Source organism: Equus asinus, chromosome 2, assembly GCF_041296235.1.
Source record: "Equus asinus isolate D_3611 breed Donkey chromosome 2, EquAss-T2T_v2, whole genome shotgun sequence".
Classification (NCBI taxonomy): Eukaryota; Metazoa; Chordata; class Mammalia; order Perissodactyla; family Equidae; genus Equus; species Equus asinus.
In genome coordinates, this window is record NC_091791.1 from 122,158,998 (window position 1) to 122,231,086 (window position 72,089).

At 42.4% G+C, this 72,089-nt stretch overlaps 2 protein-coding genes and 1 long non-coding RNA gene across 5 annotated transcripts; 1 reads left to right on the forward strand and 2 right to left on the reverse strand.

Annotated features, from left to right (window-relative positions):
* Window positions 1–9,599: 9,599 nt before the first annotated feature.
* TMED3 (transmembrane p24 trafficking protein 3) lies at window positions 9,600–17,401 on the reverse strand. The gene is made up of 3 exons (XM_014856404.3): window positions 16,732–17,401; window positions 14,556–14,804; window positions 9,600–12,401 (listed from the first exon to the last, which is right to left on the reverse strand). Exons 1-3 carry the CDS (start codon window positions 17,086–17,088, stop codon window positions 12,165–12,167), a joined length of 843 nt encoding a protein of 280 aa, XP_014711890.1. The 5' UTR covers window positions 17,089–17,401; the 3' UTR covers window positions 9,600–12,164.
* Window positions 17,056–18,800, forward strand: LOC139044570 (uncharacterized). Of its 3 annotated transcripts, none has more exons than XR_011501622.1 (3): window positions 17,056–17,190; window positions 17,442–17,551; window positions 17,886–18,800. It is a non-coding gene; the product is annotated as an uncharacterized lncRNA (long non-coding RNA). The 3 variants fall into 3 exon arrangements; XR_011501621.1 differs by having other exon boundaries at window positions 17,076–17,211; window positions 17,886–18,466; XR_011501623.1 differs by having other exon boundaries at window positions 17,086–17,215; window positions 17,886–18,473.
* A 14,846-nt stretch (window positions 18,801–33,646) lies between these two features.
* Window positions 33,647–47,199, reverse strand: ANKRD34C (ankyrin repeat domain 34C). Its single transcript, XM_070497377.1, has 2 exons — window positions 46,713–47,199; window positions 33,647–35,535 (listed from the first exon to the last, which is right to left on the reverse strand). The coding sequence occupies exon 2, from the start codon at window positions 35,489–35,491 to the stop codon at window positions 33,884–33,886; it is 1,608 nt and encodes a 535-aa protein (XP_070353478.1). The 5' UTR covers window positions 35,492–35,535; window positions 46,713–47,199; the 3' UTR covers window positions 33,647–33,883.
* Between the last annotated feature and the right edge of the window lie 24,890 nt (window positions 47,200–72,089).

Sequence of the window (72,089 nt, forward strand, 5' to 3'; positions counted from 1 at the left end):
CTGCTTGCCACCCCTCCTCCACTTGCCACACCTCCTGCCCACCTGTCTGACAAGCTTCTCCTCCCACCCCACCTCCTCTGCCATGCTGAGATAAGGAATAGAGTAGGGGTCACCTCTGCTGCTCACACATGGCCCCTAGATGCTACAATTCCAGGTTCCACTGCTTGACTCTTCAGGATGATACCTCGTTCTTTTAGAAAATTCTTAACCCTCTACAACTGCTCTAGGCAGCTCCCTCCCTTTGCTTCAAATATCACCGAATTTGACAGCCACTCCTCATAGTGATTTGGGTTTGTGACCCTACTGTGGTTTCAGTAATTTAAATTCTATTTTACACTTGTTTGCTTGGGTTGACCTCAGGGAACTGGAGTGGTGGGGAGAGGAGGTAGTCTTCCTTTGTACATCAGAAGTCCAAGATAATTATTTTAGAGCAGTTACTATTAAGCTATTATTTCTATTAAGGGTTTACTGTTGTCTGTGAGGCTACTCCTGATTTGTGATAATCACGTCAAACCACAAATGCTTAGGGGCATACATTTTCTCCAGTTTCTTATATCTTAGTTGAGTGCATATGAATTAACCAGATTGGTTTCAATTCAAACCGTATTTGAAGGAAAAGCTGCTGAGTAGCACCCTGTTTTACTTCGCTTGAAAATGTTACATTGTTGTTCAGGGGCCCTTTCCTACTAATGCCCATTCTCCCAGGAGCTTTAAATATAAGGGTATGCGAGCCTCAGTAACTAGGAGTCTATATTGAACAAAGTCAGCTGAGCTAAAACTGTTTCCTACAGCTATTGAGAGCCAGAAATAGAGCTGCGAACAATGTAAACAGTCTTATCAAGTTCTTGGATGATTTCCCCACCATGTGATGGAAAGTGTAAAAATAGTTACTGATGAAGAAGCAAGCCATATGTGAAGTCTATTTTCTCCTATGGTCAAATATTGAACTGAGAAACACAAACCAACAGAAGGAAAATAGCATAAAACTGTGTTGGAATTCAAAATTCTAATGACTCAGGAGTTTTCAGGGTATGAAAAGGCTTATGTTGGGGCCAGACCCATGGCATAGTAGTTAAGTTCTGCGAGCTCTGCTTTGATGGCCCGGAGTCACGCGTTCGGATCCCAGGTGCATACCTACACCACTCATCAGCCATGCGTGGTGGTGACCCATATACAAAATAGGGGCAGACTGGCACAGATGTTAGCTCAGGGTGAATCTTCCTCAGAAAAAAAAAAAGAAAGGCTTATGTCTAGAGTTACAATAAGCGAAAGATGATTGCTTTCCATGTAAACCAAAAATTCTAATTTGTAGGTCCATGGAGAGCAGGGAGGGGCTAACTACAGCCAGCCACCAGAGCTAGAAAAACAAGCTCTCCCCAAACTTGTTCCATAACCTGTCATTCAACTGTGTTAGATTGTGCTGGCAGGTGAGTTTGGCCAAGAAGGCTCTAAAGGCATTCTTAAATTTTGCCTAAAGAAATGTCACAGGGCAATGGTCTTCCTGGTAGATCTGCTCCGGGTGAAGTCCTAGCATCTATGCACGCTGGTCTATGGCTCTCCAGAGATGATTATGCTCCTAGAATACATAAAGTTTAAAGACTGCGCTATTGTATCTATGCAGTCGGATAGAGAGCGTGAGGATAGGAGTTACATAAACGTCAAAGCACAGAGGAAGCAAATCAAGGGGAGATGGAACCCTAGGCAGTCAGTGGCCATTCATCCCAGTGCAGTTGGGGCCTATGGACTTCACCTCAGCCATATTTTTCCTTATGGCCAGAAAGAAGATAGACCTGAAACTTTGAAAATGAGGAAACTAAATTTCTAGACTCCATGTTCCGTATCATACAATACTAAAGCCCATAATAAAACATCATAAATACTAGATCAGAGTGCTTTTGTTCAGAACCTCACCCAACTGTGTTCCAAGAAAAAGATATTAACCCATGGGAAATTGCAACCAGGTCCCTGGGCCTGGAATGAGGCAACCATTACCCACTTACATCTCAGTGATAACTGGGAATGAGGCTGCAGGTTTTGACTGGTCTGGAAAGTCGCTCATCTTGCCCCAGCTATGAGGGCAATGGTCTTGGAAGGCAATATATTCCTGACCACGGTGACCTATTGATCCGTTACTGTCCATATCTGGGCATAACAACAGAGGGCCGTCCTTAAGAGAAAAATCAACCCTTTGAAAATGTCTCAGAGGGAAGAAGATTCTGGTAAAATAACGGCTTTGACAAATTGAAATGGCAAGCAATATGATATATTGGAGTATATGAGGAAGCCATTTGGTGTAAACCTAATTCGACCTGACTTTGTTTTTTCCAAAAGGGCCTGACCATGGCCGTTGAGCATGCATTGCATATCTGCTTTAAAACATTTACTATGGCAAGAACAAATGGCCTTAAGATAAAGGTGCAACTTCCCCCCACATTGGCATTTCCTTAGGGATAAGCATCTTTCCTTAGGCTAGGAACTGATTGCTATGCACACCTGTGACCACCCAACTCACCTGTGACCACCCAGCTCGAGACAACAGACCTGCCACCCTGCTGTGTCCACAGAGACAGCAGACCTACCTGCTGTGTCCATCAATCGCTGTGCCGACAGAGCAGTCTCACAACCATTGTAAAAGGGACATTTCAATCCTATGTGAAACATCCTTTTTGGGGGTATATAACCATTCTGTGCACCCCACTTCTTCGGTGCCCTTTCTTCCTTCAGGAAGAAAGGCCCCGGGCCATGGTCCTCAGATTTTAGCTCAGAATAAACTCTCCCAAATTTTCATTTATAGATTGGTTATGGATTATTTTCGTCAACAGCTTGAACGTATCCTAACTCCCCTCCACTCCCACTGCTAATTCATCCACCTCACTTAAGCTGAAAAGCCTCTGCAGTGACCGATGTGGAGCGTGGGAGTGAGACCTCATGCTGTCTGAAGGCTCAGGCAGGAACTGTGCAGCATTTCCTTCTGCTGCACCTGATGAGTCCTTGCAATTGTGTCTATTGCTTTAGGTGTTTCTGTGCTGTTATTCGGCGGCATTCATGGATGGTGGTGGCATCCACCTGTTCTATCGTTCCTTTCCTTACTTCCTTTAACACTAGTGAGTAGGAAAAACTCAGTCTTCATCCTATGCATTTCTCCTTTAGTCTTATACTAATGCCACACTGACACCACTTCTGACAAGAGATGTGAGGGGGTTTTCTCACACAAAGCAATTCTGCAACAGTAGCTGGTTGTCCTACAATTTAACTTAATTCTGACGCTATCTACCTGGAGATAGCATCGGATCCCACAGGTTAAGAGTTCAGTCCTACAAGACTGTTGCTCTCCCCTACTTCAGATGCCACTCACAAGTCCAGGTTGTCATCTGTGCTTCTGACAGACCTATTATAAATCAGGGGTTCCTACAACGCCCTCCTTGGGTTCAACTAATTCGCTAGAGCGGCTCACAGAATTTAGGCAAATAGTTTACCTACTGTTTGCCAGTTTATTAAAAAAGGATATGGTAAAGGATACAGATGAACAGCCAGATGGAAGAGATGTGTAGGGCAATGTATGTGGGAAGGGCATGGAACTTCCTTGCCCTCTCTGGGCATGCCACTCTCCCAGCACCTCCACGTGTTCACCAACCCAGAAGCTCTCTGAACCTCATACTTTTGGATTTTATGGAGGCTTCGTCACACAGCCATGATTGATCGTTAACTCCATTTCCAGCCCCTCTCCTCTCTCTGGAGAATGGGGGTGGGGCTGAAAATTCCAAGCTTCTAATCATGACTTGGTCTTTCTGGTGACCCTCCCCCACCCAGAAGCCCACCCAAAGTCACCTCAGAACAGAAGAGACTCTTTTCACCCAGGAAATCCCAAGAGATTTAGGAGCCCTGGGTCAGGAAGCAGGGTCAAGACCAAATATTAGAACAAGAAATGCTTCTAGTGCTCTTATCACTTAGGAAATTACAAGTGTTTTAGGAGGCCTGTGCCAGGAACCCGGGCCAGAGACTAAGTGTTAGAACAAAAGAGTCTCTTAGCACCCCTATTTACAAGTGTTCAGGAGCTCTGTGTCAAGGACCAGGGGCAAACACCAATAAATATATTTCTCATTATTTCACAACTAGTATGTAATGCTCCTGTTTAGTGTGATAGTTTGCCTTGACTTCTATTTTGTCAGATGCTATGATTACTACCTCATTTTCATTTAGTTGATATTTTCCTGGCAAGTCTTTTTCATCCTTTTATTTTCAACGTTTGTGTCTCCTTTTAACTCTCTCTCTTAAAGAAAATATATTATTGGATCTCATCATTTTTTATTAATCTAAGAGTCTTTCCCATTTAATTGGTTACATTTATTGTAATTATTCTTTTATTAGAAATATACATATGCATTTCTACCTTTCTTTTCCTATTTTCTTCTCCTACGCTGTTTTCCTTCTTTTCAGTTTTTCATTGGATAGATCGACTTTTCTTTTACTGATTTCAAAATTATCTTTTTTAATTTGTTCTTATGGTGGTCGCTTTTAATTTAAGGCCCTAATTCATATTTACTTACCCTCACTGATTTCTTAATCTCATCAATATCAATATCTTTTCCCAAACAAGACAGGAACTTTTAGCACACCCTCATGCCCCTTGGTCTCTCCACCTGCATCTGTAAACCTGTGGACTTTGTTCAGAATGGTAGTTCTTGGTTGTCACATGCGTATTTTCATTCTTCCTCTTCTCTGATTCTAGATTTTTTAGACAACCATAAGCATCACTAAAGTATAACTGTTAGTTCTTGTAAGTCTTACAGCTGCCTCCAAGGTTTATTTCTCTTCTCCCCTACTGTGACCCTGTGTGCCTGAGAAGATTTTTAGTGGACTTTCATATTTACAGTTTGGCTAGACATAAATTTCTAAATTCAGCAGTTTTTTGCCTTTTCTAATTTAAAAATATGACCCCATTTTCTTCTTGCATGCAGTGTTGATACTGAGAAATCCAATTTCAACCTGATTGCAGGAATCTCTTCTTTCTCTCTGGAGGCATTTGGAATCTTCTCTTTGCATGTGTGTTACTGAACCAAAATGGGTTTCCTCCTGGCGAGTTAAACCAGACTCTCCACCAGAAGTAGCTGTCTCACAAAATATACTTGCAGCAAATAGGAGACCACGCAGAATCATTTCCAAAGTCATGACATCCCGAACAAAGGGAAGCAGGGACATTTATTTCAGATGGGAAGTGAATATTCAAAAGGGAGAGGAGGGTATTCTCTTGCACAGGCTCAGTTGGAAAACGTGCTTCCACATACACTGCAGGTTACGGTAATAAGGCCCAAGCTCCTCCTGGGAGAGATCTCAGCATTGAAAATAAGGCCAAGGGCATAGGCGTAGCTTGGTCTGGTTCAGGGAGGTTGGTGATTGCATTTCCTTAAGATAACAAAAGGAAAAATAACAATTTGGAAAAACAGTTAAATGCTTCCAAACCCACCCTTGAGTTCCTGCAGGTAACCAGTCGGTTACATTTGGTATCTTTACACATCAGTATAATGTATCCATGGGGTGGTTTGTCAGTTCTCAATCCTGTTTGTTACTCCATCAGCCCTTTGATCTGAGACCTTTCATCCTTCTTTAATCTGAGAAATTTATTTTCATTATTTCTTCAAATATTTTTTTTCTACTTCTGGCACACCTATTAGCCATCTCTTATCATTTCTACTTCCACGTTCCATATCTCTTAGCTTTATATATATATATTTTCTCCTTTCCTTCCTGCTGTCTTCTAGGAGGCTTCTTCCAGCAGCTTAGCTATATTTCATGCTGCCTTGAACCTCCTCTGGGATAAGTCTTCATGTCTACTTTTATATTTCTCATACATAACATTTCCACTTAGTTCTTTTTTAAGACTTCTTGTTACAGCAAAATATACTCTCTTTTAGAGTATATTTATCATGTTATTTAAAAATTTTGGTCCACATTTTCCAACAATTTTGCTTCAAATGATGTACCACGTTCAGTGTTGTATCTCTTTTACGGTATACTCTGGGGTCTGGTTGTTGGGCCTGTGCATTCACGCTCCCCTGGGGTCTGGGAATGTGTGTTGACAAGGGCTAAAGGCCAGGCCTTTAAACTCCTGAGAGGTTAAGGAGAGGGAAGGAGGAGGAGCTCCAGGATGGAGAATCACAATGGATAACTTCTATTTACTAATACTTGGTAACTTTGTTCAAAGTTCACCTTAAACAATCAGAAAGAACAGCAACAGAATGAAGAAACGGGCCTTAGTTTTTAATCCACCACTCCTGGATATTAGGGAGGGGAGGACAGGGAAGAGTTGATACCCTGAGGCAGCTGGTCAGCTTGTCCCTGTTTTCATCAACTGCTCACCACCCTGGAGCAGGGCCCTTGATGTGTCCTGATACTATGCCATAGACACCAGCAGCCTGGGCCATTGCCACTGAATTCAGGGCAAAGCAGGAGGCCATGGTAGCCTCAAGGCAATATGCGGAGAAGCAGGCACAGAACCTAATTCAGTCTCAGTGCTGGCTGGGGCCTCTGCCCTGGGCCAAAGGGCCCTCTCACCTTTCTTCACATGTGTGGCTCCAGTTTCTTAGAGTTGAGAGGTCCTCAGAATCAGGCTTCCTTCTTGCTTCTATAGTTTCTCCAGGCTGGATTTGGAGGATACTCACCTTGCCAGATCACCACTCTGAAGATGACATGGGATCCTCGTACACTTATTCCCCCAACATCTATCCTAACTTCTCCCTCCCAACACACACACACACACACTGTTCTGCAGCCTCCAGCTGCCTGTCCATCAAGTGCAATAAAAACCCAGCACATTCCCGAGTGTGGCTGTGAGAATGGATGAACCAAGGCCATTTCCCAGCTGGAGCCCACCCAGGCTTCAGACCTGCCTGAGGACCAGCCCTGTTAAGGGTGAGCTGCCTTGCATGGGAGATGGCAGAATAGGTAAATTCTAGTTAATATTTTAATTGTCTGAAATATGACTTCATAAATTAAGAATCTGCCTTTAATATTTTTGCAGTTAAAAATCAAACTCAAATATATTCCTGTCTTAAGGCAAACTACACGAGAAGCCAGATTACAATCAGAAGGCTGCTTGGCAATCCCAGAGGCAAAACCATGACTTTCCTCCCTCCTCTACTACACAAGCCCCCTGGCCCACTTGTGCCTCTTTCGTTTTGCAATGGAGACTATTAACAAGAAAGGTAACTTTTTAAAAGGAATGTTGAATCACATTTCAAGAGAAAATAATATACTTTGGCCCTCACTGGAGAGCTGGAGCTGTATCAGCTTCATTTTCTATGAACAACAAAAGAGACTCCAACAGTTCATATACCATTTGGCAGTTCATAACTACGATTTTTATTTCTATAGCTCTTAGGATTCTTACACAAGCCCCCAAAAACAAAGAATCTTCCTAGGAAAAGGTATGGCCATTGGATGGGCACTGCCACCTTAACTAATCCCAAGGAAGCACCTATTTCCTATTTCATTTTGAAAGCCTTGCTTAGGATAAGGCTAAGTGAACCATCCCTCAAATGAGTACAGCACATGGACAGTGAAACTCTGGCGAGAAGCAAATAAAAGCTGTTGAACTGTAAGTTTCAACAAGGGGTAGCATGAATGTCTGACCATAAGCTCTCACAAATGGGCTTAGATGTTCAAACCCTCTCAGGTACCATCATCTGGTTTATTTATCAGTCTTTTGTTTGGTGAATGTGAGTAAAGAGCAGGAAATTAGCATTTGTTTTAGACCAGTGCTGTGCTAGGCACATTCACGTCCGTGACAAACAGCAGGGCTGGAAGAAATACACTGAGTGCACACATCTCTACACTCCAAGGACCCACTTGTACAATTAGAACATTCAGCTTTCCCCGGAGTTGCCCTCTCTGGGAGTAATTTTATGTATTCACAGTTTTGTTCTAATCCTTCTTGCTTCCTAGAGTCTGCAACAACTGACTCTTCCTTCCTTCTTCCCTCCCGCCCCCCTCCCTCTTTCCTTCTTCCCTATTTTTGAGGAGAGTTCAATGGAGGGACTACTCACAAAGGTTGGCAGGGTTAAGGGAAGCAACAAGTGAAGAGTTCAGATGAAGCCCCAAGACTAGCAATAGCTGAAAGCGGCTCCCTCCCCGGGCCAACAGAAGCCAAAGGATGGGCCTTAATGCAACGAGAGAGAGAAGACGGAACAGCCGGTCTTGCTGTTAACTAAACTGGAAATCACTGCCACTCCCCAGGGGGTGACAGTTTAGCCCCTTTTCATGTGGTAGGAAAACAACTTAGTTTTAATTTAAAAACTATGCATTTCTGGACACCCCTCCAGGTCATCTGATCTAGGCTTTCAGTGTCTTTGAGCTATGTTGCAACACTGTATAAATGTGTCAGTTCAGTCCCATCCAGGCTTCCAATTCAAATGGATTCTACTGGGAAAGGGTAAATCCCTACTCTGCTAGCCAATGACACATAAACCTACGGCCTTGCCCAGGCAAAATATCCTCTGTCCATTTTACAGATGAGGAAACTAAGGTTCAGAGAAGTTCAGTACCTTGCCCAAGATGACACAATTAGCATGTGGTAGATTCAAATCCAGAAAGGTCAGTCCCAACCCAGTACTCTTTCTACTCAAGTGGCAATGCTGCACACCCTTGTCCACCAAGGTGCCAAGGAGAGAGAGTCTCCCTAGGGAATCTGGGTGCAAAGTGAAGCGGTGTATTCAATTTCTTTTTCTTTGGCATCCTCTAAGAGAACTTGAGGAACTATAAAAGGCTCATATATTTTTAAGCTGACATTTAAAATTTTTCATCATGAATTTAAATAGTCACAAAGAGGGTGATTTCTAGCATATTTTAAACTTTTTTTTTAAGTTACATCACTATTTTAAATGTATCTAGTGTATTCTAATTATCATGACTTGACACCCTCATCATCCATAAATACACGCTCAGAAATTTTCCATCTTTCCCTTTCCTTCATATTTCCATTTTCGCCTCTCCTATGGAAGCCAGTCATGGTGGTCCAGTAGTTAAGATTCCAGTTCATTTGTTGGTCAGGGAACCATGCCACCCCTCTATTGATTGTCATACTGTGGTGGCTGCAGGTTACTGTGATGCAGAAAGCTATGCCACTGCTATTGCAGATACGAGCAGGGTCACCCATGGCGGACAAGTTTCAGCTGAGCTTCCAGGTTAAGACAGACTAGGAAGAAGGACCTGACCACCCACTTGCAAAAAAATTGGCCATGAAAACCCTAAGAAAAGCGGTGGAGCATTGTCTGATGCAGCACTGGAAGGTGAGAGGATGGCATAAAAAAGACAGGCAGGGTCCGGACCCTCTCTGCTGTACACAGGGTCACTAGGAGTCAGAATCCACTTGACAGCACCAACACCACAAATGGAACTGTATCCTTTTATGTTTGAAATTCTTATATTGAGCACCCTACTGTATTTCTCTATACCAAAAAATGTATGATTATACATTGAAATTTTAAAACTTCTTTCATGTCCTGTAATTGTAAAGCACTAAGTGTTAAAAAGTATTTCTTCTGGATTGGGTAATTATTACATTGATATTAGTACATAATTGATCAAAATATAAACATTCAATAAACAGTAAACATGAAAAGTAAATTTTATTGCAAACGTCATCTCCTAATTCAATGAACAGGGCAGGGTTTTTCCCCCAGTCAGTCCACATATTTACGGATGAATGATTACAGGGTCATATAAATAAAACAGGGATTACCAGCAATTCTATTCTTTTTTTTTTGTTTAAGGTTGTAAGCACTGAAGGACCTTTTCTCATCAGAAATGGGAAGGTGGGAGGAGTTTTCGTAGAGCGATGTCCTCATTTCTTTGAACTCCTTCTCAGTGCTGCTAAACACTCAGGCCAGGCTGGTGGTCCCTCAGAGCATGGAGAGAGGGAAGGCGACGGTGAGAGCAGCCAGGGAGCTTCTCAGAGGTAACAATCACATTCCATTGCTTAATCCAGGTGGTGGTACACACAGATGTGTTGTACTGTTTTTCACTATACTCCAGACATATTTCATAAATAATCTTTTATATATTCTTGGTACTTAATTTTAAAATAAGAGAGAAGAAACAGCATCAAAAATATATGAGCAGGGGGCCAGCCGGGTGGCGCAGCGGTTAAGTTCGCACATTCTGCTTCAGCGGCCCAGGTTCACCGGTTCGGATCCCGGGTGAGAATATGCACCGCTTGGCAAGCTATGCCGTGGCAGGCATCCCACATATAAAGTAGAGGAAGACGGGCACGGATGTTACCTCAGGGCCAGTCTTCCTCAGCAAAAAGAGGAAGATTGGCAGCAAATGTTAGCTCAGGGCTAATCTTCCTCAAAAAAAAAAAAAATACAAGCAGGTATGCAGTATTTATCTCTCAATCAAGCTAAGAAAGGCTTATGTAGTTTCTTTTTAATGGGATGGCTTATTTTGTTCCCTGGCCTACAACGCACTACTAACACTTGCCAGACAGCTCAGGATTTCAGATTTCTTGGTAGGTTTTATTTAGGACAGACATCGTATCTTCCCTCAAGACCTACTACATGGACACTTGATCAGTATGCATTAATTTCCCACTCACAGGCAAGGCTAGTCATTCAGTAACTAACATCTATCAAGACCTTAGGATGTGTCAGGTGTTATCCTAAACACTAGGAATACAGCAGTAAACAAAGTCCCTGCCTTCATGGAGTTTAGATCTTAATGGAGTAAGAGACAATAAACAGACAGGTAAACATATCTATCAATGGTGATAAGTGACACAGAGAGAAGTAAAGCAGGTACAGGGAGGCACGGAGGGTTAGGGGCAGGTGAGATGGTGCCATCTTGAATAAAGTGGTTAGTGGAGACCTCACTGATGATGTGCCATTTAATCAGGAGGAAATGGTGGAGCAGATAGCAGGGAGAGGGTGTTCCAGTAGTGGAAACTACATGTGCCAAAGCCCTGGGACAGAAACGTGGCCTAGTGTGTGACAAGAACAGCAAGGAGACCAGGCAGACATGGGGGGAGTCGGGGGAGCGGGGCAGGAGATGACTCATGGGGCAAGAGGCAGGTGTATCAGATGATGCAGAGCTTTATAGTCCACAATGAGGACTTGGCCACGAACTGAATGACATGCAGAGCCACGGTAAGGTTTTGACCAGCAGTGACATGGTCTGACTTAAGTTTTAAAGAGACCCTTGTGGCTGCTGTGCAAATGGCACTCAGAACAGCCACTCATTATTGCTCTCTCTTCATGTTCTGTTCTTAGCACCCATATTTGGATTAAATGATGACTCAGTTGTTGACAGTGGTCTCTGGAATCTGAGACCACAAAATAACTACTCCCTGTTTGACTGCTCTCATTCACCTGAGAGGAGGGTAATTTGTTCCCCTACAAATGTCTATACACAGCATCCTACATGCATCCTAGGCCACCACTTGCTCTACTGCACTCGAATTAGTTATATACATATCAATGCTCCCCATTAAGCTGTGAACCCCTTTAGGGCAAAGATATAAAGGCACAAGAGTCCATGGCATTCACACTTAGTTTTTATTAGCCAGAGTTCCGCCTCCTAGGAGATACACAGCTAACCGAGGACACCCAGTCACCATTTTGCTCCCCCTGGAACAGCGGATACCGCTGCTCACCTGGGGTGGGAATTTCTACAGAGCTGTTTCAGGGCCTGGTTTCCTCAGGTACAGAGAGCTCTCTCTGTGAGGGAAGGCCAGACTGAGGGCCCCCTTCTTCTCCACACCAGATAGGATACACATAAGCCAATGACTCATGCATCACAGAGCAGAGGGAAAGCCCCAAGTTGTCCCCCGGAGGCCTGTGCACTAGGGGTTCCTCCTACCAACCAGGCCTGGACTGCTGCCCACCTGCCCTCCCACAGTGGCCAATCCCTCACCTGACTGTAAACTTTTTTCCTTCAGTGTTACATAATGCAACTGGGTGCCTTCTCATTACCGGGCTCTGTGAGCTCTGGCTGCTGCAGTACAAGGATTAAGAATCTAAGTAGAGGGCGAGGTGAGAGCATGTCACCCCGTGCTCTCCTCCAAGCAGCTCTGCCTCCACCCTGGGTTGCACCCCCCAACCCAGCAGGAGCCTGTGACCTAGGAGAGCCACTCCATCCTGGGGTGTGAGCGGCCCTGGAGACCCAGGCCTCGACTAGGAGTGGACTGCCCTGCTGACGGGTCGTTTTTCTGTGAAGAAGCTTTTCAGTAGCAGCACCTGGCTAAAGCTGACCACAAACAGGGCGACTGTCTCACCAATAGACCAGTAAGAGACTCGGTTATTCAGGTCTTCGGCACGGGCCCGGTCCTGGGCCTCCCGGAGCCGGTAATGCGTCTGGGAGTCAATCACCGTCTTTAGAGCCTCATGAATGGTCACACAGGCAGACTCCATCTGGGCAGGAAGAGAAAAGCAGTCACGGTGCTAAGCCTGAGATAAGAAGAGTGGAATCCAGCGCGCAGCGAATGCTATCATCAACATTCTAGGCAACTTCTACTAAATGCTAACTATGTGTCTGTGCTAAGGGTTTTATTTAACCTTCATAATAAGTCTAAGTGAGCCTCACAGAGGTTAACTAACTTGCCCAGAGTCACACAGTTAGTAGATGGCAGACTCAGGATTTGAATTCAACTCTCTACGTCCTGAGCCTAGGCTTTCAAATACTGCCCTGTGTTCTTATTTAATACTCACAATACCCCTGAGAGACAGCGATCATTACTCCCATTGGTAAGGAGGGCTGACTGTTTACTCTGTATGTTGATGAGGAAACTGAGGCTCAAAGAGGTTATGTGACTTGCCCAAGGTCACACAGCCAAAAAACAGCAGAGTTCGAAGTAAACCACAGTTGTGTTGGACTCTGAATCTACTGTTCATTCTAGTATATAACTATATATATAATTATATAGTATATAATTAGTATATAATATATAGTAGTATATATACCATATACTATATATAGTATATACACTATATAATATATAAACTATATAATATATACTATTATATAGTATATAATAGTATATAATAATAGTATATAATTGCTGCCTACAGTTTTATGTATACACACAAATACACAAAGGCATACATTTCTCATGTACATAAACCCATGCACACACACAAACATGTGGAAAGACATAGACGCATGTACATATAAACATTGCCAAACTCAGACCCAGTGTTGTCCAATGGAACTCTGAAAGTGTGGCCACTAGCCACTTGTGACTGTTGAACACCAGCAGTGTTGCTATAGAGCAAATGAGGAAGTGAACTTTAACTTAATTTTAATTAATTTAAATTTAAATAGCCATGTGTGGACAGTGGTTACTGTACTGAAGAGTGCAGCACTAACCTCCAAGTGCTTAGGAAGGGTCCAAGACAGGGCAAATGAACTCATGGTCAAAGCCACAGAGGAACGGAGCATGTGGTCACCTTGGAGGGCAGCCATGAAGGTAATCTGGCCTCGGTGGAGACTCAGATGCTCTGGCTTTGGTTCTGGAACAAGCACAGCCATGGATGGTCATTCCTGTCTTGCAGGTTTCCCTGGGCTCTGCCACCAGTCATTTGATAAATATTTGCTGAGCTCCTATTCTGTGACGTGTCCAACCGGGGCTCTGGGGCTACAAGGGTAAATAATACAGAGTCCCAGCCTGGGGATGCTCAGAGCCTGCATATGGGAGAGAGGGAGGAACTTAAATAGCAAGAGGGAAGACTGATGAAGGAGGCTGGGATGCAATTATAATTAACCTGCAGAGCCATGGGTGATAGAGATGACTATCTGTCCCCCAAAAATGTCACTGTTTCTCTTCCAGAGTGTTGCTAGGAGTTGACTGCCTAACCAGGACTCTACCTGCCAGCTCTCATTTCATCCGGACTGTCCACATGACTATTTTTCAGCGAGATATGAGTGGAAGTGATGTGTGCTACTTCTGGGCCAGGACTTTTAAGAAGCAGTTGGGGCTTTCTCATTCTCTCCTTCTTTTAGTGGCTAGAAGCAGAGGACTCTGCAGTACTAAGGGATAGTAGAAAGATGACAAGAAAGAAAGAGCCTGGATTCCTGAGTCACTCAGTCCATGGAAGAAAGCTCTCCACCCCTACCCCTACTCTCTAGATTATTATTTGAGTGAGAAAAAACTTCTATTGTGTTAAGCCATTGATATTTAGGGTTTATTTGTTACAGCAGCTTGTGTTACCTTAACTAATACACCATACAAAGTAGGACTTTGGTCTTTCTGATGTAGACACATCATATAAGCAGAGAGGTGCATGCAATAGGTACTTTGAAAGTGGTGCTGTGTGAAAGACTGGATGGGAAGGCAGGAACACCAGAGGAGAGTATTGCAGGGATCTGGTTAAAGAATGGAGAGGAAGATCAGAAGGAGAACACAGTGTCCTTTAGGACTGGATGTGGAAAGAGGACAAAGCCAACACTGAGACTTCAGACTGGGAGCTGGGTGGATGGTGCCTCTGCTTCTCAGCCAAGATGGGGATAGAGAAGAGGAACAGGTTAGGGGGTTTCAGCCCGGCCTGTCACCATTAATGTCCACTCACCTGGGTGAGAGCTGTGACTCTGTTCCCCATGTCTGGGAGAATAGGGGGTTCATCGCCCACTTGAAAGTCAAAGTAGATGGTCTTGTGAGAGAAGGTGGAAAACTCATTACTGAAGCAGAACTGATACACGCCCTTGACCTCAGCCCGGTGCGTGAAGCTGTCATACTGCTTCTTGGTTTCCCTGTAGATGGTGTTTCCCAAGGGGTCCTCCACGTAGCAGTCAACATCATAGTGACCTCCAGTGATAACCTGACAACCACAAAAGACACCCTCAGTCTGCTGCTACCAGAGGGGCAGCCGCCACTTACTAAATGCCAACGAGGCACTGTGACTAGACTTTACAAATATTTTTGTCTTTTAATCTTCACAACCTTCTAAAGCAGGTGTTATGATGCTCCCCATTTTACAGAGGATGAAATTGAGGCTGAGAGACCTTAGGTAAATTGGCCATGATCACACTGCTTGAAAGTGACAGGGCTACAATTTGTATCCATGTCTGCCTGAATCCAAAGGTTTTGCTCTGCAAGAGTGCAATGAGCCTAATCCTTCCCATTGTCCAGAAGAGGAAACTGAGGCTCCGAGATTAAGTAAATTGCTGAACGGGTCTAGTAAATGTTAGTATTATTACTGGTGGAATGCAAGGAGAAGGCGAATGTAGACGGTAGGGTTCACAGAATCAGCTAGTTGCTGAGGTGGGAGTCCTCAGAAGTCATTTAGTTCAAACTCTCTTTGTAAACACAGAAAGGCAGGACCTACGAGGGCAAAGGCACACAGGTGTCAATGCTGTAACCAAGGGCCATCAGAGGACACAACCAACCATCTCCATCTGCTCCCAAACTTTACAATTTCCTTTTTGGGGCTGGCCCCGTGGCCGAGTGGTTAAGTTCGCGCGCTCCACTGCAGGCACCCCAGTGTTTCATTGGTTCAAATCCTGGGCGCCGACATGGCACTGCTCATCAAACCACGCTGAGGCAGCGTCCCACATGCCACAACTAGAAGGACCCACAACAAAGAATATACAACTATGTACTGGGGGGCTTTGGGGAGAAAAAGGAAAAAAAAAATAAAATCTTTAAAATTTCCTTTTTGTCTAGATAAAATTTGCTTCATGATTCATGAACTCTCTGATGCTGGAGGTGTTTACACCCGGCCCAGCAGTGACCAGAAGACCTCTCAGGCCCCTCCAGCCTCACAATGATCACTTTTTGGTGACTGTACCTAGGTTGCGTCTGTTAACCCAGACACAGTGTGGACACTGTCCACAGAGATATGAAAAGTGCCCAAGTCAGCGACTCGGAGACCATCACATATGACACTGTCCCCAAGCTCAAGCCCTTTCAGTCACTTTGACAAGAGAGGGCCCATCAGATGGCCTGCCCTTACTCCTGCTGCCCATGCCACCTCCTCTCTGGAATGCCTGCCAGCACGCATCTGCAGGCAAATTGTTGTCTGGGTGTGATTCCCACTCAGCCCCCCAAACCTAGATCTGCTCACTAAACCTTAGGGGCAAATCCCTCTCCCAGGACCTGCTCCACACAAACTGTGAGCCTAGAGATCTGTCAAAGGAGCCGGCAGCGCAAGAACTGGGAGCTTTGCTGAACCATACGGCAACAGCTGAATCTGGCAGCCACACCACCACTGCTTGTAAATATTGCCAGGGCTCAAAGGCTGTGCTGAGACCTGCCTTCCAAAGCGCCCATTCTCACCACTTCTGCGCTCACCCCGCCTCGGACTTTAAACGCCGGAGAGACGGTTAAAATAAAACTATGAACCCACTTCCTCTCGCTGCCATTTTTCAATACACCCCGGGACAAAGTAGTCCAAGAGACTTGGGGCAGACTGCCTGAGTCCACTGACGAGAGCTGGCATTCCTTAGCGTCAAGGGGCCTGCAGGAAGTCATTCGGGCCAACTCCACAGGATCCAGGACCCGCCCCCGGGCATCCCCATCCCCGGTACACAACTCCGGCGCTACCTCCCTGGCCAACCGGGCCCGTCTCTGAGTGGGCTCTTATCAAAACGTTCCTCCACACAGGGATGTCAACTCGTCTCCCGTCATTCCCACCCGCTGCAGCCTCTTTGATTAATTCCAGCCACTCGGGTCAGGGGCGCACCAGTGCCCAGGAGAGACCTGGAAGGGGGAGAGAGAGGAGGCGCTGCCTGGCGCCCGGGCCTCACCTGGTAATCCAGGGAGAATTTCACGCCCTGCTCCACGTCCTCGTGGAAACACTGCTTGGCGCTGTCGGGCAGCTCGAAGGTGAGCTCTGCGCCCCGCGTTCGCTCGGCCCGGAGCAGGAGAAGCAGCAGCAGCAGCAGAAGCAGCGCGGCGGTGGAGCGCGGAGCCGCGCTGTCCATGATGTTCCCGGTCGAGCGCCACGGACCGCGGCTGGGGCGGCGGCTGCAGGACCTGGCAGGCTGCGCTAGAGCAGACGTGGCGCGAGGCGCGCGCTGCGCTTCCGGGAGGGCGGGCGACTCAGTGCGCAACCGCACGCTGCAGGGTGGGCCCGGGACCGAGGCCCAAGCGCGCCGCGGCATCCCGGGCCCTTTCCGCAGGCTGCTCGTGCGCGCCGGCTGGGCTGGAAAGCGGGACACGACCCCTCCGCGGCCTGCCCGGTTCTGCGGGTGATCTCCGCCGAGGCGAGGGGGTTTCCCCAGCGCGTCGGTATCCAGAATGGCGCCCTCCCAACAACCCCGACAGACGTTTTTCTGTCCCGCCCCCCCCCCCCACCGGGATCACAGGGTTGAGCATCCCCCAGGTCCCCACTGGCTGCAGCAGCACAAGCATGCAGCAGCACAAGCATGGGTTAGGCGGAGGGAAGGTTTGCTGTTACAGGCTCGGCTTTCGACTGGTTCTGTAACTTAAGTCTCACGCTTCTCTCCTTATCTAGAAATGGGTGGTAGACACAGTAGTTAGGAAGGCTACAGGAAAGAGATTATGAGAACGCTGGGAACCCAATGAACACTCCTTTCCTCATTCCCTCGCCTTCAAGTTGAAAAGGTGAGCTGTGGGTGGCAGGTGGTGGTGGTGAGAGTAAGTAAAACCTGGTAATTCCATAGTCTCTGGGGGAAGCAGACAAGCTCACACACAGATGCTCTCAGGAAGATGCGAATACAAGTCTCTCGCTCAGCGATTTCAGGTGTGTTTTGGCTGTCAGGACAAGTGGAAGATTCTTCTGGGATATAATCTTTTTTTTTCTCTTTGATTTCTCAAAAGCGCTGAAAGCAGATAAATTGATTTGCTGTCTTTTTTTTTTTTAAGGTATGCTTTTTGGTGAGGAAGATTGGCACTGAGCTAACATCTGTTGCCTGTCTTTTTCTTTTTTTCTCCCCAGAGCCCCAGTGCATAGTTGTATATCCTGGTTGTATGTCCTTCTAGTTCGTCTGTGTGGAACACTGCCACAGCATGGCTTGATGAACCGTGTGTAGGTCTCTCCCCAGGACCTGAACTGGTGAACCCGGCGCAGAAGCAGAGGTGACAAACTTCACCACCACGCCCCCAAGCAGGCCCTTGATTTACGCTTATCTATTACCTTTGCTCTAAGAAGATATTTTGTATAATCATTACTGTGGGTTTTATATTCCCTATGATTAGATAAAACAAAGAGAAAAAACACTGGTTGTGGTCTTGCTACTCAGTAAAGAATTTTTTCAGGAGAGTGTTATTATATGCAGTATATCTTAATTTCAGCAAAGCGTTTTACTGCCCATGTAGGTCTCCTTATGGATAAGACTGAAGTGTACTGCCACTGGGCACATTTGACCATGGACCAATGTGCTAATGTATGTGAAAGCAATCTGTAGCCTGTGAAATAACATACATGCATAATGTAGTTATTAGTAATATTTACTGGCTCTGTACCATATTTGTACCTTGAGGCTCTTTCCATGGCTCTGTCTATTAAACATTATTTTCAATAACTGATAGCACGTAAGTAATAATCATCTAATCTGGATGCAACAAGTGGAGAAACATGACAGAGGTTAGAGCAGGAGTACCTTGGCCAGCTGGAACACTGGGCTAAGACCAACAAAAAGAAATTTTGCTGGGTTAAATGTGAAGTCCTCCATTTAAGTTCCAGGAAAATACCTGCATACGCTCAGGGGTGGGAAGGCTGACTTGGCAGGAGCTGGAATCAGAGCATGTGAAGACTGATAATCAACTGTTAACTGAATATAAGACAATAGATATGGGTGAACTGAAAAAGGAACCCTGACTTGGACTGGGTTAATAAAAGAGCAGCATTATTGAAAGTAACTGTCACCCTGAACAGACAATGATCAGATCGCATTTATTGTACTATTTTGGGAGGGACATTAATAAATTAGAAGGAATATTCACAGGGAGGTAATTAGAAGAGACCCAGTATAATAAATTGGCGGGAAGGCTTTTCAAACAAGGTAAAGTCAAAGGAAACAGGATTTAACCTGGAAGAGTAAAAACTAAGGATGGAGAGAGTGTTAGCTTTAAAAGTTTACATGACAGCAATCATAACACCTTCCATTTATAGGCATACCTCAGAGATATTACAGGTTCGGTTCCAGACAACCACAACAAAGTGAATTCACAAGAAAGTGAGTCACACAAATTTTTTGGTTTCCCAGTGAATATAAACATTATGTTTTGGGGTCAGCCCCAGCGTGCAGCTCAGGTTCGATTCCCAGGCAACTCTGTTAGCAGCCATGCTGTCCTGGCAGGCCACATACTACAAAACGGAGGAAGATTGGCATGGATATTATTAGCTCTAAGTGAAACTTCCTCAGCAAAAAAAAAAAAAAAAAAAAATTATATTTACACTGTACTGTAGACTATTGTGTGCAATAATGTTATGTCTAAAAACAATGTACATACCTTTATTAACAAATACTTTGTTGCTAAATATGCTAACCATCATCTGAGCCTTCAGCAAGTTGTAATCTTTTTTGCAGGTGGAGGGCCTTGCCTCCGTGTTGAGGCATGCTACAAAGACTCTTCCTTTCATGAATGACTTCTTTGTAGCATGCAATGCTATTTGATAGCATTTTACCCACAGTAGAACTTCTTTTAAAATTGGAGTCAATCTTCTCAAATCCTGCCACTACTTTATCAACTAAGCTTATGTAATATTCTAAATACTTTGTTGTCATTTCAACAGTCTTCACAGAATCTTCACCAGGAGTAGACTCCATCTCAAGAAACCACTTCCTTTGCTCATCCATAAGAGGCAATTCCTCATCCGTTAAAGTTTTATCATGAGATGGCAGCAATTCAGTCACATCTTCAGGGTCCACTTCTAATTCTAGTTCTCTTGCTTTTGCCACTGCATCTGCACCTACTTCCTCCACTGAAGGCTTGAACCCCTCAAAGTCATCCATTAGGGTTGGAATCAACTTCTTCCAAACTCCTGTTAATGTTGCTATTTTGGCCTCTTTACATGAATCACAAATGCTCTTCATGGTGTCTAGAATGGTGAATCCTTTCCAGAAGGTTTTCAATTTACTTTGCCCAGATCCATCAGAAGGATCACTATCTATGGTAGCTATAGCCTTACAAGATGTATTTCTTAAATAATAAAACTTGAAAGTCAAAATGACTCCTTGATGCATGGGCTGCAGAATGGATGTTGTGTTCGCAGGCATGAAAACAACATTAATCTCCTTGTACGTCTCCGTCAGAGCTCTTGGATGACCAAGCACATTGTCAATGAGCCATAATATCCTGAAAGGAATCTTTTTTTTTTTTTATGAGCAGCGGGTCTCAACAGTGGGCTTAAAATATTAAGTAAAGCATGTTTAAGTAGATACGCTGTCATCCAGGCTTTGTTGTTCCATTTATGGAGTACAGGCAGAATAGATTTAGCATAATTCTTAAGAGCCCTAGGACTTGTGGAATGATAAATGAGCATTGGCTTCACCTTAAAGTCACCAGCTGCCTTAGTCCCTAACAAGAGAGCCAGACTGTCCTTTGAAGCTTTGAAACCAGACATTGGCTTCTCCTCTCTAGCTATGAAAGTCCTAGATGGCATCTTCTTCCAATATAAGGCTGTTTCATCTACATTGAAAATCTGCTGTTCAGTGTGGCCCCCTTCATGAATTATCTTAGCTAGAGCTTCTGGAGAACTTGCTGCAGCTTCTATCAGCACTTGCTGCTTCCCCTCGCACTTCTATGATATGGAGTTGGCTTCTTTCCTTAAACCTCATGAGTCAACCGCTGCTAGCTTCAGACTTTTCTCTGCAGCCTCCTCACCTCTGTCAGCCTTCACAGAATTGAGGAGAGTTGGGGCCTTGCTCTGGATTGGGCTTTGGCTTAAGGGAATGTTGTGGCTGGTTTCATCTCCTATCCAGACCACTAAAACTTTCTCTATATCAGCAATAAGGCTGTTTTGCTTTCTGATCATTCATGTGTCAGAGTAGCACTTTTAATTTCCTTCAAGAAATTTTCCTTTGCATTTGCAACTTTACTAACTGTTTGGCACAAGAGGCCTGCCTTTCAGCCTATCTCAGCTTTCAACATGCCTTCCTTATGAAGCTTAATCATTTCTAGCTTTTTTTTTTTTTTCTTGGCTGAGGAAGATTAGCCCTGAGCTAACAGCTGTGCCAATCTTCCTCCACTTTGTCTGGGGGTCACTGCCACAGCATGGCCAATGAGTGGTGTAGGTCTGCGCCCAGGGTCCAAACCTGCAAACCTGGGCCATTGAAGTGGAGTGCACCGAACTTAACCACTACACCATGGGGCTGGCACCTCTAGCTTTTGATTTAAAGTGAGAGATGTGTGACTCTTCCTTTCACTTGAACACTTAGAGGCCATTGTAGGGTTATTAACTGGCCTAATTTTAGTATTGTTGTGTCTCGGAATAGGGAGGCTGAGGCGAGGGAAAGAGATGGGAAACAGCCAGTCAGTGGAGCAGTCAGAACACACACAAAAGTTTTTGATTAAGTTTGCCATCTGGCCACAGTTCGTGGCATCCCAGATTAATTACAATAATAACATCAAAGATCACTGATCATAGATCACCAAAACAAATGTAATAATAATGAAAAAGTTTGAAATATTGTGAGAATTACCAAAATGTCACAGAGACCTGAAGTGGGTTAATGCTGTTGGAAAAATGGCGCCAATGGACTTGTTCATGTAGCGTTTCCACAAACCTTCAATTTGTAAAAAAAACACAATATCTGTGAAGCACAACAAACCAAAGCACAATAAAACAAGATATGCCTGTATTTAGCACTATGTACCTGTCACAGTGCTAGCTACTTAGTATACGTATTTTTTTTAAGATTTTATTTTTCCTTTTTCTCCCCAAAGCCCCCCGGTACATAGTTGTGTATTCTTAGTTGTGAGTCCTTCCAGCTGTGGCATATGGGATGCCGCCTCAGCATGGCCCAATGGGCGGTGCCATGCCCGCGCCCAGGATCCGAACCAGCAAATCCCCGGGCCACCGAAGCAAAGCATGTGAATCCAACCACTCAGTCACGGGGCCGGGCCCTACTTTACATATTTTACATTAATTAATCCTCACTAACAATCAAGCAAAAAAAGATTTTTTCCCCTTTGGCAATGAAGAAACAGAGTGTTTAATTCTGTTCTCAGGATGTTTAATTCAATAACATTTCTGTTTCTGTTAGTCTTTGCGTGTAACAAACTGCTCAGAGGCTTAAGCCAACAATGACTTATAACTTCTCATGATTTTATGAGTTGGCTGGGTATTCTTCAGACGGCTTTGCTTGGGCTTCCTCTCACAGCCATCTTCAGCTGGAGGCTCTTCTAGGCTGGGAGTTCCAAGATGGTCCCACTCACATGTCTGGCAGCTGATGCACAGTTGGCTGGGAGACCTCAGTTCCTCCATGCATCCTCTCCTCTCCTATAGGCTGGATGATTTCCTTCTATGACAGACTGAGGGCAGCATCCCAAGAAAGCCAAAATGGAAATAGCAAGGCCCCCTGAGAACCACACTCCAGAATTTGCCCAGTATCACTTTTGCCACATTCTGTTGGCCAAAGCAAATCACAAGCCCAGCCTAGATTCAGGGTGAAGAAATAGACTCCATCTCTGGACGGGAAGAGCTGAATCTGACACTGAGGTACACTTTTACTCAACCTAAGAAACAACTTTCTGGCAACTAGAGCTTTCCAAAACTTAATGAACAGGGGTAGTGCATTTTTTCATCCCTTAAAATATTCAAGCAGAGACTGGATAAATAACCAACCACTTGGAATGATGTAGAGATGATTCAGGAACTGGGGGATGGATTGTAATGGTTGAGGACCTCTAAGGTTCCTTCCAATTTTGCATTCCATTACATATGGTGGGAGGTGCTAAAAGTAGGAGAACTTGGGGAAAAAAAAAAAAACTAAAACGTTACCTGTCCACTTTAGTATTGGGCTGGCTTCTGTGAAGGCCTTTTAAAACGCTAAATAAAAGTGAGTATCTTAATAAATGCAGAAAAAACATGCGATAAAATTCAACATCCATTCACAATGAAAACTCTCAGCAAGCCAGAAATAATAGGTAACTTCCTTAATGTCATACAATTATCTATAAACCTCATGGTCAATGACAAAATGTTAAAATCTTTCCCTTTGAAATTGGGAATAAGACATGAAAGCCATTATCACAACTGCTATTCAACATTGTTCCAGAAATTCTAGGGAGTAAAGTAAGGCAGGAAAAAGAAATAAAAGGATAGGAAGTGGAACTGTGAAAGTCAGAATAGCGTTTATGTCTGAGGGGACGAAGGGGGCAGCCATTCGGGAGGAACGCCCAAGAGAGCCTCTCCAGTGTTCACATTGTGACTCTGTTGAACTGCACATTTACTTTGTATGACTTCTCTGTATGTGTATTTTACTTCACAATTTAAAGGGTTTAAAAAGTAAGCATATTAGAGTGAGATAGCAGTGTAAGGTGGACCTATCTGTGCCCTGAAGCAGGACTTTTAATTGTCCTATGCAACAAGAGCACTCCCCAGCATGCAGTTGGGATTTGAAAGAAAATCAGTACCTATCCATGCCTCATACATGTAATTGATGGTGAGGAAAGAAAACAGTGTAGCCACTGTCTGTGCATTGACTAAGGCAAGTAGAAAGTTTGCAAACCACTTAGCATTACCATGGAGATATAATCAATACCAGGCTTTCCCCATACAAGCAAACCAGAGAAAGGTAACACACACTGCCCTCCCAAGACTTACCAACTTCCAGAACAACTGTTTTTGTACCTGTCCGGCATTTAACCATCCTTCCTGTCAGGGGAATCCCAGACTCGGTGGGAAGCCAGACTCTCATCACAGCGCCAAAAAGGGCCAAATATTCCCTTTCTCTTTGCTTTCAAGTCCCAAGAAATGTGGACATGTGACCCAAGCTCTACCAACTGGATGTTCTTTGATTTGAATCTCGAGGGGGTTTTCCAAAGACATGGGGACGTCACAGGTTACTGATGGCAGCGGTAAGGTAGAAAGTCTAGTGGTATGAGAGCAAGTGCCCAGGAGCAGACGTGCCAGCCCCTGCATCCCGAGCAGAGGGTTTCTCCGGCATGATTTTGGCAGTGGACTTGGCTACTCCGCCTGTCTGAAGGCCTGCCCCTTTTGTGACTCTATTTCCATTCTTCTCATTGGTCCTATAGACTTTGAGATTTTTAAACTTAAGTGGAATTTGACTAGATTTTTCATTACCCCCAAAACAGCTAGAAAGCCAAAGGATTTGCCCAAAATGTCAAGAAGGAATGGGGAATTCCACGAAGTACTTTTGAAGGCAATGCTTAGAGTAAAATAATCTTTTTTATGATTATTGATAAATTGGCTATATAATTATGTGTTGTGGAAGCACGAGGTCAGGAGAATGCTTTGAAATAGCTTTTCTCAAATGTTTTGTGTTTGTAGCACAGAAGAGGCACATACGCTACTTCCACTCATAGCCCGTTTCCCTCCGTTCATCTCAGGGCCCTGCTCCATCACAAGGTGAATGGGAAGATTTGCCTTCCACGGTGTCCAGAAGGAGGGGAGAACTGAATGTTGGTGAATACTGTTTCTATCTATCACACGATAGTAAACTAATAAGAATAAAAAACATAACAAAGACAGTTTCTGATAAAGGCAGGTTAGATTATTTGAAACTAAGTTCCCTCTGAAAACAACTAAAAATACAACTTTAAAAATGTTTTCTAGAAAGCATCAAAGACCTGACAAGATTGCCAAGAATTACCATGCCAAAATTGAAGAGAAAGTAGTAACCTAGAGAGGGAGGTACTCTCAAATGTTACTTTTCCCATCAGGTCATTTGCCAATCCTGAAAATTTTGAATTTTCATTTTTACAGCCATCCAGGGAGAGTAGACAGAAAACAGAGCCTGAAAGAGGGGGCTGGAGGCTCTTCATGTCCCTTTCCTGCCCAGGAACTGCCAACCATTACCTGCACTAACCACATTCCCCTCAATTCCTGACTTCACTGACGCATCGTGACCCCCCTCCTCCTAATCATGCCACTAGTCCCCACCATCACCTCTGATCTAGTAAGTTCCACAGTCTATCTTTGGAGCCCACATACTGTGACAGTCATTTTCAACTCCATGACTTTGCTTGTGTTGTTTGTATACCTCAGAGGGTCTGCCAGCTCCATCTGGGGACCCTGTCCCACACACCCTCCACAAAACCTCTACCTACTTGTGATGGCTAATTTTGTGTGTCATTATGGCTGGGCCACAGGGTGCCCACATATTTGGTCAAAGATTATTCTGGGTATTTCTGTGACGTGTATCTGGATGAGATTAACATTTAAATCAGTCAACTTTGAGTAGAGCAGATTGCCCTCCATAATGTGGGTGGGCCTCATTCAATCAGTTGAAGGCCTGAATAGAGCAAATGGCTAACCTTCCCCCAAACAAGAGGAATTTTCCAGCAGGCGGCATTCAGACTTGAACTGGAACATCAGCTCTCCTGGTTCTCCAGCTTGCCAGCTCACACTGCAGATTTTGGACTTACCAGCCTCCATAACTGTGTGAGCCAATTCTATAAAATAAATATTTTCATATACATATATATATGGAAAATATGCATATTATTATATATGCCTCATATATATCATACGTATCCTATATATTCCATATATAATATAGTATATGTAATATCTTAGTGGTCTGTTTTTCTGGAGGACTTGACTAACACACTCTTCTTATAATCTATGTTGCCTTGCCCTCTCCCTTTATAAAATCATTCTTTGCTTCTTCTGTATCAGGGGAGCTCCTTATGGTACTTTGCTAAAATTAAGGTATAAGTGACATATAATAACCTACATATATTTAAAGTGTACAATTTGATAAGTTTTCATATGTGAATACACATGTGAAACCATCATCATAATCCTGATAATGAACATATTCATCTCCCCAAACTTTTCTCATTCCCTTTGTAATCCCTCCCTCTTGTGTCTCCCCCACCTCCCCCTCCACCCTCCCAACCACTGATATGCTTCCTATAAGTATACATTCATTAGTATGTTCTAGAGTTTACACAAATGAAATCATATAAGAACAATCTTTTTAGTATAGCTTCTTAAACTCAGCATAATTACTTTAAGATGTGTTCTTGTTGTAATGTATGTCAATAGTTCACTCCTTTTTATTGCTGAGCAATATTCTATTGTCCACATATGTATGGGTTTTTTTCTGGTGTCTCTAATTGTTTCATTGACCTATCTGTCTGTATTTATACTATCTCTATCCAACCTTGTTTATGAATACAAATGCAAAAAGAATCATAATCAAAAGATTAGTCTTGCTCTTTTCATTTAAGTTTTTAGATAAATGCTATGAAATATTCTTATTTCATTTTTATTCTATATGGAAAACAAATTGTCCAAGCACCATTTATTAATCTGCAATGCCACCTCTATCATACCAAAATTTTCCATCTATGCGAGGGACTGTATCTAGGTTCTTTCCTCTGCTTTTGTGGGTCAGTTTATTTATTATTGCATGTTATCACATTGTTTTAATTATTATAACTTCTTGAATCTTGTCATCTGGTACCATAATCCTTCAAATCTTTTTATTATTTTTTGAAATTGTCTTAGCTATTTTCAGCTCTTTGCTCGTCCATATGAATTATAGAATGGTTTTGTCACTTTGAATGAAAAAATCCTGTGAATATTTTCATTGTAATCACCTTAAAGAAAACTCAGTTTTGCTATATACCAGCAATATCCAATGGTGTGGGAAAGAATATCATATTCAAAAAAGCAACAAAAATACATAAGATGCCTAGTAATAGGATGAAAAAGAAATGTGTAAGAGCCCTATGAAGAAAACTAAACAGTTTAAGTTTAATAAATGAAGGATAAAAAATGAAGATTTGGGTTTTTAGAGGAACAATCCATGTCTGGATTGGGAAATTTAAGCTTTTAAAATGTTAATTTGCACCAAAATAACTAAATATCAAAGAATACCAATCATAGTCTCGGTACTTTTTTAACGCAATAAAATTATTTTAAGAAGTAATTTGTCCAGTGTAAGAGAATTAAGAAGGGACTTGACCCGCCATATGTGAAAGTGACTTAAAACTCCACAGTAAGTAAAATAGTGTGCTGTGATATGGTACGGAAAGACAGATACGTCAGTGGAATGCAATAGAATGGAACAGAATAGAGTGGGGTGGGATGGGATGGGATGGGATGAGGGAGTTCAGAAACAGACTCAAGGATTTTAAAAGAAAGAATTTAGTATATTATAAAGATGACATTTCAAATCAGTGAATGCTATCAGGATGCTTTTGGCTTCATGTAAATGAAAAAACTCCAACTAGACTAAATTATATATATTTAATCTATGTTAAATAGAATGTAGAATTCTAGAATATATTATTCATAACATATATATCCTAGGATATATTATTTCATATAGCAGAAAGTTCAGAGGTGATGTGGGTTCCAGGCATAGCACGACCAGGGCTACAGTCCATTTCCCTGCTCTTCTCTTGGCTTTGCCCTCCTCTGTATGTTTGCCTTTATACTTAAGCCCTATTCTCTCATTGTCACAAGAATGTTGTCCAACTAAACAAATAAGCTTGGGACAACCTGTTTATTTGGTCATGTAGCGTGGAAGGAAGAGAAAATCTTTTCTTCAGTCATAGGATGTATGTCCTTTGCTTCAGTCCAATTGGTCCAACTTACGTTGTGTACTCATCTCTGGATAAAAGGAGAAAGCCATGTGCTGATTGGCTCAGGCTGGATCCTTTAGCCAGTCACAGATAAGGAGAATGGGATTGTCATAATTAACTCAGACCAATCAGAACTTCCCTTGGAGCTGGGGATGAAGTCAGCTTTCCTTGAGTCAAAAGGGCTGCAAGGATATAGGGTGGCTACATGAACAAAGTTAGGATTTAATAGGAAGGAGAAAGGATGAATCAAATTGGATAGGCCACCAACAGTGCCTACTGCAGCGAAGAAAGAATTAAATACTTATTAAATTGTAATGGAATAATTAAAAAATTAATTTAGACCATTACCTCTCATCATATGAGAAATTCTTTTGCCCTAGGTCAGGAGTGTCTGTGGTTCTGGGTCCATCATCCTAGAGGAGGCAGAGCACTCCAAAAGGGATATCCAAGTGGTCTTCTTTCATCAGGTTGTTATTTGGACTGGTTCGTACTGGCAAGACCTTGACCCCTTCTAGCCTTTCACTCCATCTTTTTCTCTTCTTCCACTTCCCTCCAATCCTCATACATAATGATTACCCTTTTCTCCAATAAATGTCACTAGATTTTAACTTTATAATTTCAGAAGACCCCTTTCCACAATCAGTCTGCTAGAACTAGACCACAAAATCACCTTCAGCTAAGGCATCCTGGTGAGAATTGCCAGACAATTTTTTCTATGTTGACTTGATCAGATATTACAGTCCTGTGCTGCGTCATGTTTTGATTAACAACAGACCACATACACAACAGTGGCCCCATAAAATTAGTACCACATAGCCTAGGTGTGTAGTAGGCTATATCATCTAGGTTTGTGTAAGTGCACTCTATGACTTTCACACAGGCATGAAATCACCTAACAATGCATTTCTCAGAACACATCCCTGTCATTAAGTGACACATGACTGTGTTATAGCTGTAAAACACTTACCTCCTTTCATTTCCCAAGACCCACACCCTATTCTTGATGTCTTTCCCAACTAAATTCCAAGTGCGATGCAGGCTCTTTCCTTCCTACTGTATACATACCATTTTGTAACTTGGACTATACATGAATGCTATGAATCTCACTACATTACCTTTGGATCTAAGAAACGTCACATTTCTTTACTTTTTTAAATCAAATTAAAATTGATTCTAGTCCCCTCCCTCCCCTTCACAAAGATGGTAAGAAAACCCATCTCCGTCATGATGGAGCTCTCCCACCTCTGTCCCATGGAGGTCTTAAGCAGTGCACCTCATTCAGGTTCTGAGAGCCCTTTGATCCTCCTGCTCACCAGTCATCATGCTGATGTGTTCACTGTCCAAACGGCAGTGTTTCTTCAAGGCAAGTGGCTCAGACGCCCTCCTGCCCAGCTTGACCAAGGCCCAGCCTCCCAAGATGCACCATCTAGCCACTCCTCTCTAAGGTTTTGCTCTGGAAAGGAGCAAGTTCCACTCAAAGGACCCCAACATTTTGAGCCTTTTATCAATCTTAGAATGCACTCCCTCACTCAAGGTTTGCCACTTTGGCCTTGTCTCTCATCACTTCTCCCTCTCCCCCACCGTTTTCTCCTCCTCCAGGAGCGTCCCTCATAATCTCTCCTCAAAGGATTTGGAACCAATATTAGCTTCCTTTTTCTGGGTATAGAAGTGAAAATAGTCCCGTTTTTTTCTTTTTGTTAACTGTAGTATAAGCTTGACAGTTGGCTTTTCTTTTTGTAAAGTAAGTACTTGACAAGTTTTGATTGCTAGGCATCTGCTACAAAGAGGCATTCACGTCAAAGACGGCTATCTCAAATAAACACTTTGCCAGCCACACAACCAGATAAAGAGCCAGGCTGTGACTTGCCCCCTCCTTTGTTTTGGAGATCTTGATTGATTTCAATAACTGACCATTTGAGCCGCTTGTTTTTTCTCTTCCTGTGCTTTAAATTCCTGCTCTTGTGTTTTAAATTCATCAATAAAGAGTAAACCTGTGAAACCCTAGGGCCCACCCTTGACCTCAATAAAAGCAAAACCTGGGCTTGTACCCTCTCTCGCTCACTCTCTCTACCTGTGACCTTGCTGTGGGGCCCCAAGTGTGCCATGTAATTTCCGGGACTTGTTACGTAATAAACCTTTTTCTTCAAAGTTTCCTGATGGTTACTGCTGAGAGCATTTTGCAATCATACTAACCACAAGGGCTGGTCCAACCATAATATTGGTTATCAATAGGCTAAGACCGGCACAAAACAATGTAACTTGTTTCAACAGTCTAGGAAAGAACTTTGGGGTAAGGTGTAGAACTGTCTAGAGAATCAGGAAGTCTGGATGAAATTTGAATCATAGAACTCGAGAGTTTAAGAGACAAGGGAGACCTTCCAGCTACTTCCTTTGATTTTTGCTGCCCTGCCATTGAGTAAGAGCTAAGGTAAACAGCTTAAATTAACACTCATCAACATTAGAAATAGGGTCTAGGAGGGATAGCCAGCGATCATTAAGTCCCTACCAGTAGCAGGTAGCAGGTGCAGCCCTGGGGGAGCCCAAACAGCATGGGCCAAGTAAAGATGCCTGCCCCTCATAGCGATGATGCCCCTTCTCATTCTTTGCCTTCTGTTTTTTTAGCCAGGAGAGAAACTATAATACTTATGCAATTAAAATTCTTTTTTTAATTATGTGTACATAAAATATCGGGTGTTTGCTAAGGTTGGCATCATGAGGCAGTCATGTCAATCCCATCTTAAGGAAAAAGCAATATTCATAATTGAGATTTCACTAAGAGAAATGGGAAATACTATTGAAGGATTGCAATATAGCTTTTATTGGCATATGACAAATATCTAAATAGCTCTGTTACTTGGATTTTGATGCATCGTTGAGCACATTGTCAGCTTGACACTAGGATGTAGCACTGTAGAGAGCCAGTCAAGCAACACACGACACATCTGAAGTACCAACACACACAAAGGAAGAAGGCCAGACGCAGCCTGTATTTGGTAGAGTACCATTTACTGGATGAAATTCTAAGAGAATAGACAATGGATTTAAACAAACAAGCAAAAGAAGGCTTTGGAATGTATAGAAATCAAACCGAAGTTCCAAACTTGAAACTTAAGGAACATTTTCAATAATATATTTTGATAAACATTCCAGAAAGTCTTAAGTACATGGGTTATTGAAACTATAGTTTGCAGCTACCTTCTGTAGTGACTCTAGGGTTCCAGAAAGAAAAGCTAATCTCTAATCTAGATAGCATGTTTGAATCTAACTATGCTTTAAAAAACGTGTTCTTGTGAGATTTGTTGACATGGACAAAATTGCCTATTTGTGCATTAACCATGATAAAGTGTTGTGATTATTGTATTATTTTGGAGCAGTCTAATTCAGCTAAGGCCTCGTCAAGTAGTGATGAAATAAGGTACTACCCTGATAACTGTCTAGAGAAAGGCCAATGGAAAAGTCACAACTGACTGGCGCAGGCAATGAGTGGCATGAGAGTACCTGATGTTATGCATTTGTGCGATGGACAGACTGTTCCAAAGGGTCAACTCACCACGTTTAGTGTTTCACCTAAGTTAATTGCTACGAATGTACCACATTCACTACTTAGGATAAATTAGGCTTTCAAATCTTAGCTAAAAGTTTAGGAAAATTCTCCTATGCAGTATCTTGCTATCCCCACAGTTAGATACTACTAGCAGAGGTTAGTTTTAACTGATGCTAACAACAGTTGGAAAACTACTTACAGTGTACAGTGTGTTTACTTGAGCTGCTGAGAACAATGGTTATCTGTGTGAGTCTCTCTTTAATGCGCTGGAGAGTTGTTTCTTTGCCTATGATCATGTCCACTTGGTAAGAACTGTGAATGACTTAATGGTTCTGAAAAGCATGTAGATTGTTCACACTAGACCAAGCTCACGAGCCACAGGTTTTCACTAGCTTGTGTGCTTTTCCTCTCATTTTCTTCCCTTCCTGCAAAGTACAAGAGGCCATTAACACTCATGTTTGTGTGTTTGCCAAGAATCCTGAAGGCCCATGTTGTATATTAATTAGTCATCTTACTAAAGCACAATTTGAATTGCCTTTAAGGTAGTGGGAGAGCCTCGCTAGCCAGCCAGACCAAGCAGCTTTTTGTTCTTGATATATTTCTACCATGTACACAGTTGTTCTAGGACAGTGGTGATAAACCGAGGTAATGCTGCCTCAGGAGATGTCTGGAGACATTTTTGGTTGTCACAACTAAGGGGAAGATGCTACTGGTATCTCATCGGTAGAGGCCAGAGATGCTGCTAAACAGCCTACAATGCACAGAACAGCCACTCATAACAAAGAATTATCCAATCCAAAATGTCAATAGTGCTGAGGTTGAGTATGTGACTGCCCTAAAGGCGTTATTAAAAAATAAACATCTGGTTTATTTATAAACATCATTAGCACTTTTTCGGGGGATACTCAGGTAAATTTCTAGCAAATGTCATTATAAAAATGGTATGATATGTAGAGTTTCTATGGCAGAATTTATTTTACCTTACAAATGAGTTATAGGGCTCAGTATTTATAGAATCACTGAGGATCTCAAGAGGACACTTGAATTTTTCAGCTAGATTTTACTTTACTTTCTGTAGGATATTATGTATTATTTGAGATTTTGAGGCCTCAGGGGTCTGAAGAAGTAAATTGAAATTAGTTACATCTTATCCAGTTTCTTCCACCCTTGCCAGGCACAGTAACAGGCACTTTCATACGTTGTCTCATTTAATTCTCACCACAGCCTCCCAAGGGGTAGCATTAGTAACCCCTTTTTACAGATGAGAGAATGGAGGCTAAGAGAAGTTAAGATACTTCCTCAAGGTCACGCAGCAGGTAAATGATGGAACTGAGATGCAAATCCAAGGCTCAGAGCTTTTACTCTTTCCTCTATATGATGTTATCCCCAAGGACTGCTGAATTTTTTTAACCATAGAACAAATATATCTAAGCAGCATGAAATGAAAAATAGATGGGAAAATAACCAGGAATATCTTCATCTAAAATGTGGCTACATTATACCAAATGTGCTAAGTCTCTGCTTCCTGTCTTGGGTTTGTGCAAAGTAGTTAAAAGAGTTGTGCAGGTTATTTCTAAAAATCTCCCATTTCCTAATTCAGGCAAAGAAGAAGCCGGATGTTTCTTGCATTACCTAGCTAAGTGGTGGGGAAATGACCATGAGTATCCCCTAAAATTTTCAGGCTACAAAATTAAATGGTGCCCACTGCTTCTGGCCTAAGAACCATCCACTCTACCTTTTAATCATGCACATCCCGTCATCACTTATCACTCTGGTTTGGAGAGATCTCATCAAATTTTCTTAAGAATAATCAGAAAACATTTCTTATAGGTCTATTCTATAAATTGTGTCATGTTTGTCTCCAAATTAGTTCACAGACCCTGACTGTTTTCACAAGATTTCAACACGGAGCCTGTGTCAGGACAGGGGTGTGAGGGACAAGATTCATCTCTGAGGCACCAACTACTGTGACACATTACACTTTGGAGGACATATAGATGTGATATTTGGGGTCTCATAGCACATCCAAATTAGTCTGTGAACAAAGTACATTACCAGAGTTCTGGAAGATCTCGACCATGCTATGCTAGACAGTGCCCCAGGACATGGTAAGAGGCAGGACCCACATGCCTGAAACTTTGTGATGGGGAATTCTATTTCTACTCCTCCAGATGTAACTCAGATACTCAGATTTCATAACTTAGGGGCTGCTTTTGAGCTTCTGCACATTCTAACAAATATTAAAGCCTCATTTTCTTTTAGGCACTTTGTAGATTTATTACAAATGACATACTTCAAATACCATCTTTTGACTTAAATTACTGTTTGTCTGATAGAAAATAACTGGTGTCAACAGCCTTAGATCATTATCCTTGCTATGCTTATTTCAAATTCCAAAGGTTTTCTTCCTTTGGGGAATTTTTTTTGGTAATTTCATCTTCAAAACCCAATTATCCTGCACTCTTTTCAAATAGGGCTATAAAAACCCAGAGATTGTTTCCAAAGGAGAGCAGCATCCTGTTTCCTTATCTTCTGAAGCAGCCACACACCAACATTAAGGAATGATCAGAATGCACAAAATCTGCATGGCTGTGTTAGTCTAAATTATGGTACCATTCATAAACCATACAGATTTAAAAAAAAAAAACTCTCTTTAAAAGCTTCTAGGTCATGATTTCTTCGAAGTCAGACAACTGCTTCATCTGTTCAACTTGCATAGAATGCCTTCTGAGGAGCTTCTTTTTACTTCTCAACTCAACTCTCTTTGGTGAACTTGGAGCAACAGGAACCATGGATTTTAAGCCACCAGCAAGTGGAGAGGAAGGTTTGCTGCTAGATCTAACATCCAGGATAGGTGGGTTCAGATTTATATTTAAAGGTGGAAGGAAGCCAGGCCTAGTGTGAGAAATTCGGTCTAGTAGCAAAGTTCCAGAACCTCGTCTTTCTAGAAGATGTGGTGGCCTACGGCGCACTGAGCTGGGAGATGTGCTGGGCACGGTGTCCAGGGACTCCCGAGAGCCATGGAGAAGAGACAAGTGGGAGCTGTTGAGCTTCTTTCTATCTAAAGGTCCTTTGCCTGATTCAAGGGAAACGGAGTTGGATGGATCAGCCCCTGGCTGCAAATCTAAATCATAGAGGTCATTTTCTAGCTGTTTGAGGGATGCTGCATCTTTGAGTCCAGAGGGACCGGATGAGCTGATACCACCCTTCTCTTGGTCAACAGGGAGAGTTCCTCTTCTGGCCAGACGTGGGTGGGAAGCCTGACCTTTCTCATAGGCTGCCTTCCAGGATGCTGGTGCTGAAGAGGCTGAAATCTTCAGAACCTGCTCCGTGACCAGGGGGAAGAGGGTGAGGTCTTTGCCATCAATACTGTTGGTTCTGGAAAGGGGCCCCCTTTTGGGGAAGGACACATCACTAATGCTTTTGACGACCTCATTGTCGATGCTGGCACCATGGGTCTCATCCTGATGCATGGAGGCTGCCAGCACAGAGGGAGCGATCAGGCCCCAGGGTTCAGACTGGAGCCTCTTCAGTTGGGGTAAACGGGCCCTTTTGAGGTTCCCGACTTTCCTGGTGGGTGACTCGAGCTCATTAAGAGCCTTAGAGGTGTTGCAACCACTTGGGTGCCCTGTTTGGGGGCTGAAGAAGTCATCTTCCTTCTCACTGGGTGGACAGCCCAGGCCTGGAGCCTTCAGTTCAATATTTGAGGGAGATGCACACAGTGGAGGCGACTGTCTGTCTTCTACTTTGGGTGAAGGAGGGACATTAAGATACTGTTTGGTGGTTTTGGTGCCTGAAGATGATTTATCCGTTGTTATAATAATCACCTCCTTCCCTTTGGCTTTGCAGGCATCAAGGAGATGTTTTAGTGCATCTTTGTCATCTGCGTTAATTGCATAAACCAGGGCTGAAGCCCCAGTACGATCCTCGAGGCTGGGATCTGCTCCATTCTCCAGTAACAAGGAAACCACCTCTCCTCCAGCTCTTCTGATGCAAGCATGGATGAGAGCAGTCTTGCCAGACTTATCCTGAATATTGGGGTCTGCCCTATTGTCCAGCAGGTACTTCACCATCTTGGACTTGCTGATGCTTTGCTGGTCCACATGTTTGGTGATGCATGCCACCATGAGAGCTGTTTCACCTTTGTCATTGCTTTCATTGATATAAGCCCCTCCTTCTAGGAGAAGTCTGGTCAGCCTGAGCCTCCCCAGCCACACAGCCTTTAAAAGTGAGTTGCCATCAGTCCTCAGTTCGGTGTCATCATCCATCATACTGACTACAGCTTAGAGTCTCTGAGCCACAGTGGCAGTCAGACCTAGCAAGGGAAGAAGAGAGAAAAATGTCATGCATTCTATAGCTGATCTGAGCAGAGTGGTTGTTACAGGGTCTGGAAACAGTCATATCCCAGCCCGATCCCAAGTTAGCCTGCCTGGGTTACATTCTCTAACTTCTCTGAGTCAGTTTCTTCATCTGGAATATGTGTGTGTTTGGGGGGTGGGCATAGCAGTAAGCTACCTCATACGTCATTGTAAAGATTAAATGAGATAGTGTATGTAAGACACTTACCCACGTGTAAAGCAGTTGCATAATGCCAAGCATATAGTAAGCAATAGAAAATGCAAGCTGTCGTTGTTTTGACTGCACAATATTTACCACACATGTACTTTAAGAAACTTTGTTTAATGCCTGTCAGCTTCACTGAAATCGAAGTTCCATAAGGAAAAGTTTGTGTTTGTTTTGTTCACTGCTGTACCCTGAGCATTTGGCAATGATTCACACTTAATAGTTTACCTCACAAACAACTGTTTGATGGGTTGTGTTATGCATTGTTGTTCTTGGTGTGTATCAAAAAGACCAGTAGGAAACACACCAAAATCGCTATTTTACTCTGGGTATAGGATTATGGATAGTTTTCATTTTCTTCTTTCTGCTGTGTTACTGTCTTAATAGGGCAGACTCAGAAAAAATTATTGTAAAACAAAATCAATCCAGCTATCCCTTTCCGGGGTATAGTCCCTACTTTTCCAGCAGATGTCAGAATTCTCCTCCTCCTCTTTCAGACTTTCAGAATAGCTTGAATAATGAACACTACATCCTTCCCTCTGGTTGAGCAGATATGAGGCAGAGCGTGGACAGCGGATTGAATTTGTGCTCACAAACATCTCACCAGAAACAAAGTTCACACCAGAGCTGCCTCAGTTGAGGCTTGTCAAACCTGGGTTTTCTGTTTTGGTTCTCCCCTGTCAGTTACCTAATTCCCGTACTCAGAGCCTGCAAACTGGGTGTTACTTGAAAGGCCTTCCACAAATAAGAAGAGATGGGTGTTGCCCAGCACTGATGCCACCACCAGCCCGTGGGTCCCTCACTGGCCCGTGTCTCTTCCAGCATGGCCCCTCTGCATGCACTTTTTGTCCTTCCAGGCTTCCGTTGAGCAGATGGCCACAATTCCTGAGTTTTCCTCCTCATCTGATTCACACCATTCTTTCTCTTACTCCACCACCCTGAGTAGTTATTGATCAATTTATATTCCTCTATTAAATTGGAAGTCAAGAGTTTTTCTTGGCTGAAGTTGAGCCAAGAAATCCTTTTGGAATCCTTTCAAAATTTTTAATACATGAATAGATACTTGCTATTAAAAAAAAAAAAAGCCCAAACCACACTTAAGTATATAAAGAAGAAGTCTCCTTTACAAATCCCCACCCCTCCTTGAAGCCACTCTCCTCTTCAGAAGTAACGATGGTTAACAGCCTAGTGTATATCTTTCTGCTTCTCCCAAACGCATTGTTCTAATAAATACGTCTCAGCCTGCTCTTGTTGCAGTTGTTTATGTGTTCCTATGAGATTTTCCGTAAAAATACCACCACCCAAGGACACTGTATGTTATTAAATATATCCAAAATAAGTCTCTGCTTCTGTCTCTCCATCTCTATCCTTCTTTCTTCTCCAATCTCCTACTGATCTCTCTCTCTCTCTCTCTCTCTCATTCCTTGTGTGTGTGATGGCCTTTCTCCCTCTTCTCTTTGCATCATTTTAACTCCCCTGTGGTCCTACATATCATTTTATTAAAGTGCTGTGCATTGATAAGCTTGTTAGTCCCCAAGCTCTTGACATTTGAAGCATAATTTCCAAGGACCAAATAAAGGGAAGGGAACAAGTGGTGAAAACATACTGCTCTCCGTTCCATTGATGGGCCCTTCTGATCCAGGCCCCCCAACCCCAGCGTCGTCCCTGCTGATGCAGTCCTCTTCACGCTCCGTCTAGCTTAAAGTCTAGTTGTTTCTCAAATGCCCCATTTTTATTTTCCTTCCTCTTAGCACCGTTCATGTTTCTAACAATAAGGCCTCCCTGCTCTTCTTTAATTATTCATCATCCTTCAAACCTCAGCTCAAATGTTACTTCCTTTTTAATCAAGAGGAAAATCATTTAAGATCGAGGAGAGAGGGTTGAGTAAAATTACAACTGACTCATATGCAGACTATATAAAGAATGCCCACACATCACTTCCTCCAAAAGGAGATACACGAATGGCCGAGAAGCACATAAAAAGGTGCTCAGCCTTGTTAGTATTCAAGGAAAATCAAATTAAAGCACAATGAGATACCATTATACCCTCACCATCAGGGCTAAAATTAGACACACCGACAATACCAAGGATGGATGAGGATGGGAAGCAGAAGGAACCTGTTGGTGGGAGCATAAATTGGTTCCGCTAAACTGAACTAATGCATACACCCTGACCCAGTAATTCCATGTCTGGGTTTATATCTGCGGTAGATTGAAAAGCATGGCCACAAAGTCCTTCCATCCCAGTGTGCACATCCCTTGAAATGAGATATCGCCTCTCCTCCCAGCAAGAGGAGGAGTTGGAGTGACACTCCCCTTGCCAATAAAATGAGGTAGAGATAACTTTGTGCGACTCTTGAGGCAAAGCCTCAGTGGACCTTGCAGCTTCCAGATTTGCTCTCTTGAACCCAGCTACCATGTAAAGAAGTCTGGGCTATTCTACCAGAAAGGTCATGTGGAGCTCCAGTTGATAGCCCCAACTACCTCCCAGGGTGTGAGGGAGGCCGTCTCAGACCAGCCAGCGCCCAGATGGTTGCAAATGCAGGAGGCAACCCCAGTGAGGCCAGCATAAGAAGTTACCAGAGCCTGGTGCGAATTACAGGGATATGAGCAAATAAATGGTTATTGTTTTAAGCCATTCATTTTGGGATGGTTTGTTCACAATGAAGGATTACTGATAATATGTGTATGATAAATATGTGTAACAAAACATGTACAAAAATGTGCCTAGCAGCACTATTCATAAAAAGGAAAAACTAGAAACAACCCATCAAGAAGAAAACAGATAAAGAAATTATAGTATATTCATACACGGGAATACTATACACCATCTCTGCATTCTCTCTCTCTCACACACACACACGCATACACTGCACACAACACACCCAAAGAAAAAATGTATACTGCATCCCCTGGGTTCCTTAACACTTTGCAACTTTCTCTATTGGGGTATTGATCTTGTTAATCATCTGGGTCAGCCTCCTCCCCGGAACTCTGAGGCCCTTGAGGCAGGAATACTGTCTTTTCTCCCTCATCAGCTGTGTGATAACTGGAAAGTAGGATAAAGGAAAAGAGGGAGGAAGAGAAAAAGGAAAGGAAGGTAGGAAGGAGATGTGGATGGATAATTGGGTTACCTTTCTGTGTTGTGTGTGGTACAAATCACATACCTCTAAACTACCTCAAAGTCAAGGAAAGGAGGGAGGGAGGCAGGAAGGGAGGGAAGAGGATGGTATATCTAGGAGATGTTCTCTCCCTTCACTTGGAATCAGTGGCCACCTCCTCCCCCGAGCTTAGGCCTTTCCTTAATCCACTATCCCCAGCTCCTAAGGAGAAAGCAGGATGGAGGCAAAGCATCCAAGCTGTTTCCTGAGGTCTGGAATATCTAGCTCATCTATAGATATAACATCCTCTGTGCACAGCGAGCTATTTTTCAGGTTACCTATAACCCTTTTTTCACTGTGGGCTTCCCAACTGAAATTCTTTAAATGAATAAAATCCAAGAGCCTTATGTGAGGATAGAATCAGATCCTTACCTCGTTCTTGTAATTCTTGTAGCTCAGATAAAATGTGCTCAACTAACATTAACTGTTGGTGTGCTACATTTATCTTATGCTTTTCATCTCAAGAATATTGGGTTTATGGGCCGACCTGGTGCCATAATGGTTAAATTCGTGCTCTCTGCTTTGGCAACCCAGGGTTCATGGGTTCGGATCCCGGGTGCAGACCTACACACTGCTCATCAAGCCATGCAGCGACCCACATACAAAACAGAGGAAGATTGGCACAGATGTTAGCTCACTGACAATCTTCCTCAAGCAAAAAAGAGGAAGACTGGCAACAGATGTTAGCTCAGGGCCAATCTTCCTCACACAAAAAAAGAATATTGGGTTTAAAAGACTGCAGTTCACAGGGCTAATTGACAAGAGCCTTACAAATTATGCCAGACTCACTTTATGCATCATCCCAGATTTACATAGCTGTGTTTACTTCCCCTTCTCAGGATATTGGCCACTCGCCTTACTTTCTTGCCTGAGCGGCCTTAATAAGGTCCACATCTTTCCTACACTCTTAGAGTCAAGTCACTGCTGCTGGTGTCACTGCTACAGATGGCCAAGTCCCACACCTGGTTTTGACTGACCCAAAGAAACCAACTGTTGGAGAAACTGTTTCTCCAACAGCTGTGAGACAGAGGGTCTCATCAAGATGGCAGCATAGGCAGACTCTGAACTCACCTCCTCCCATGAACCCAACCAGGTTACAACTGTTCTTGGAAAAATTACGCTGGAGAGAAAACTGAAAACTGTATGAAAAGAACCCCCACAACAAGGGATAGTCCTGACTGAGGCAGAAGAGGCAGAAATTCCTTGTGGAGAGAAAAAAGTCACCTTTGCAAGCAGCAGAGTTTCATAGCCAGCCAGGCTGGAGCCACCCTAAGGTATGCAGCCATCCCTAGAGAAGTGGGGACCTTAGCGGGGGCACATTATCACTATAAGCATCCTTCAGACTCAGCATAACTGAGACAAGTGTCCTACTGTCTGGCTTCACTGGCTATTAACTGCAACAGGGAATACCCCCAGAAAAGCTATTGGATGAAAGACAAAACCCAGCTCTTACAGGGCTCAGGCACAAATTCACCCATCTCAGAGAACAACCGAAAATCACCAGAAAGGAAGCTGCACAGTCCTTTGGTGAAAAGAGACTCACCTGGTAGGTTCTGGGTGCATCTCAGTGAGAGATGAGACCTCTCCAGAGACTGAGACATTGGTGGCAGCCATTGTTGTGACCTAGTATAGGTGGTCTGACAGAGACGCTGGCAGATGCCATTGAAGTTCTTCCCTTGTCCTGTTAGCCCAGGGGTTTGCCAAACTCACTAGAGCATAGATTTAATCTAGTTCAACCAGGGCAGACAGCCTGCCTTAGGGACTGGCCCCACCCAATGGCAAGCCCTCAGGCTACTAGTCAGCCTGCATTGACTGGGTGCCTGGATCCTCTTCAGGCAGGCAACTGTGTCCACCTCTGTGGGGCAGGGCCTGTGTGAGGACCAGGTGAACTGTGGGAGGCATTGGTGGAGAGGTGGGGGCCTCTGCAGTGGGGTGACTGGGTATGCTCCAGGGGATCAGGAAGTGTGCATGGGCCGGGACTGTGTTGATGGTGTGTGTGTGGACCTGTGGGGGTGGAGCTTATCAGTGGCAGAAGGCCTATGCTTCACAAACAGCCACAAAGGGGATCAGTCCCACCTTCCAAAGCCTGAAACAATTGGGTTCTCCCATGACTAGGGCCAGCCCCACTCAACTACAATCCTAAGAGAGCTGACAACAGCCTTGCAGACCTGAGGCCCACAGCAACTGTAAGCCCCTGATCCTAGCAACCAGCTACATGGGGTACCTACTCAATTAACAGGAAAACTGCAACAGGAGTGTGCTATTACATCTTGCAGTCAATGGTGCTGGGGCTCCCCAAACTCAGTTTAGAAACAGCTGGCCAGGGAGAGAAAGAGTAGACTCCCTGGGTACCTGCAGTAGGGGTAACCCTGCCACAGCAGAAGGACACAAGTAGACCAAACAGAGGTCACTCCTGGATCATTTGGACTGGTGACAAGAGGGAAATACATGGTTGGGCGTCAAAAGGCATCTCTTACATAAGGCCACTTCTCCAAGATCAAGAGACATAGCAGACTCATCTAATAGATAGATATAACCACAGAGAAAGAGGCATAATGAGGAGGCAAAGGAATACTTTCCAAGCAAGGAAACAGGACGAAAACCCAGAAAAGAACTAAATGAAACAGAAATAAGCAATCTACCTGACGAAGAGTTCAAACAAAACTCACAAGGAGCTCACGGATATTGAAAGAAGACTGGATGAACACAGTGAGAATGTCAACAAAGAACTGGAAAATGTAAAAAAGAACCAATCAGAAATGATGAATACAATACTGGAAATGAAAAATTCACTAGAGGGACTCAATGGCAGAGTAGATGATACAGAAGAACGGATCAGTGAGCTGGATGAAAGACTAGAGGAAATCACCCAAGCTGAACAGATAAAAGAAAAAGAATTAAAAAGAATGAGGACAGTCTAAGGGAACTCTGGGACAACATCAAGCACACTAACATTTGTATTATAGGTGTCCCAGAAGGAGAAGAGAGAGACAAAGGGGCAGAGAATGTATTTGAAGAAATAATAGCTAAAAACTTTCCTAACCTGAGGAAGGAAACAGACATCCAAGTACAGGAAGCACAGAGAGCACCAAACAAGATACACCCAAAGTGTGGCCCACATCAAGACACATTATAATTAAAATGTCTCCAACAGGTGCCTGGGGAGACAAGGACACTCAGCCAGGAAGTGTGGGGGAGTGAAACCTTTCTAGAGCAAATGTCGACCAATAGAAGTTTGGGGGTAGGAGGCAGATGTCAGGTAAACTCATTTTCCTTTCTTCCCCAAATAGCCTGGTTTTGGTGGGTTTAAAAGATTTTAGTGGGATGCAATAGATTATACCACTTCCACAAGACTGAGCAATCAATGCACTTATCATCTAGCTGTGGCTAGCTCAATAATGTATTTCTTGTATCTGCTCTTCCTCTTTCCTTGACTCACTTTTTACTTCACCTCATTTCTACTTCCCAGGGTTTAAAACCCAATCAAGTGTTAATATGTATGTTTTGCAGGCTGGTGCCAACTGTCTCCCTTGAAGCATCAAATGCCCCCTTCAAGAAGATCTTTCCCCTATTTAATAGATGAGGAAGCTGAAGCCAAGAGTGAAGAAGTGGCTTGCCCATGGACATTCAGAGATCAGTGGGCAACTCCTCTGAGATTTTATGCCAGCTCACAGTGGTCCCTTATCTCTGACATCTATCCCCCAACACAGTGTTCAGCTTTTGGCAGGTGAGTTTGTACTGTTTGACCTGCCCCATGTGCATGACTGACTCAACCTTGGGTGGAATTTGGAATTGAGACTTAGAAACACCAATTTTCCTGGGCTGTTTGTAGGAACTGTAGTGTTAGGAACTCTGGATAAAAGGCTGCATTCGGGGGGGTAGCCACATGCGCAGAGAAGCAGAAAAGCTGACGTGCACAGGAAGAAGAGTGAGGCCAACACACTAAGAAGCTGAAATGAGAGGTGGAGAGAATCCGCTCTCTCTTGAGAGATTTAACTCCCTTTGGAGTCTGTGAATACTCTAGAAACCTTCTAATAAACTACCACATTTTGTTTATGATAGCTTGAATTAATTTCTATCACTCATAATAAGGTAAACCTTGACTAAAACACTGGCATTACTTGCTCATTCATTCATTTATTTACCGTCAAACATATATTGAGTATCTACGCCATGCTGGGTGTTAAGGACAAAGAGATGTACAGAATTCAGGATTGGAAGGGTGAGACTGGAGGCTGGAGGTCACCTAAGAGCCTCTGAGCGATGAAGTGGATCAGAACCACCAAAGTGAGGAGGTTAAGAAAGAACCAAGCTGGAGAAATGTTCAAAGGGTAGAATTGAATGGTGATTCAACTCCCATTGGATGTGAGAGTCAACCAAAATCTAATTTACTTTAATTTGGGAATTTATTTCCTATTGTGCATCACAGAGAATAAATATTAAGAACAGCTAATGCTGGAAAGATCAGATGCCTTTCAGGGTTTCTAAGCTTGTTGGAGGGAAAGGAAGCAATCTTGATTGAAAAGAGCTGACATATGCCCAGACTTTTGAAATCCCATCCACTTTGGCTACTCTAGGCACCACATTTTTATCTGTAAAAATTAGCAACCCCAAAGGGCTTTTTTTGTGTGTGTTTCAGAAGAAGAGTAAGCTGAGATGTGAGCATATTTGCCTGGTTCCTTCCCTGTCATGCTCCCTTCTCCACTCTCTTCATTCCCTTCAGTACTCAGGGCTGTGTGTGGTTTACTCAAGTCTACTACCATGGTGGCTAAGAGACCTTCCAAAGGCACAGGTACTGGAAAAGAAGTGCTGAAAACTAAAATGTCACCGACACCAAAGAAATAAAATGATGCTTTCTCTGAGGGAGGGGGTAGATGGTGAAAGTGTTTACCATTTTTGTCCGGAAGCCTCTGGATTATTTTATTGTCCACAAAATTCTGGAAGTCTTAGATTTTTGAAGCTGAGATGAACCACCTTGCTCAATGTTTCCCAGTTTAGAAATAGGAAATTTAAAGACAGAGATGGAGTCTTTTATCTCATTGAATCCAGGCTCTTTCACTCCCATGCCTTTGCAGATCTTTAGCCTGAGTAGTGTAAGACCAAGGCTATGCAGAAATGGGCTGAGGGCAAAAGGTGGCCCACAGTTTTGTATTGCTTGACTGACAGTGTTTTAATTTTTTTTGATCTGACTATTTTAAGATGGTTTATTCATTGTTCAATTTGATAAAGGCCCTGCTGTTCTTCGTAGTGTTGCAGCTGGCCTGATTCACACATTCAAGTTACTTACCTAACCTCTGTAGGTATGTGGGTTTATGACACTAGGCATAAAAGCAAAATAAGTGGAATGCAAGTAACAATGCTGTGTTTTTGTTCTTCCCATCACTTCCTAGCTTCTTACCTCTACAGGTTGTTAGGTAGCTCAAATGAGCTGATGGATGTAGAAATGCTTTTTATAAATTTTAAAGTTTTACCATGCTTGTGTTAGCCATTATAAATAATGTAACTAATAATTACATCAGTGCGGATAAAATACCATTTGTTTTATCTCCCCTTCCTTGAGTCACATCGGCATCATATTTCCAGCTGAACTTCCCTGGTTTGGCACAGTGGTAAATCTTTCAGAGGGTTGAGGCATTGCATTCGGTTTCAAGATTACTTATATTTGACCAAATAGAAAAATAATGCAAAAAATGAGGGGCAACAGACTCTGTAAACTTCCTTATATTCCCAAGAAAGGGACTGAATAGACACTTTTTGTACTTACTGACTCAAGTTTCTAGGACGTTATAATATGCATATTTTGTATTCATCTTATTTCTGGCTATAGCATTAATCTTGTTTCTCCTCTATTTTTTCAATTACTTCTAACATATGTATGTAAACCTGACATCTTGTGGATCTTTATAAATTGCTTTAAATTCTTTGTAGAACAAAATAGAATATAATTAATGAACATTTATTAGGATTGATCCATATGAAGTTGCTGTTTCTGTAGGTCAAAAGTGGTAAAAAAGAATCATCAGTTTCACATGGCTCAGCCTGATATTTACAGTACTGTAATCAAAATATACTTTAGTGCTGTAATTGCTCCATAATCCAAGTTCTTGTGGATGTACCAGTCATGGTGGAAGAATTACAGGATAGAGAGTCAGGAGACCTGGACACTAATCCCCGCTCTGCTACTAGGTAGCTGAGTAAGGAGGGAAATGCATTATTTTGCCAGATGAATAGAACTCCAATTCTGCCTTACAAGATTGTTATAAGGATCAAATGATAGGCCATATGTGAATACTATCTACAAAATCCTATAAAATCTAAGTGATTATTTTATTGAGTTGAACTCATCCAGAATCCTACCTCTGAGCCCTGCTCTGTGTCATGCCCAGCCCCCTCTGTGGAGTGCCACTAGTGTTCTTTACCAATTCTCTTTCTCTTCCAATCACCTGCTCCCTCCCTTCTTGCCTCCACCACCCAACCACAATTTGCAGCTTGTTGAGTCTTGCCACATACATGATCTCTTTGACCACCCTCCCCGGATACTTCTGCAAAGGAAGAATTATTATCCTAATTTTACAGATACAGAGCCTGAAAGTTCAGACACATTAAGTAATTTTGCCCAAAAGCACACGTTTGTAAGTGGTACAGCTTTGATTCAAACTCTGTTCCTCTGATCCCAAGTTCAGAGTTATTTCACAGAGGGAATTCCACTCAGGCACAGCTCCCCACCACTGTAGCCTGGTGTGGTGTTTAAGAACACAGCTATACCATTTGGTGGTTGTACAAACTTGAGCAAGTTAGCCTCTTTTGCTTTAGTTTTCTCGTCTGTAAAATGGGGATAGTGGTACACAAGCTTGCGGTGTACTAAAATGATAAAATAACCCACGTAGAGCACTTAGTACAGGCCCTTGGCACATGGTAGGCGCTCAATAAATGTTAGATTTTGAAGGAGTTTGGGTACATCTTTCAAAATCCAGGAGGCCACGCCATTCAGTTATAGTATTCGCGGCAACTTGGGGGCTATCTTTATACTCCGCCTCTTCCTTCTGCAGTCACGGGAAGCAGTTAGAAGCAGATCAGATATTGAGCTCCACGTTTGCTTTTGTGATTCTAGTATCCTTTCTCCCGGCTCTGGGGGCGGCATTACGTAGCCGCCCGCGGCAGAGAGCAGTGGTGGCCTGGGGCAAGGAGCCGGGAAGCCCTGAGCTCCCCGGGCGCCCCGCGAGGCCGGGCAGACTCTGTCCGAGGTTCTGAAAGCCGCGAGTTCCGGGCGCTCCCGCAACGTGTGCGGGCGTCCATTGTTGCCAGTGTCCGGGCATCTTCGAGAAAGCCGCGTATGGGTGAAACCAGGGCGGTAAGTGCTTCTCCCAGCCTTTCTCTGGAAGGCTCAAATTCTTATTCTTTACAATTTCTAGCCCATTTTCAGGATCATAACCTCTCACCGCCCGTTCCTCTTGGGTTTCTGCAAAGATTTAGACTTTGCTCCCCCTTCAGTTACTGCAGAAATTCAGACGCCTATCACCCAGCCCCGCCTCGCAACCATTTCCTACAAAAATTCAACCCCCTACGCATCTCATCCCCACGCGTCCATGCAAAAATTAAAAATTTTAAATCCGTCTTCCACTCCCGTCCCCCACAATTTCCTGTGATAAAAGCAGACTCTCTCCTACCAGCTTCCCACTCCTGCCTGCAGCTAAACAGCGGGACTTACTTCTTGGGTGCTCAAGGTCCTACCCAGGTGGCCAGTGGAGACCCCTGGGAGTGTGCTTACCTGGTGGGGACGCTCACCAAGCGAGGCCACCTGGGTCCAGGCCACAGGTAGTATCATTACTCCAAAAGCAAAGTCAGGGGGCGCCTGGCACCCCTGCCCGGGGATGCGTGTTGACTATCAAAAGGCACTGCCAGGCTGAACTGGCGCCGGGACCTGGGGTTACCCTAGGCCTCGCGGGTTCTGTTGAGTGACTTGCCCAGAACTTCTTCAAGGTACATAAATAAAACCTCTGCGTCAGTTTCTTCGAATCACGTCTCGCTCTTCCAAGTTGCAGTGGGAACAGGGGAGTTTTTTTTAAAGAGAAAGAAGGAAGCATGAAAGAAAGATAAGAACTGTCTGCAGTTCTGGTTTGCAGGTCTCCTGCGCAGCCCCAGCCCTCCAGCTCCGTCTTCAGCTCTACTGGCTGACGAGGCACTGCTGCCCGCTGGTGCCTGAGAGCATCTCGCTAGCCGCGACGGGAGAGGGTTGTGTGGGTGTGTGTGCTGGAGAGGAAGGAGGAAGGAGGAAGGAGGGGGCAACGGGGGTGGAGAAGTGTACCTGCAGCTGAGGGATCAGGCGCCCGCTGCCCCGCCCCTTCATCCCCAGCTCTTTGGGGCTCCGGACCCGTTTAACAAAGCTTGAGCCGCTTTGAGCCCTAGAGAGTGAGCGCATTTCGGGCGCGGCGACTCTTGGATCAGGAGAAGTGAGGGGACGTTCCCAAAGTATGACACTGCAGATCCCAGTCCGGGGTAGGGATTTGAACTCGTGTCGCCTTTGTTCTTTCCGCTGCTCTAGCTTCCTCTGGTTTCCTTCATAAAACGCCCTCGGATCTCAGGATGCCTGTTCACAGTGTGGGAAGCAGAGAGAGAGAAGGGGAGCTAGTAAGACTTGGGAGGAATCTCTTATCATTGCTGGTTTCCACAGATAAACCATAGGGTTCCATTCTAACTCCATCCTTTAATCCAACTCCTGCTTATTCCCAGGACTTCCCGTGGAGCCACTTACCAACAATTTTTGTTTCCTTTATAACAAAAGTAATTCATGGTTGTGGTATATGACTCAAAACACAGGGCATTCTATTTAGAAAGTGAGTGCACCCCTCCACCCTAGCCTCTGGGCCTCCTTCCACACTAGTCGGTTCCCAGAGGTAACCTGTATTTGCAAACAACGAACCTACTGATACAGCTGATTGAATCTATTGATATAGCTACTAATTATCTAGATATATATTCACATATGGGTTCCATTTTTCCTATTAAAAAAAGTCCTACTTCTTCTTGAATCGATTTTACTCATTTACATTTTCCCAGAAAATTGTCCATCTCATTTACAATTTCAAACTCACCAGAACAAGGGTACAACTAGTATTACCTTACAATTTTTCGTCTCCTCTGAAATTGTTCTTATACTCTTTTCATTCCTAATATTGTTTATTTGTGTTTTCTTTCCCAATCCTCAATTTTCTTTTTTTACCAAACATGTAGGAGGGTTGTCAATATTACTGATCTCTTAAAAGCATAAATATTATTCTGTAATTTGCTTTTATTTCTTAGTGTTTCCATAGTATCACTTATGGAAATGTATTTTTAAGCACTGAATAGTGTTTTGGAGTCTTTCCCTGTAAAGCAATTTCAAGGTTTTGTGTAGTCAAGTCTTATCTTTCATGGCTTCTGGATTTCCTGTCTTGCTTAGGGAGACTTCCTACCCCAGGATCACAAGAATAGTTCCCTAAATGTTCTGGTAATTTATAGTTTTGTTGTTGTTGATGGTGATGATGATGATGATGATGATATCATCATTTAGAATTATCAATTCTGGAAATTATGCTTGTACATAGGGTAAGGTAAGGCTCTGATGAAGATGAGAAGCCAACTGTCCCAACACCAATTCTCAATAGTTTATCCTCCTCTCACTGATTAGAAATGCCTCCTTTAACTGTATACCACTTTATATTCCCCCAACTCTATTTGGTCAATGTATGTTCTTTTGCAAAAACACTGCTGGATTGGAATTATTTATTCATTTTAGGATTTTTTTTTTGCATCTGTATTAATAAGTAAAATTATTTCCTTTTTCTTTCTTAGATGATGGTGGGATTCTCATTCAGATTTGATACAAGGTTAGGCTAACTTCCTAGGATGATTTTCAAAGCATTCTGCTGTAAAAATACACACTGGTGTTTTTAAATTATCAAGATAATTGTTTGTTCATTGACAATGTAATAGAATACATCCACAAGACCATCTGAGTTTGACGAATTTTAGAAGGATAGATCTTTGATTATTTTTTCAAATTCATTGATGACTAATGGAGTATACATTATCTGACTCTTTTTGAGTCAATTTTTGGTGATTTATATTTGCCTAGAAATAGTCGATCTCATTTAATTTTCAAATTTATTTACATAAAGCCACAAATAGTACTTTCTTATAATTTTTCGTCTCTGAATCTGTCCGTATGTCCCCTTTTCATTCCTGATTTTGTTGTTTTCCCCTTATTATTTTTGGCGTTTATATCTAATGTTATTCTGCTCTGGTTGAATTATGTGATCTACACAATTTTCACTTTGTGGCCATGACTGATTAAAATATTCAAAGAATGTTCTTCCTCATACTCAATAAAGAAAAAAATGGGCATTCTGTGTTTTTGGATATGAACAATACACATACACCTGTGAAGTTAACTGCCTAATATTACCTTCTATATCTTCACTTCGTACTGCAAAGCAGCAGAGCTTACTGGTTAAGAACAGACTCTGAAGTGAGACCGCCTGGATTTAAATCCCAGCTCAACCACTTCCCAGCCATGGGATCTCTGGCGAGTCACTAAACTGCTCTGTGCCTCAGTTTCCACCTCCATGAAATTGAGTTAGTAATAGTAAGAGCTTCATAGGGCTGGGACAAGAGTTAATAAATGTAAAGTGTTTAGTGCAGTATCTGGTAGACAATAAGCACTATATATGTCTACCTAATCTACTAATATTCAAATTAAACTGTTAAATTCCCCTGGGATGCTTGAATTCGTTTATTCAGAAAAAAATTTATTGAGTCTGGGCTATGTGACCTCATCTGCTTTCCTTTGCATTCTAGAGATTCAGCTGTGAACAAAAAAGACAAGTTCTTTGCCTTCATGGCGGGACCTTCTAAAGATCAAGATTTGTTAGCATTTGTGTCTGTGTGTGTGTGTGTGTGTGTGTGAATCAGTGTTCTGCTGTTCCATGCCACTCATTTCGTACAAGAGAATAAGAGGCAAAAGGCCTTTTGGTGGTATCTTCTGGTGGTATCTCAGCCACTTACCCAGAGATGTACTTTATATGCTAGAGACACAATTAAAAACAACAATAACAATAATCATTCATAGTAGCAATAAATGCTTTTGAATCCCTACTATAGTCAAAGCCCTCCAGCCACAGACCTCCAGGAACACACCTATAATTGAGCAAGTTGGATTTATTGTAGCAAGGGAGAAGGCACACTGTGGGAAGTAGGGGGCATCTCAGTGAGAAGGTGCTAGAAAGGACACGTTATAGAATTTGGGCTTTGGTTAGGAGATTGGGAGAGGGTTCACGCCACTCTTACCAGAAGAGAATCACTCAGATGGTATTCTGACACCACAAAGAAAATTATAGTAATCCTTGCTGCCATGGTTCCCTATGCACTCTGAGGGTTTTGTTTGTTTGTTTGTGTTATTTAGATATAATTGACATAAAACATTTTATTGGTTTCAGACGTACAACATAATGATTCGATTTATATATATTGCAAAATGATGACCACAATAAATCTAGTTAACATCTGCTGCCATACATAGTTACAAAAATTTTTTTCTTGTGATGAAAACTTTTAAGATCTACTCTCTTAGCAACTTTCAAATATGTGCTACATATTGTTAACTATAGTCCCCATCTGTACATTACACCTCCATGACTTATTTATTCTATAGCTGGGCATTTGTACTTTTTAACCCTCTTCTCCCATTTCGCCCACTACCCACCTCCCCCCGACCCCATGCCTCTGGTTCCCACCAGTCTGTTCCCTGTATTCATGAGCAGACCCTCTGTTTTGAGCCAGGGAAAGCGTCATGTTTATTTCCCATTCTTGAGCAGTTTCCCTGCACAGTCTATTTTCAGTCAGTCATTGTCCACAGGAAAGAGAAAGACAGACTCAGAGGTGAGCCCTGGGCTTCTTAGCTAGAGCTGTTAGCAGGGAGCCTTAAGAGCTATTTAATTGATTATATCTACATAGATTGGGAGGCTAAGTTCTGGAACAATGAAGTGGTTTCCCAAGATCACACAGCAAATCAACATCAGGGCTGCCAGGTCTCCTGAGACCAGCATTGTGGGATTGGATGTGTTCCAGACTATTATAATTTTTTAAATAACTTTTACTGGATTGTTATTACAAATGTGTTACAGGTATATTCTAGAAAATACAGATAATATATGGACTTATTCATCCAGCCCTTTTATTCACCTTTTAATTTTAAAAAATAGTTTCTTTCAAATGTTTTTATTGTACATTTAAATCACTTAGAGATGCATTTTGCTGCAAGTAACAGACAACCCCATCTTAAGCAAAGAAGGACATGTTTTCTCACGTAACAAAATGTCTGAAGGTGGGCAGTTGCTGCTGATGGTTCAGAGGCTCGAAATTGTCAGGGCCAACAGAGTGCCTGTGGGCTTTCCCTTGCGTTTGCTAGAAGGCTGCTGACAGCTCCAGCCGTAACATCCACAGTCCAGACAGGAAGACTGGAAAGGAATGGAGCCAGTCACATCTGGCCCTTTCGTCAAAAGAGCAAAACTTTCCCCGTGGTATATCTCACAGCCAACTTCTCCTTGAATCTTTCTATTGAAAATGGGTCATATGCAAGAGATGTTGAGAAAATGGAAAGCAAGATTGCTATGACTGGCTTAGATGAGGAAATAATTCCTTGGTCTGGTTTAATGCCACTTCAAATAAAATAGAATTCTGTTAGCAAGAAAATAAATAGGAAATGGATAGTGTGACTGTCACAGCGCTTGTTATTAAAAACTTGAAAATGCAGAGGAACAAGAAAAAAGACTACATATAATCTTTATAGTATATAAGTATAATTTACAAAACTAGAATTAAACAATACAGTACATTGTATTCATCTTATATCCCTTCTTTTCTTCCTTAAAAAATCAGCTATCGGGGGCGGCCCAGTGGTGTTGTGGTTGGGTGAGTTGGTGCTATGCTTTGGTGGCCTGGGCTTTGCGGGTTCAGATCCAGGCACGGACCGACACACTGCTCCTCAAGCCATGCTGTGGTTGCCTCCCACATACAAAATAGAGGAGGACTGGCACAGATGTGAGCTCAGGGCTGATCTTCCTCAAAAGAAAAAAATCAGCTATAAAGCTATCAATTTAGATTATATTTTTTTACTTTGGAATTTCTTTCCATATCATCACATGCTATTCTGTTACTTCATTGTTAATGGCTGCATTATATTTTAGTGTATTCATGAACTATAATTTCTTTAACCCACACTCTGTTTAAGATGTAAAGGTTTCACATAGTTTCTCTCTGTTGTAAATAACACCACAATGAAGATCCTTTAAGTAATCTTTTTCAAATTTCAGAATTATTTTCTTAGAGCAAAATATTTGAGGTTTTAGACTAAAAGGTATGAAAATTTTTAATATTTTTGATACGGATTACAAATGTATCCTCTGGAAAGATTGTCCAAATTTTCATTTCCCGTTGCTCATGGTTAAATGCAAACTCACCCACACTGGGACTCATCATTAAAGAAATTTGCCAATGTGATCATTTAAAAATGTGCTAGGTTATTGTTTTGATTTGTATTTCTTTTATTACTGGTCAGGTTGAATTTTTTTAAATGTTTATTGCCTATCTTTCTGTAAATTGCTCATTTATGTCTTTGAATCATTTTTTGGTTGGTGTTGGTGATTCAAAGTTGATTAGAAAATAGACATAAAGTAAATAAAATTGTTCATAATTTCCCTCTGCAGAGATAATCACTATTATTTATCTGTTATTCATATGGGTTATATATTTGTTTCTCTCTCTCTCTCTCTTTCATCTCCCATTCATCCATCTATTTTTTGATCTATCTATCTACGTATCTATCTTTTTTATTATTTCCTTTGGATAAATACCCAAAAGTCAGATTTCTGAGCCAATAGATAACAAAAATGCTTAGGATTTGAATAATAATTGTCAAATTGCTCTCTGAAATATGCTACCAATGTATTAATTCATGATACACCTTCATGAGCCCTACAGTAATACTATTTTTTTTTTTAGGAAGGTTAGCCCTGAGCTAACTACTGCCAATCCTCCACTTTTTGCCGAGGAAGACTGGCCCTGAGCTAACATCCATGCCCATCTTCCTCTACTTTATACATGGGACGCCTATCACAGCATGGCTTTTGCCAAGTGGTGCCATGTCCACACCTGGGATCCGAACTGGCGAACCCTGGGCTGCCGAGAAGCGCAACGTGCGAACTTAACCACTGCACCACCGGGCCGGCCCCAATACTATTTTTTAAAATATTTGCCAATTTGAGAGGCAAATTTTTAAGTTTTCTTCTTTTTCTGTGATCATATCCTCATTTATTCCTAATATTATTCCTAATGTTGGCTATTTGGAACCTCTTTTCTCTTTTTTTTAATAAGACTTAATCAAGGCTTATCTATTTTATTATTTTTCTTCCGAAGATAGATCTTTTACATTTGTTAATTGTAACATTTTTCTTTTTTTATGTTTATTTTTGTGAGGAAGATTGGCCCTGAGCGAACATCTGTTGCCAATCTTCCTCTTTTTGCTTGAGGAAGATTGTCGCTGAGATAACATCTGTGCCAACCTTCCTCCACTTCTTCCACACTGCCACAGCGTGGCTTGATGAGTAGCCACGCTAGGTCTACACCCGGGATCTGAAACTGTGAACCCCGGGCTGCAGAAGCAGAGCGTGTGATCTTAACCACTACGCCACCAGGCTGGCCCCACATTTTTCTATTTTTGATTCATTATGTTTTACTTTCATCTCTATTAATTCCATAGTCCTATTTTCCTTGTTTCTTTCGCTGCTTGTTTCGTAGCTTTTTAAGTTGAATACATACTTAATTCTGTTTTACTTTGTATACAATTGAATTCATTTAGGGACATTAATTATCCTCAGGGCACAGCTTTGTTAAATCCCTCTTTTTTGGTCTTCAAACTGAAAATAACTTTTTGGAAAAAAATGACACTTTAGTAATAATAGAAAAAATTTTTTTGAGGAAGATTAGCCCTGAGCTAACATCTGCTGCCAATCCTCCTCTTTTTTACTGAGGAAGACTGGCCCTGAGCTAACATTGTGCCCATCTTCCTCCACTTTATATGTGGGACGCCTGCCACAGCATGGCCTGACAGTGGTGCCACGTCTGCACCTGGGATCCGAACTGGCGAACCCCGGGCCGCCAAAGCAAAACATGTGAACTTAACTGCTGCGCCACCAGGCCGACCCCAATAAGGTTTTAATTTTTAAGTTGTCCAGATCTATCTATATTTTCCTTTGAAATTCTTGCCTTTAAGGTGTCATGCTTGGAAATTTTCTGACCTGAAAGTTATTTAAAAATCCCTGCCTTCTCTTGATATTCTTAGGGTTTGATATTTTACAGTTAGATTTTTGCTCCATCTGGTATTTAATTTGTGCAATTAACAGATGTGCATTAAGATTAATTGCATTCCCAATGACAAACTAATTATCCCAATAAAATTTTTGAAGAATCCACCTTTTCACTATTGTTTTTGAATGTCACCTTCGTCATATGCTAAATTGACATCAAAACTTGAATTTCTTTGTGAGCTTCTCATTCTATTCTATTGATCTGTCTTTCCCTCTACTTATGTCACCTCATTCTGATTATTAGAAGCTTATATTACAGTTTCAAATGTAATAGGACAGATTTCTCCTTAAACTCCTTTTCTTAAACTTCTTGAATTTTACCATGGATTTGCTCTTTCAGATTAATTTTAGATCATCTTATATTCTAAAGATTACATTTTTGATCAAATACTGTTTCTTTTCTGATCATTATGATACTATTAAACAATCTTCTTATTGCTGAAAATAAATTTGAACTCCATATTTCCAGTGAAAAAATCTCATGTTGTTTTTAAAAGTCATCAGGCACAGTCTGGGGTAGAACCTCAGTCTTTTTCAAGGTGATTAGTGACTACAGCAGTGTAGACCTCCATAGAGAAGCCTATGTCTCTTTGGCCATAAGCCCCCAGGGCTAAATCTATGCTATGGACTGAATTGTGACCCCCATTCGTATGTTGATGTCCTAACCCCTAATGTGATGGTATTTGGAGGTGGAGCCTTTGGGAGGTAATTAGGGTTAGATGAGGTCATGAGGGTGGAGCCCTCATGACTGGAGTAGTACCCTTATAAGAAGAGAAATGAGAGGGCTTGTTTTCTGCTTCTCTGCCATGTGAGGACACAGCATGAAAATGGCCATCTGCAAACCAGGAAGAGAGCTCTCACCAGGAACCAAATCCATTAGCACCTTGATCTCAGATGTCCCAGGCTCCAGAACCGTGAGAAATAAATTTTCGTTGTTTAAGCCCCCCAGTCTATGGTATTTTATGGCAGCCCAAGCAGAAAAAGACAATCTACAAACACTTGACCATAAGCTATCTGAGTTCAACCACCTGAGACAGTTTACTGATGATTCTGTCCCCATGATGCTCACAGCTTATTTATTTGCATGAGATTTCCAGAAGTACAAAAAGTATTTTCTGACAGTAACTCCTAGGTTCCTTTTATCTCTTCAGGTCTATTCTATAAGCATGGGAACACTTAGCAAGATGGCTTGGATTAGCCATTCTGATTCGTGTAGTCAGTAATGGGAATAAGTCACCCAAGGGACATTATCCTTCAAAGCAGCCATCATGGGGTACCATCATGGCACATGGCTTCCTAAGCAGTGAGACCTTCCTGAAACCCCTCAAAAAGTTGGACACTAGCCTAGGTAAAGCAGTAATATTGATGTAAGTTGGTACCTCACACATAAGTTGGTACCCAGTGAGGATGCATACGTTTTTATATATTTATGTATATACAGATGTATATCGTCACAAAGGCTGTGGCATCAACCCTAAACACCTTGGTGGGAATTTGGGACCAGAATCTCAGGGATTTTTGCCTCTCAAAACTTACCTTTAATTATGAGTTCAAAGGTATCGTCACCTGGGAAGTAACTTGGGAAGATATTTTGGAAAACCAGTATCTTCGCATCTAGTGGTATGCTGGTAAATGCCACTGGTTTTCTGGTGGGAGAAATGGATGTATATGTGTATATATGTGTGTATACACATATGTATATTATACACACACATATATAAAAGTCTATCCTAAACTTGACTGATATAAATGATGTGTAGTACACTGTTTACAAATAATAATAAAATATACAATAGCTTTTTTTTTTGGTAAATTCCATGCAATCAATTGATTCTCACAGAAAAGTTTCATTTATTTGCGGCAAACTCTTGCATCCCTAGTCAACCTATGAATGCAATTTAACCGTGGTTTGACAAATGGACTTGCATCTCAATCCACAAACTCTTTTTCTCAATAAATTTACTGTCATCACATCAGATATGTGATCTACTGTTACACTATTTCTCACCCTCGTACCAATTACATTCATTACACTAAAACCTGCTTAGTTTTAGCACTGACTTTAAGTTTAGTCTGCATCATTATAATTTTTCTCCATATGTACTTTCTTAAGTGTAGACGATCAATAAAGCAATAAATCAAGCCCTTATTGGTTACACTTGCCGACTCTGTAGTGTAGATTCTTCCATCATGGCTGATTTCAAGCTCCCAACAGGCTGTCACTGAGTGCAGAGCTGGGAAGGGATGCAAACCATTTTGCAGTATTTCCACCACATAGACACAATAGAACCAAATAACCTCAAGAACATAGAGAATAGTGAAAAGTATTAAGTAATTAGGAACTGATGAATTTTGAGTATCTACTACCTTCATTTTTAATAGAAGTTGTTTAATTGTAAGTTTGTATAACAATTTTTAATAAGGGTTGTATTTGACAACAAGCTTACAAAATTCTAGAAAATTTAACAATCAGTTCTCATGAGCTGGTACAACCCAGCTCCAGCATACTGCTGTCTGATGCCCCTGAAATCATAGAGCAGCTCAGCTTGAAGAGGCCTTGGCAATGACTTGGTCTAATTCATATTTTGTACGCACAGAGAAACTGCAGTCTTAGTAAACCTAAGGTAAGATGTTGACCGTTAAGGAAACCCTCTGGTTCCCAGCAATTAGTCCAGTATGCTCTACTCTACATCTTGCTACTCAAAGTGTGGCACCAGCAGCTGCAGCATCACCTGGGAGCTTGTTAGAAATGCAAAATCACAGGCCCCTCCCAGACCTGCTGAATCCGGAAAATAAACTCTCCAGGTAATTCACATGCACACTAAAGTTTGAAGCACGCTGAATTACTGTGGTGGTTCTGACACAGCTTGTCCACTAGAATCACCTGGGGTATTAAAAAAAAGTACTTCCCATACCTGGGTACCACCCTCAGAAGTTGTTTAATTGAGAGGAACAGAGCCCAAGCAGGGATGGTTTTAAAAGCTCTCCAGATGATTTTAATGTGGAACCAGAGCTAAGGGTCTCAGATGTACCACATTTCCTCCATGACTCCCTAATCAGAATGTCCCTGTTGACCGCCGAGGTTGCTGAGACAGACTCTTTCCGAGAAGCAGGGGTGAAAGTGACTGCGCCTGGAGGTAGCACAATGCCAGTGGTCTGGGTGGCTGGAAACCATCCTCAGCAGGCTGCCTGAGTCCCAAGACCTAAATGCATCCACCATTCCCAAAAGCCCATTTCCTCCCAAGAAGGAATCATAACCCCCTTGGAACTTCTTTCATATTATCCTGTCCTTTTGGGAAAACTAAAGCGCTGGGAAAACCAGCAGAGACAGCAAGCTCACAGTATTCATTTTATGCCAAATTTGTGCTGCCCTCTCTGCTCTGGCTCTTTTTCGGTTCACTCTAAAGAGATCGTATCAAAGGTCTCATTGCAACACAAATGCTCCAGTGTTATGGTCACTATCTTCCTTCCCACCCTCTTCTAAAGGCTCCTACGGAAATTTTTACCTTTTCAGATTTGAAGTACTTTATAAAAATATTCAGCAAATATTTCAGCAAAAATAAATGTCCCTAAATAGCCACTCTATCCAGTATAAGTCATGATCACCAATGTGCCTCTGAAATGCCTAAAATAGAGCATGCTGGCAGTTCCCTCCAAGGAGCATCCTTGTTTAGCTAACCTAGTTAGAAGCTGTGAGCGTGCGCTTTTAGGTCCTGTGAGAACCTTGTGTTTTTAAATAATTTTGTCTAAAAACTCTTCTCATCTCCCGATGGAGATTCATCATATGCAAATTTCCAGAAACTAGGACCACTGAGCTGACCTGTTTGTGGAGGTGCAGCTCTTGTTTGCAGGCGCCCCAGGCAGTGCTGTGTGGGCTTGCACCAGGGGCTGCATCTGAGCAGGAGACGCTTTGGAGCCCCTCTGCCAGGTGTCCTTTGAGCTGTGTTTCTCTGCTGGTGGTGGGGGCAGGGACGGAGCCAGCTGTGTCACTTTTCTCCAGGGCCCCTTGTCCTGCTCTGACATGTTTGTCACTCCCTTTAGAGGAACAGATGTGGAGGAAAGTTCCCGCATTTTTATCTGATTCCTGCCGTGACCCAGGCGAGAAACGAGCATGTTGTTCACCTGTTTTGGAGAGAGACGGAGGCTGGTGCCCTTCTCACAGCTAAACTCAGAAGTTGACCACGACAGTGGCATTAACGTCCGTCAGTGTCTGTAATGACAGGAGTGACCAACTTATCCCAATTTGCCAGGGACTTTGACAGTTTCAGCCCTGAAAATGCCCAGGGCCCGAGAACCCTCTCAGTCCTGGGCAAACCAGAACAACTGGTCAGCCTAGGTGGCGTCCAAAGCCATCTCTCCTATGATCTGCAAGAGTAGCCTCAGCTGAGTATAACGATGGAATTTTATAAAATTTAAAATTTAAAACACAAAGTCTCCGTGTACATGAGTCAAATGGATATAGCTATTAGCCAAACCCTCATTTTAGGGAGAAACGAGAGTAGATCCAGCTGCAGTTACCAGTCCAAAGGGCCAGACTTAGCTCTGGGCTAAGGGATCCGACCCGACGCAGCCAGCTGCTGAGGGTCCCGGGGAGCTGAGGCAAGCACAGAACGGAGCCAGCAGGAGGGAGGATCGTGTGAGAGTCGAGGGAAGAGGTCTGAGCAGTGGCCTTGAGGAGACCCTGGCTGCAGCAGGGCCGCTCCCCTTCCTGGCCCAGGAGGCTGCCTAAAATAGGCCAGCACAGGATGGGCGCCCCGGGCAGCTCCTGGCTGCTCTGCAGAGACTCTTGAAAGGAGTAAGGAAAAACAAAAATGTTAAAGCATGTTCTTTTTTATTATAAAAGGCATAGGTTTAATAGTAAAGAACTGTGAAAAGTACGGAAAAACATAAAGAAAATTAAAATATCACGTTAAACCACAACAACCCTGCACAAACCGTTTACAGTATCGCCATATATTTCTTTCCCCCACAAAACAGTCAGGAATCCATGTGGTCGAGTCCTAGCACAGTTATGTTTAAAAAAAGTCGCTATCCGAAAGTAATCAAAAGCACTTGAGATCTTCACTGGAGATTCTTAAAATCAAAGGGAATCCAATTTGGAATCCCTAGAAATACTTGTTAAAGTTCCTTTCCCGCTCCCATTCTCTTGATGCCTCCCGTGCTCTGCCGCTTCCACAAAGCTCTCTGAGCCCCTCACTCTCAACTTCCACCAAAAATCTATCATAAACCCCGGCGTCAAGATGTCTCCCTCCCTTTTTCCCCTCCTCCCCCTTTCTCAAGTTTGTCTTCTTCCTCTGAGAGACTCTGCTCCTCTTCCAAATATTAAATTAGTTAAACTTGTTTCTCTCCTTGCAGTTCATCTTTTCTTTCTACTCGCTAGCTTGGAAGAATCTGAGCTAGCAGATACATTCCTTCCCCTAGAAGCTGGAGGAGGAGAAGCAGCCAAGCAATCAGTGATAGAATATTCTTTCATGGGCAAGGGGAGAAAAAATACTGCAAAATATGCAAATGTCCATAATGTAACTTTTTTAGAAAAAATCTCTAAGTATTTTACATACATTTTTTACAAAATTACAATTATACTATAGGCGCAGTTTTATATTGTGATCTGTAAACTTTACATTATATTCATTCATTCATTCAGCAAATAGTTATCATGGGCTTATTATGTGCCAGAACTCACTAAGGAAACAACAATGAAAAAAACAGATAAAAATGAATGACCTCATGAAGCCTAGTCAAGTGGGAAGAGACAGATAAATATAAAAGGAAGTAAATCGTATATTATGCTAAAAAGTCACGGATACTCTTTAATTTTTTTTTTTTAAAGAGTGGCCCTGAGCTAATATCTGTTGCCAGTCTTCCTCATTTTCTTTTCTTCTCCCCAAAGTCCCCCAGTAAATAGCTGTATATTCTAGTCGTAGGTCCTTCTGGTTGTGCTCTGTGGGACGATGCCTCAGCCTGGCCTGATGAGTGGTGCCATGTCCGCACCCAGGATGGGAACTGGCAAAACCCTGGGTTTTTGGTGAAAGCAGAGCGTGAACTTAACCACTCGGCCACAGGGCTGGCCCCACCCTTTAATTTTTTTGAGCAAAGTGGAAGTGGGTCAGGAGTGCTGGGTAGAGGGCTCGTTACTTCTCTGTGGGGTGATATATGAACAAAGACTTGGATGAGAAGAGGGGGTGAAGCATGCAGGTTTCGGGGGAGCCCTCTAGGCAGGAGAGCACAGCCAGTGCAAAGGCCTTGAGACTGGATTGGGCTTGGCATTTTCTAGGAATAGCAAGAAAGCCAGTGTGGCTGAACTGGATGTGGGATATGAGAGAAAGAGAGAAGCCAAGGATAACTCCACGATTTTTGGCCTGAACAATAGTAAGAACAGAGATGCCATTAACGTGATGCGAGGAAAATGGCAGAGAGAGCACATGTGGAGTTCCATTTTGAACAGGTTAAGTTTTAGATAATTCTTAGCCATCCAGGTGGAGAAGTAGGGGATGCAGCTGAGAAAAATATTTCCCTATGTCATTAAATATTACTAGAAAATCTAAATTTCAAATAGGTAACGCTGTATTATAAATTCAAAGAAAGTACAAAGAGCATATAAGGAAAATTAAGTTTATTTCCCTCTCTGCTGCCTCACCACCCATCTCTCCTCCCTGGGTATGTCCTCTTTCACAAGTTTCTCATATATGCTTCCAGAAACAGTCTACACATTTATAGGTATACATTTTCTTTTTCTCCTCCATAATATTTTAGCATAATATACACACAAGTTTCCACCATGCCTTTTTCCACTTAACCAGATACCTTGCAATATTTCATATTAATAAGGTTAGAGTATTGTCATTCTTTATACAGTTGTATAATTTTCATAGTTTTCCATTGCATGAATATATGTAATCTGTATAATATTGTTTTTAACAAGTCCCCTGTTGATGGACATTTAAGTTTCGTTTCCAATCTTTTGCTATGACAAGCTATCTTGGAAAAGGATAAGGACCTTGTATATATTTCAATTAAATGTGCAATTATATTTATAAAATAAATATCTGGAAGTGAAATTATTGCTGAATCAAAGAGGATGTGGGTCTTTTTAGCTAGATATTGCCAAATTTCCATACTACGGTGATGTCTAAGAGGACCTGCTTTCCCACACCCTTCCCAACATAGTATGTTATCAAACTTTTGAAAATTTATATCTAATTATGATTGAAAAGAATTTTTAAGAAAAATACTACCTTATAGTTGTATTGTTTATGGCATCTGTCATACTACAAAAGGCCTTCCTCTCTGAGTTTTTTTAACTCCCTTGTTTTTTAAGGTACGTTTATAGTTTTATTTCATTTGAATCTTTGATATAGAATCAATTTGGAGGAAAGTGTGAGGTAAGAATCCAGTCTTTCTTTCTAAATGGCTGCCTAGATGTCCCAACACTGTTTACTGAATAAGGAGTACGTTTTTCTTCCTGATAAGAAATGCCACCTATAAGATATAATAAACTCCCACATGCTTTGAGGTTTATTTCTGAACTTTTTATCCTTTTCCATTGCTCTGTCTTACATGTTCCACATTAATTTAATTATTCTAATTTTACATTTCGTTGTAATATTTGGTAGGATTAATCACCCCTCGTTACTTATGTTTTCTGCCTATTCTTGATTAAAATATTATTTTAATGATATATTTTATTCCATCATATGGAATCATAATTCTATCATTCCATCATAATTAATGAGCCATTCCCCTATTGTTGGATACTTAGGTTGCTTACTTTTGTTTTTCTGTAATAAACAGAAATCTTTCCATAGCTGCAATTATTACTCAATGACAGGTAATGGGGGTTATTGACCTTGAACAATTGGAAGACTTTTGGCGTATTAACAATTTTCTGACCAGCGAGGGGGTGCCAATTTACTTTCCAACTGGGACTGTAATAGCATGTTTATCTCGCTATACTTCTGTAAGCACTAAGTATTTTAGAGTTTAAAAAAGTTCCATTTTATATTTGAAAAGTGGTGAATATTTCATTTTCATATGATTATATTATCTGGTATTCCTTCCGTGAATCATTAAGTCAGGATTTTTGCCCATTTTTATATTATATGCCCATCTTTTTCTTAAGATTTTAAAAGATAATCATATAGTAAAGCTGCAAAAGGAAATTTACAAAGAAAAATATTCTCATATATTTACAATACAATTGTTTTCACTTTGAAGTAGAGGTTGGCAAACCGGCCCACGGGCTAAATCCAGCCTGCAATCTGTTTTTGTAAACGAAATTCTATCAGAACACAGCCACGCTCCTCCATCCGGTATTGTCGATGGCTGCTTGTGCACTGCATCAGCAGACTTGAGTAGCTGTGACAGAGACCATCTGGCCTGCAAAGGCTAGAATATTTACTCTCAGGCCCTTTACAGAAAAAGTTTGCCAAACTTCACTTTAAAGTGTTGTCTAAAGTTGTGTTTAGGGGCCGGCCTCCTGGCAATGCGGTTAACTGTGCGGGTTCCACTTCGGCGGCCCAGGGTTCGCTGGTTCGGATCCGGGTGCCGACATGGCACCGCTTGGCACTCCATGCTGTGGCAGGCGTCCCACATATAAAGTAGAGGAAGATGGGCACAGATGTTACCTCAGGGCCAGTCTTCCTCAGCAAAAAGAAGAGGATTGGCAGCAGATGTTAGCTCAGGGCTAATCTCAAAAATAATAAAATAATAAAATAAATAAATAAATAAAATAAAATGTCAGCAGCCACCAAAGGGCAAGGAATGACAGGTACCACCAAGGCTATTTGGTTGTTTAAGCAATCAGAGTTTATTGATAAAGGGGGACAGAACAAGGAGCGGGGAAGCAAACAACAAATCGGTACTTACAACATCCACACCACAATCAGCTGGGAAAGTCCCAATAGTTTTGTACAGCAGTGGGGGCAGATTGTCAGGATCTGAGACAAAGTGTCATCTCCTCAGTGAGACTCCCAATTGTTCTATGCTGTGCCTCCCTTTTATCCTAAAGTTTCTCTGGGTTCTGACTCAGGGTTTCAGACATTTGGAGACTTTGAGTTATTTCTTCTTGTTCCCATGGATGGGATGTCTTTATCTTTTTGTTCCCACAGATGGGATGTTTCTATAGTCTGGTCAGGTGCCCATCGGGCTGACCAGCCCAGACAAGGAGCATGACGCGGGACATTTTCTTATTAACTTGTGCCTTGGGGACAGTGTCCAAGAGGCCATCTCCGGCTCTGAGCCCAGACATGTTCTTTCACGTAGGCCCCAAATCCCAGTGTCCCTGGAAAGTGGAGGTCAATGAACACTGTAGAACATTATAGTAATTGTTGAGAAACAATTTCAAGTTTTCTTTTCATTTGGTCAGGTAGAGTTTTCGATTTTACTACTTAGTCTTTGTTTTTATTATTTCAATGGCTGATCAATGATCTATCAAGAAGTAGTATCATTCATACATGGCTTAAGCATTAAGTGCTTATTTGTCTACATGCTGCCTTATTCCTAAAAGGATTAAGTTAGTGATTATCCTTCTATTGTATAATTAGGTTGTTTATAAATAACACTGAAATGAATATCTTCATAAAGTTTTTTTCATGTCTTTTAGAGATGTCCACTGGAAAAAATATTCAGAAATGGCAATTGACAATAATATGAAAGGTCATCAAAATGGTCATATCCTTTAACCCAATCAAACATTGAATTGAAATGTTTTTCAATTCAACAATGCATGCAAAGGCTTTCCTTCTAGGAAACAGACTTGCGTGAATTAACGTAAAGTAGCTGGAGTAGATGAAGGGCACCAGAAAGGATCTAGTACTCCTAAAGACTTTCTCTATGGCAGGCACTTTATAAAAAAGCTTATGCATAACATGCAATTTAATCTTTACAAAACCATTTGGAGTAGGTATCGTGATCCCCACTTTTCACATAAGAGACCCGAGGATCAGAGAGTTTGGGAAACTTGCCTGTGATTACACAGCCAGCAAGTGGCAGACGTGGGATTCAGACCTGGTCTACTTGTCTCCAAAAACCCAAGCTCTTTCCACTAGTCTTTTAGAATATGTATGGAAGTGTCTAAAGAAGTGTCGAGTGGGCCCTTAGTAAGTCTTCTTTCTGCCTGAATCTGAGTAGGAGCTGAGGAGACAACAGAAGCTGACAGCGATGATGTGTTCCATCAGGTGCCTTAGCCCAGGTCCACCCTCTCCTCTGTCCTCCCTCTCTCCCTCTCTCCTCCCTGAGCTCTCTGGGCCTCAGTTTGGCTCCTTTCCTTCTCCCTGCCGTCATCCTTCTCAGGTTCCTGCAGTGCCTGGGACTCTGAGTCCCTTCTCACTGTTCCCCTGTGCTGCTTCTGAGCCCCGTGAGCAGTAGAGGCTCTCCTTCCACCCTACCTGATTGGTTAGCACCCCAAGGATATGCAGTCGTGACCTCGGCATATGGGGTTTCCACTGTGTCAAGCCCAACCCCTAGACCTCCGAAGACAGGTATGAGAACTTTGGGTGACCCTGAGACCCTTGGAGTTTAATGAATGGGGTTCTCGGTGTGTGAGTGTGTGGGTGTGCATGCTTTAATGATTGAGAGTCACTGTGGGGTGTGTGGCTGTGTGTGTAAATATGTGTTGACATGTATGTGGACAAACATGTGCATCTATCTTTCTGCATGTGTCTACATATCTACTGGGGATGCCTTTTTATGAATGTTAGTATGTAAGCATATCAGTATTTGCTGTCATGCAGGTGGGGATGATTTAGCTCTATGTAGTGTCTTTTGTTTCTGAGAATGAAGTAATGCTCAGCAAATATATAGCTTTTGTTTGGCTAAGTCTAGGAGCTGAGATTCTTGCGTGTGACTGTTGCCCTAGACCAGAGTGTCTCAATCTCGGCCCTATTGACATTTCAGCACAGGTGTGTGGGGGCTGTCCTGTGCCCTGTAGGATGTTTAGCAGCATCCCTAGCCTCTCCCCACTAGATGACAGTAGCACCCCCCCAATGTGACAACCAGTAATGTCTCCAAACTTTGTCAAGCATCCCACAGGATGCAAAATTGCCCCAGAGAACCCCTATCCTAGACCAGTAGTTGTCATTGCTGGCTGTATGTTACAATCATCTGAGGAGCTTACAATTGCCTGGGCTCCACCTCAGATCACTTAAACCGGGATCCTCGGGCGCTGGGGCCTGAGCAGTGGGAATTTTTAGAGCTCCTTGGGAGTTCTCTAATGTGATTCCAATGTACAGCCTCGGTTGAGGACCCTTGCCTTTATCCAACAGTTCTCACACTTGAGTGTGCATCAGAATCCCCTGGAGCCCTCTCAAAAATGGAGTACCCAGCCCACCCCCAGAGTTCCTATTCAGGAAGCGTGGGTGAGGCCTGAGACCTTGCGTTTCTAACAAGTTCCCAGGTGATGCTGATGCAGGGACCACACTTTGAGAACTGACAACTTAGCGAAGTCTCACTCAAGCTTTGGTGTACACAGGAATAACCTGGGCAGCTTACCGAAAATGTCACTTGCTGTACCCAAATATTCTGACTCTATGTATCCTGTGCAGGGTCCAGGAATTAACTTTTTAACAAGCAATATCCCAGGTTATTCTGATGCAGAGTTTCTGGAAAACTCACTTTAAGAAACTCTGCAATATGTCAGACAGAAGGTCAGGACAGTGTGATGTACTAGACTCGGTTAGTGAGACCCATTTTCTGGAGACTAGCCCCAGCCTGGAGTTATCTAGGGGCCCACCAAGAGGTGCTTAATTAGGAGAAAGGACATTCCTAGCACTCTTTTTACTCAGGAAATTCCAAGGGTTTTAGGAGTTCTGTGCCAGGACCCAGGGACAAAGAGCCGGTATCTTTGTATGGTATCACACTGAGAAAAATCACAAATCACTACTGAAGTGCAAAAAAGAATATTTGGATAAATCAAAGGACATAGGTGTGCTTGAGTTAGAAGCCTTAATGCCCTAAGGATGTCAACACCCTCAGAGTTAATTGAGAATCACAATCAAAGTCTCAAAGGTCAGTGTTTTGAAACTTAGCTAAATGATGCCAAACTTTGTTCAGAAAAATATGTAAAATGTTGAAAAGGAAGATAATTTGAAAGGCAGAGGGAGAGTTCTAGTACATTTTTGTCCTAGAAATTTAGTGTACAGATAATTAGAAGTAATATATTGCAGGAAAAGATATAGATTAATGAATGATAAAGCCAACTATGCATAGAAAGTCAATTCATGATGAATATGTAATTTCAAACCATTGGTGATGGAATGGATGTCTAAAAAACAAATAAGTCACTTGGGGGAATGAATTAATTCTTCATTTCTTACACCAACAAATTCTACATAGGTTAAAATTTACATTGTAAAATAAACCATAAATGTGGGCCAAGAAAATAGTAGAGAAAATTTTATAATCTTGCTAGAAAGAAGGACTTTTAAGCATAAAATGAAAGTTAGATGCCATAAAAGAAATGATTGATCGATCGATCTTGGAGTAAAGATACCGTAAACAAAGTAAAAAGAAAAATGATGAGCTAGAAGAAGCATTCACAACTTATATGACAAATGGTTGACTAAGAAAAAGATGAACACTTTAATAGAAAAATGGACAAAGGATATGGACAAGTCACGAAAAAAGTGCAAATGAACAATAAACGTGTGAATCAAATTTAACTCTACTAGTGATCAAAGAATGAATATTAAAACAATGAGCCCAAGTTCTTCCCCAAGAGATTAGCAAAATTTAAAATTTCAGTGCTAATCATTAATGTGAGCGAAGGGGCGATGAGCGGACACTGGCAGACCACTGCAGGAAGCAGCGAGCGGAACGCGCTTCTCGACCTCAGTGCAGAAACATGGACGCGCATGCGTGTGCGTGTGTGTGCATGTGTGTGTGCGTGTTTAGCCATTGAAATATGCATGCTCTTTGACCCAGTAATTTCATTTGAAGAATGTAACCTAAAGAACTAATTAAGTGAGAATACAGAGAAATATGTACAAGGATGTTCCTTGTATTCTAAATGCCTAACAGTCAGGGATAGGTTGAATAAACTATGGCTTCCTTAAAGTTGAATTCTAGGAAGCCATTAAACCCAATGTTATAGAAATACGTAACAAGGGAAGACATGTATGATACGTGTGTGTGTGTCTGTGTAAAAAGTGTGTGTTTGTGCGTATAAAATTCTGGAAATTACAATGGCTATATCCATATGATAGTATTACGGATGATTTTTAGTTTTTATTCCTCTGTATTTTCCATAGAATCTTTTCCTACAATGAACATGCATTTGCTAATTAAAGACAAATTCAAATTACTTTTGAAATAAATTTAAAGTGGGGCCTGCTCGATGTGTCACTGAATGAGAAGAGATATGAACAGGCACTGAGTTCTCATTACCTCAGGTCTGATGAAAGAAAAAGTTTACCCTAACGTACCCGTTTGGTGTTTACAGATCTTGAAGTCTCTTTCCTAAAATAATGCTTCATTGTAAAGACCCCAGAGCAACAGCTGATAAGCCGTATTCTCCCATGTTCCCCTGAAAAGTGAACCACATGGACATTTGGATTCTTGCACATCTACTATTCCAGGCCTTGTCATCAAGTGTCTACACCTTTCTAAGCAGCTCAGTTGGCCTCACCAGGAAGCAGCTGTGTCTACACTTTAGCAGAACTCATCACTCCAAATATCTCCCCCAACACCCTTAGGTCCTACCCCAGAGAGCCATTCTTTGTCTCAATTTATAGAAATTTAGAACTGAAAGGGCCTCAGGGATCATCTGTTCTTGCCCCTATGTTACCCAAAAGGAAACTGAGGCCTAAATTGTTGACGGGGCGGGGGGTAAGTTCACACAACGGATGAGTGGCCACATCAGGAATTGGGTCTGAGTCCCTTTCTCATTTGTGTCTTTTCACAGTAAGCTTTAGTTTCCTGTCAGAACACGTAAAACCTTATCCATTGGGCCCTGGTTCTGTCCTTCCTTGTGTGTGACCTCAGGCAGTTCACTTCCTTCTGAGCCTCAGTGTCCTCAGCTGTGAAATCAGGTCAGTGGCACTACTCAGAAGGCTGCTGGCTCTGAAGGCCATTTATTAAAGCCCTCATGTCGCACAGATTTAAGGGATGAGGAGGGAGATGAAGGCGAAGATAGAGGCCTTGGGGCACTAGTTGGCAACAAGATGAGAGCCAGGCCCCGAGGCCGAGCTGAGTGGGAATAAAAGCAGCAAAGCTTTACTGAGCTGGGAGCCCTGTTGAGCACCCTGCATACACCGTTTCATCCTCACAGCACCTCTACGAAGCAGGAACTATCATCATCCCCATTCCGAGGATAAGGAAACTGAGGGGTTGTATGAGTTTCCTAGGGCTGCTATAACAAATTATCGCAAATTTAGTGGCTTAAAACAACACAAATTTATTGTCTTGCAAGTTGTGCAGGTCAAAAGTTAGAAACGGGTCTCACAGGGCTGAAATCAGGTGTCAGCAGGGTTGTATTCCTTCTGGAGGCTCCAGAGAGAAGCAAGATCCTTGCCTTCTCCAACTTCTACAGGCTACCATACTCTTTGGCTCACGGCTGCATCACTCGGACCTTTGCTTCTCTCATTCTGACCCTCTTGGTTGCCTGCTTCCCTCATGAGGACCCTTCTAGTTGCATCGAGCCCACTCAGATAATTGAGGATAATCTCCCCCTCTCCAGATCCTTAACTTAATCGCATCTGCAGAGTGCCTTTTGCCATGTAAGGTAACATATTTCACAGGTTTCAAGGTTTAGGATATGGACATATTTGGAGGCCATTATTCTGCCTACCACAGATGTAGACAAGAGAAATAAAGTGCCCAAGATCACATGCTACCAGGCCCCAGATATTGCACAGATGGGCAAATTGGAGGACGAAAAGAAGTTTGTTCCAAAGAGACTCCCACTACCTCACAGTTTCACCCTGAGGGTGGTGCTCTGTCCCTGGGACAGCCTGACACGCCCTCTCCCTGCAAGGCTTCTGGGGCCCTGTGTGGCCTTTTCTGACCCTCAACCAGGCTGAGGAATGCTCCAGAATGCCTTTGCCTATGCTCCCACTGCACTATTAGGCTTGCACTCTTACCGTATGGCTTGATGTCATGTCTTTCTCTCCCACTAGACTGCGCACGGAGACCACGCCTCATCCTTTCTGTGTTCCCAGGGCCCAGTACCTGAGTATCAGTTTGTACCCACAGCTCTATATGACCTATTGGAGCCCACACACTTACCCCCATCATCTTTACAAAAGACTCTGGCTACACCTGGGCCAAGAAAGCCCCAGCACTTCACCCCGTGCCTGGCACCTTGTGGGTGTGCCTCAGCAAACGCATGAATGGATGTCATCCATCGATGTCTCACACCACCCTCTTTCAGTTCTTGTCAGAACGCTTACCACTATGTGAACATTTTCTTACTTATTAACGATATTGTTCGTCTTTCCTCATCAGAATGTAAGCTCCAAGGTGTCAAGAATATTTCCTGCCTCATTCGGAGCTCCACTTGGCACTTATGACAGTAATAACAGCAATAAGAGCAACCTATGGGGTGCTATCACTTTGTGGTATGGGATGGATGAATGAATAAATAAACAAACAAATGAAATGGCACATCAGAAAAGAGAGCGTTCCTAATTAAAACTACACTGAGATACCATCTCTTACCTATTATATATCATGAAAATACAAAAGTTGAATAATATATACTGATAGCAAGATTGTGGAAAACCATGCTCATAGATTCCTGGTGGGAATGCAAAATGACACAACACCTATGGAGAGGAATTTGGTAATATCTATCCAAGCTGCATATGTCATTGCCACTTGACCCAACAAACCCACATCAAAGAATCTGTCAACCGGATACACTGGCAAAAGGAATAGATTACATATGCACAAGCTATTTATTGTAGCTCCTTTTTGTAATAGTGAAAAGGAAAACTGAAACAACACAAACGTCCAACAACAGGGATACAACTATGCAATGGAGTTTGATGCAGCTGTAGAAAGGAGTAAGGATGACCAGCAGTTCCATTTTTAGGAATTTAGCCAGTAGACATAAAAGTACACGTCCATTCAAAGACACATATGTGAATGTTCATCACAGAGTTATTCATAATAGCCAAAAACTGGAAGTAGTCCAAATGTCCATCAACTGGTGAATGACTAAACAAAACGTGGTATAGTCCTACAGTGGCAAACAATTAGACAACTAAAATGAACAAAGTAACTGACACATTCTACAACATGAACAAAGCTCAAAAATATTACACTAGGTGAAAGAAGTTAGACTTCTGACTATATGAAATGTTTAGAAAAAGCAAATTTAAAGAATCAAAAAGCAGACGAGTGGTTGCCTAGGGCTGGGGTTGGGAGGAATGACTGTTAATAGGCACAAAGGAACTTTTTGGAGTGATGGAAATTGTCTAAAATGGATAGTGGTGATAGTTGCACAACTCTATAAATTTACTAAAATCACTGAATTATACACTTACGTTGGATGTATTGTATGCTATTTAAGCTACGCTTCAATAAAGCTGTTGAACAAAGATGAATAAGGAAGACTTCTGTTCTGCTGTGGAGTGAGCTCCAGGTTATAGTGCCAAATTAGGAAATAAAGAGAAAAAATCAGACACTTATCATGCTTTCTTCCGTATGGGTGTTATTTCAGGGTAACCAAATGGTTAATCAGAGAAAATCCTTCTTTAGAAGGGTGTCCTAACTAATAAAGACAGAAGCAAATGATTGAATTAGAAAAAGAAAATCACCACTTAGCGATCCCTAATAAAATAATGGATGTAGGCTGCAATCAACAGACAATGCTAACACTTTTAGGAGGATTGTTGGAGAGATTTAAAGTTGCTAGATTAGATTGACAATGCTTGAACACATGGATCAATCTTAACATCATTAAAAGTGGGGTAATCAGATACCGTGTGCCTCCTGATAAGATGTAAAAAGAAATACTCTGAATCACCCATGGCTTATTCTTGCCAGTATAAAACCTGAACCAGAATCCAGTCTAGTCTCTAGAACGGCTAGAACAGAGGTTCTCAACTAGGGGTGCTTTGCCCTCCAGGGGACATTTGACAACATCTGGAGACATTTTTGGTTGTCAAGGCTTGGTGGGGGTGGGGGAGTTAGTGTTGGAAGCTACTAACACCCTGTGTTTAGAGGCTAGGGATGCTGCTAACATCCTGTGCACAGGACAGCTCCCTCCACAAAGAACTGTCTGGTCCAAAATATCAACACTGTAGGGTTGAGAAACCCTGCTCTTGATCTAAGCTGTTTACAGGAAATATGGGAGACCAAAAAACATGACAAATGATACCACAAGGATGCCATCAGCCAAATCCAGAATGCTGGAAATTTTATAGCACAAATGATTCTGTTACTTCAACAAAAATACGGAATAAAAATGGAGGGAGGAAGGGACTCTAAAATAGATTTTTTAGAGATACAGCAAAAACTGCAACGTGTGGACATAATTTGGATCCTGATTCAAACAAAGGAACAGCAAAAATAAAATTTTTTTGAGATATTAGGGGAAATTTGGACAGACTGGGTATTAGATGATAAGAAAATGTTATTAATTGTGTTATATGTGATATTTGTGTTATTTTTTTTAAGTCTTTGTTAGGGATACATATTAATTACTTACAGGTGAATGATATGATGTCTAAGAGTTGCTTAAGAACAACAGTTCTCAAAGTGAGGTCCATAGACCCCTGAGGGAACCCCTGAGACTCATTTAGGGA

What these genes read in the sequence shown, in the direction of transcription:
- ANKRD34C (XM_070497377.1), bottom strand. Translation starts at nt 35,491, where the DNA reads ATGATGGATGATGACACCGAACTGAGGACTGATGGCAACTCACTTTTA.
- TMED3 (XM_014856404.3), bottom strand. Translation starts at nt 17,088, where the DNA reads ATGCCGCGGCGCGCTTGGGCCTCGGTCCCGGGCCCACCCTGCAGCGTG. An exon ending in AATTCTCCCTGGATTACCAG is followed by an intron (nt 14,805 to 16,731) that starts GTGAGGCCCGGG and finishes TGTGGTTGTCAG; the next exon opens with GTTATCACTGGAGGTCACTA. An exon ending in GAGTCACAGCTCTCACCCAG is followed by an intron (nt 12,402 to 14,555) that starts GTGAGTGGACAT and finishes CTTCCTGCCCAG; the next exon opens with ATGGAGTCTGCCTGTGTGAC.